This window comes from Carettochelys insculpta, chromosome 2, assembly GCF_033958435.1.
Source record: "Carettochelys insculpta isolate YL-2023 chromosome 2, ASM3395843v1, whole genome shotgun sequence".
In the NCBI taxonomy this organism is placed as follows: Eukaryota; Metazoa; Chordata; order Testudines; family Carettochelyidae; genus Carettochelys; species Carettochelys insculpta.
In genome coordinates this window covers 273,240,592-273,312,052 of record NC_134138.1, presented here as the reverse complement: position 1 = coordinate 273,312,052, position 71,461 = coordinate 273,240,592, and the positions used below count along the sequence as shown (strand labels likewise).

The following is a 71,461-nucleotide window of genomic DNA, read 5'->3' as shown; positions in this document are numbered from 1 at the left end:
TTAAAAATCATGGAACTTTAAGAACAATAAATGCTGCGTTCTTTTTATTACACTTCTGTTTTTGAGGATTTAAGATTCAAATTTTCAATCTTAAGTTCAAAATAAAAGTCTTAATGGAGCGATTCTGTGAGCTGGAACTTTAAATAAAACACAAAATATTATGAGGCTCATAATAAAACTGTAAGTTGGCCCCACGCTTAGGGGCCTCATAACTCCCTCTCTTTCCTCTCCCTGCCAGCTGCAACATTGCCTAACCTTCGCTGCCTTACCTGGAAAATGTAAAATTGACACACCTGTTCTACAAGGATAAGTGTAGCTGTAAACTGGACTGCAGTTCAGTCGATCAGCCAGAGCAGCAACTGCAATTGTTAAATTAAAGCCTTTTTCTTCAAGCGGCCACTTCAGTAGGAGCAGAGAGTGTTTAGTACAGTGGTTCTCAAACTTTTTGGCATCACTTTTGATTTTTGAGAAACCCCCAGGCCCCCCACCTGTTCTTTACCATCATCCAACCCCCCTTTTAACAAAAAATCCAATTTGCAATTTAAAATTAACACAAAAACTTGATATAAAATGTTATTTAAAATTAAAAATAAGCACAAATAGTTTTCTTGGCCCCTTGAAAGTGCCTGGTGCAGCCCCAGCTGGCCAGCTGCCTCAGCCCCATGCCAGCTACTAGAGCTGACCACGACAGTTGTGTGCCTGCCTGAGACCTGCGTTGCCAGACCTGCCAGCCCGAGCCCCGCACCACCAGGGCCAGCCACCCGCCTGCCTGCCATCTGCCCGGGCCAGCCACCTGCCTGCCCACTGGCTGCCTGAGCACCGCACTGCCAGGACCAGCTGCCCGCCCACCAGCTGCCAGCCCCAGCCATGGGCCAGCTGCCTGAGCTACCCAACAAAGCCCAATGCTGCGAGGGCCAGCTGCCTGCCTGCCATCCCGAGCTGCTCGAGCCCTGTGCTGCTGGAGCCAGCCACCCACCCTCCAGCCTGAGCCGCCCGAGCCCCACACTGCAGCGCCAGCTGCCAGAGCCCCATGATTCTGGGGCAAGCCAGCAGCCCAAGCCGCCTGAACCCCGCAATGCCAGGGCCAGCTGCCCAAGCACCATGATTCCCACAAGCCGGCTGGCCACCCGAGCCCTGCGATCCACCTGCCTGAGCCCCTTCCATCCCACAAAGCCAGGCTCCACCAGCCCCCTGCCACTCTTACCCTGTCTCCATCCTCCTCCCCTGAGCCAGGCACCCCCAGCCTCCCATGTAATCCCATCCTCCTCCTCCCCCCCTCAACAACCCACACTCACTCATCTTTGCAGGAGGCAGCTAGATCCATGTGGGGTCTTTGCCAGCTGCCTGCTTTTTCTAGTGGCTGTCCCAGGTCACCCAAGTAGAATGGCAGGGGCTGAGAGCCAGAAGCAAAGGCCGGCTTTTTCTTCAGGTGGAGGGAATGATGTGGGGGCTGGGTCGCCTCGCGCCCCCCCCAGAATTTCTTCATGTCCCCCCAGGGGAGCCCACCTCCTCAGTTTGAGAAACCATGGCTTAGTACTTTTTCAGGATGGAGCTTTTAGTCTGCTAACTGCTGTTGAGAAGACCCATGTTATGTATATGACAGCCTGTGCTTGTGTTTGCTTCCTTCAATGCTTCAGATAAAAGCATCACTCATCAATTCTTGAGAGAAATGTAGGTAAAAGGCTGCAAGGGGATTTGTGGGATTTGTGTCTTTCCACTGCATCAAATCACTTACATGGAAGGGTTGTGTTTTCCTATATTATTTAGAGCCATTCCAGTGCAGGCAGAGACTTGGTTAGATAGTACAAGCTAAACAAGGAGAGTGCTTGTAAGGAAGGCTTCCAGGGAATTCAGAAAGTGGTGTTGATGGTTCTGGAGATGGGAGGCAAGTGCTCTTCTCACTGAATCTGTATTAAAGCGGTGCCTCAGCATGGTGTTAGGGGAGCTGCACATCCAGAGGTGCCATCCTTCAGATGACATGCACAAGTTAATGAATGCTTATGTTTGTCAAATGGCCACAGACAGACAGGGACACTGTTTCTGGTGTGCTTGTATGGTTTCTGATTTAAGTCACAACATTCTGCCCACTGGCATTCCCTGTGATGTTTTAACTGGAGAGGGTGTTTTTCCCCACTTTTAACTCTCATGTGTTGTTTTCTTGCTCTGTTGCATTACAAACCAGATTGCATTTAAGTGGCAGGTGAAGTTGTTTCTCTCCATGAGACCTAAACTCTAAGATCTTCCAGAAAGGAAGGTGCTAAATTAGTGTAAAATCTTATGCTATTCTTAATACACAGAGCTCTGGATAATGCTGTATTTATCTACTGTTAGGGCCACCAGTTTGAGTCTTTCTGGAGATCTGTGGAAACAAATTGCCCCAAGTCCAGATGGAAGAAGGTTACATTAGAAACTGACAGCTTTCTGACACCAAGGCTACGTCTACACGTTGTAAAAAGTGTAGTGGTGTTGATGGTTCGGGAAACGGGAGGCAAACACCCTTCTCACTGAATCTGTATTAAAGCGGTGCCTCAGCATCGCGTGAGAAGGAGCTGCACATCCAGAGGTGCCATCTGCGCTTAGTAAAAACTTCAAAATGGCCATGCTAATGAGGAACTGAATATGTATTAGTATGTATACTCATTATGTATACTTATATGTATACTCATTAGTGTTCTTCGATTTGGCCATTAGCGTGCCAATTTCGAAGTTTTGACCAAGTGTAGACATGGCCCAATTGAGAGATCTTTTGGGAGAAGACAAATAGAAAACCTCTCTGCTAAATGAATCACAGAATACTAAAACTGGAAGGGACCTCAGGACATCATTGAATCCAGTCCCCTGCACTTGCAGCAGGACCAAGCACAAAGGATGATAGTGCTTGTAAGGATGGCTTCCAGGAAGACTCATAAAGTGGGTCTTTGTTCACGTAAGTCTGCACTTACACATTATCTGACAGTGCCCAGAGGGACACTCAGATTCCTGGGAACTAAGGTCATTACAACTGGCTTTTATATTATTGAGTTTCATTCTGATACATTGTAGTAGTGTAGCAGTAAAGTGTACATGCTTTAGGCTTTCTGAAAAGCAAAATAAAGAAGCAGTCGTAATCGGGGATTTGTGAAAAAAGCAAAATACCAGCACCATTGATTTTTCAGGCCAGAAGGCACCATCTGTCATGAAACAGACTGTAGGCAATCATGCCAAGTACTTGGAGCAGAAGTCAAGCCTGTTAGTTGGTACGGCAGCCAGGTCTAGTGCCGTATAGCATGGATTGGGCTACTTTTAGGATATGTCTAGACTTCAGGGTTTTGTCTGCAAAATGGTGATTTAATCCACAAAACCTGGGGACTGGCCAGATGCAATGTGCATTCTGTCGATAGTGAGTCAACAGAACAGAACAGTTTTGTTGACAGCCGTACCCCGCTTGCCACAAGGAAGAATGCCTCTGAGAGAGATCTGTCGACAAAAGGTTGTGTAGACCTTCCAGGGGGCCTTCTGTCTGCAGCAATCAGCGCTCTATGGTTCCTGCCTCTGGGCCTTGTTAAAGCTGACCTTAGACCTAAGGAGTGTTGTTCACTGCTCACAGTGGGGGGCACGGGCTCTGGGGCTGTGTTGCATGAATCACTCACTGACTTGTCCTCCTTGTGTTCCCTACAGCTGGACCAGCATGGACTGAGGACCAGGCCACCCCAACGATACCTTGAGACTGCCCCCAGAGCTGGGGGAGGAGGTGGAGGGTGCATGAGGACATAATGTGGCAGCATGTCGCCATCTTCAAGGACATCCAGCACACCCTGAGTGGTAGTTGTGGGACCAGCTGATGTTCTGCTGTGGCTCAGTCACCAGCATCTGGCAGGACACACTGCTCAGCTGCCTGCTGCGGCTCCTGCCACCTTACACCCATGTGCCCTCCTGCAAGGCACCCTGGACCCCAGCCTTCTCCTCTGGGCAATGGCCATGTACCCTTCTCCTGCCCCACTCCAATTCAGAGCCTGTGCCAGCTTCTCCTCATCCATACCTCCCCCTGGTCCCAGCCCCAAGCCAGCCCTGACAGAGGCCCCAAATGTGTGGCGAGAGGGGATCCTGAGACTGACACTGCTCAGGGTCCTGCTTCCCCTTGGGTTCATGGCTCCCCTTGCCCCATGTTCTGAGGCTCCCCACCCCTTGCACCAAGCCCAACCTCATGTCCCAGTTGAAAGGCCCCTCACCTCCTGTCCCAAGCCCCCACTCCATATCCAAGTTGAGAGGCCCTCCCCACGCCATAGTCCCAGGAACCATCCCCCTCCCACACTTTGTAAATAGTTTGCACATTAAACCCATTTATCATTCACTGCACAAGTATGTACGTTTATTCTGCAGGGGTTGGGGAGGGTTGAAGTGCCACAGGGAGGGGTCATGGTGGGGAGAGGCTCGGGCTGTGAGCTGGAGGCCCTGCTGTGTGGGAGGTCCTGGCAAAGGTTACTGGGGTCCTTAGGAGAAGCTCTCCCTCATGGCCTCCTGGATCTGCGCCCTGTCTGATAAGCTGGTGGATGTGCATGGCTGCTTATAGGCTCACCCCTCATGGCTAGAGCCTGACCCCCACTCCAGAAGGAAGGCCTCCCCTTTTCCCTCCATGATGTTGTGCAGGATACAACAGGCTCCCGTAAGCTCAGGGATGTTGCACTCTCCCACATCGAGGCAGGTCAGCAGGCAACTGAACCATGCCTTGAGGTAGCTGAAGGTGCACTCGGCCTGCATCCTGGTGTGGTTCAGGCACTCATTGAATTGTTCCCTGCTGGGGTCCGGCTGTCTGGTACATGGCTTCATCAGCCACAGTATGAGGGGTAGGCCTCATCCCCCATCATGCAGACTTGCAGCTGCATGCTCCTAAATACCAGCTCCCAGTGGAGGACGAATGTGCCCGCCTCCAACTTCCGGAAGAGGCTAGAATTGCAGAACATACAGGCATCATGCACCCTGCCTGACCACCCGATGTAAATGTCTGTGAACTGTCCATGGTGGTTGACCAGAGCCTGCCGCACCATGGAGAAGGAGCTTTCCTGTTGATGAACTTGGCTGAGCGATGCTCTGAACCACAAATTGGGATGTAGGTCCCATTGATGGCTCCAACACAGTTTGGGAACTCCAGAGCAGCAAATCTGTCCTTGACCTGGTTAAGGTCTCCCAGACAGATGGCCCTTTTCAACAGGATCAAGTTGCTGGACCTAACAACCTGTGACCAAACTCTCATGACAGGTACTGAGGGAGTACCTGGGCCATTGGGGGATCCCCAGCTCCCTCCTGTCCACTCCCCCATTGCCCTCTGGGAACCCCTCTGTGAGGCTGCTCCCCCCAGCAGCAGGGCTGTGTTAGGGTGGATGGCATGACCACCCAGGGATGGGGCTTCTCCCTTTTTACCCCTCACACTGCCCCAACCCTGCTTCCAAAGGGTCACCCTCGAGTGGGATTCCCCCCACCCCAGGTGGGGACCACAGACTGAGGATGCATTACCTTCATAAGGAGCGCCCCAGTGGTGGACTTCCCCATGCCAAAATAGTTGCCCTCCGACTGATAGCTGTCAGGGATGGTGAGCTTCCAGAGGGCGATTACAAACCCCTTCTCCATGGGGATGGCGGGCCACAGCTGGGTGTGGCATCTCCAGAGAGCAGAGGCAAGCCAGGCACAGAGCTCCAAGAAGGTGGCCTCCCCCATGTGGAAATTTTGGAGCCACTTCTGCTCATTCCATTGCTTCATGACCAGCTGGTCCCACCAGTCCAAACTGATGTGGTGCCCCCAAAACTGCCTGTGCACCATGGGGGGTGTTTGCAAATGTGCAGCTCCTGCAGCCAGGATGACAGTCCCAAAGATGGTCTCAGGCCAACCCCGCTGAGGAGCAGGAAGGCAGCTGCCAGAAAGTGCAGCACAAGCTGCAGCATGTCTGTGTGGGGCCATCACAATCCCAGCGGCAGCTCCAGCGGCACAGCACCCAGGGACCAGCTGTGTCACCCGCAAATGCAGGGCAAGCACAGTGGGCACTGTGAGAGCTTTGCTGTGCCTGACAGGGGTAGGCAAGCCCAGAGCAGGGGCAGGGAACAGCTGTCTGAGGGGGGTCCCTTTAAGCACAAATCTCTGCAGGGCTCCGGCACCGGCTCTCAGAAGGAACCGGTGATCTACAACCCTGGCTGAAGTGGTTCTGGTTGGCTGTTTTGCTAAGAGAGCGGCTGGGCTGTCTAGCCACTCTGTGTCAGGAGAGTAGGTTGCTCTTTCGATGTGCCTTGGTGTGTGGATGCGCTCTGTCAACTGTTTTGTCATAAAGTATTCTCCAGTACAGACTTCTGTCAACAAAAGCCTGCAGTCTAGATGTAGCCTCTGCTGAGAGATGCTTTGAGGTACTTAGGAAAATCTTGAGGTTTTCAGGAGGGAAGAACGAGACACACGTACCTTTCTTAAAACAAGCCGTAGCGATTGCTAGATTTCAGTTAACGATTTATTCAGAATAACTCCCCCACAAAGCCTCAGAAAACCAATAGTAATGCTTGTTGACTCTGATAAAGATAACTGACGCAGCATGCTTTTTATTACACGGCAATTGACCAAACTGGTAAACATAAGGTAACTTCTGTTCACTTAAACTGCGAGGGACACTTGTTTTTCAATGTAAGGGCACAGAACTGTGTATTTTACTGCTGAAGGTAAATGACAACTGACATGATTTCTGGGTGGGAGTCAAACACCTCCAAAAGGATCAACCAGGGGTGGAACTGGAATTTGTCTTTTAGCCCTAGATCAGAGAACTTTGCCTCTGTCAGAGGTGGAAGAGAGAAGTTGGGTCTATGCTGTTTCGTTTGTTCCCTTTTGTATGCTACTGTGTTCACAAACTAAGTAACATACTTTTTATTGGATGAGCCGTGTGTGATCAATATCAGCAGAAACTCTGACTGGGTCCTTGCTGGCATTAAGTCTGCATGTTTAAATGTAGCACATATCGTTTTCACAGCTGCCAAAAATATTCCAAACTGACGATCAGCTGAGGGTCCTAGTGTAAATGAGATACGGCAGAGGGTTAAAAATACGGGGCAGCCCCGAGAGTAAGCTGACGTATGCGCTGTGCATCTAGTCTGAAAAAGTTAAATGGGAACTGGGAGAACACAAGGAGGGAGAAGAGAGAGCATAAGGGGTTGCTGTTGTTCAGGAATGATAAAGAGTTTAGGATGCATCAGTGATGGGCTTCAGGGCCAGATTAAGACTGGCTGAGGCCCGAAGCTATGTCAAGTTTAAAAGGCCCCATAGCGTGAGTGGTGGATGAAGACAAACCTGGGGAATGCAGGTGCTAGCCCCATCTCTTCTGCCCGAGGCCCCACCTCTTCCACTGCTACCACGCCCCATGTAACCAAGCCAAGCTCACACTCCAGATTATTGCCCCCACCCCCTGACCTCGTAGTTCCCGTCCCAGGGAGTGGCATGGGCCCACCCTTTCTGGCCAGCCAGAGTGCTTGGTAGCAGGAAGGTTAGATCCAGGCCCTGGCTTCAGCCCCAGCCCTCTCTGGGCAGCCAGACAGGTACAGCCCCATCCTGAACTCAGCCCTCCCCGGTACCAAAGCAACCACAGCCTAGGCTTCCCTGGGGCAGCTGGATAGCTGAGGCCCGGGCCCTCCCTGGGTGGTCGGACAGCTGCATCCCTCCACAGTCCCGGCCCTCCCTGGTTGGGCCCCACTTAAAACAATAACGTATTTCAGCATTTTAAGGAGATGGGTGAGCCTGAGGCCCAGCGGCTGATTGTGCTGTGCCCCCCTTATGAAATTTCATACTCCCATGGGTGCCTGCCCCCCCATTTTGCGGATCCCTGCCACAGAGCACTTATAAGACTTTCGGTTGCTGTAAAAATAGTAACAAAAATGGCGATCCAACAAATTAACAAATCCATTTCCCAGATCCCCAGAGTGTGGAAAATACCGTGATCCAGCTCCTTTACTTTTTGGTTTGTTTCCAACAATATTTTGGGAAGTAGTGGTGATGGGCCAAGACAGATCATTGTAATATGATCAGGTACAAGTCCCATTGAGTGTGCTTGTTTTTCAGACAAGAACTCTCAACAAAATGTCTCCTGCAACAGTGGGTGCACGACACCAGACTTTTAATCTTTTTTTCTGATGATAGCCTTTGCTTTGGGTATCCCAAGTGGCAACATGGGAAAGAAAGATGGGAACTGCTCTATCTGTTGAAGGCCTAGATCCTGAATTTACCCTACCTCTTCTGAGAGGTCAGACTAGACTGGGGGCGTCCAACCTTTTTCATTGGGGGCCGTATGGCAATTTTTTGCATGTTCCAGGGGCTGAACACAAAATAGCCCCAAACCTGCCCCACCCCCACTCATAGGCTTAACCTCTCACAGCCCCAAACCACCTCCCCACCCCCAGGCTTAACTCTTCATGGCAACAAACCACCGTCCCACTCCCAGGCTTAACTCCTTGCAGCCCCAAACTGCCCCCCCCAGGCTTAACCCCTCACAGCCACAAACCAGCCCCAGCTCCCCCAGGCTTAACACCTTGCAGCCTCACACTGCCCCCTCTCCCACAAGGCATAACCCCTCACAGCCACAAACCATCCCCAGGCTTAACCTGTTGCAGCCTCAAACTTACCTTACACATGAGCTCCGCATGCTGCCACCCCCAGCTGCTCCTTTGCTGGACTGCTGTCTCCTCCTCATGCCAGCTGTGCAGCTCCCCCCAGCCCTCCTTTTTTCCCATGTACTGTGCGGCAGGGGCAGCTCCCTGCCTTGGTGAGCTGAAATAATGGGACTCAGTTTATTGATTTAACAGCTGGATACCTCCTGCTGGCCCTTAAACCAATTAAATTGAGTTCTACTCTTTCAGCATGGAAGGGCAAGGAGCCAGAGGAGGAGTGAGCAGCAGCAGTGGCGGGAGCCGCAAATGCCTCCTTAAAGATCTGCATGTGGCTTGGAGCCACCCAGCCAGCTTTCAAAATGGCGCTGCTACTGGCTCTGCGGGCTGGATGAAAAGGCTGCAGCCTGTGGGCCACATGTTGGCCACCCCTGGACTGGATGATCTCATTATTCCTCCTCCTGGCCTTAGAGTCTATGAATCCGCCAATCACCCATCACTACAAGGAGTCGGAGAACATCAATGGTACATATAAGTAGGACAGGTAATACACATTTTTAACATCATGACATTACTGCGGAACATGGAATTAGGCCTCAATTCTTCAAAGACTTACACACTGCAAATAGTCCCTGTGAAGTGAACACAATTTTCAGTGAATAGCAATACACTTTTGTGCAAATCATTGTGGGATTGAGGTCTTACATACACTGGAAATTATTCATAGCTATTTCCAATCTCCCTATCTAATATATGGAGGTGATATCCAAACGATAAAGGTAATTATCACTTATTTTTGACAATCTCACCTGATCTCTACCTTTTAATCCATCTTCCAGTCACTTGTTCTAATGTTCTAAGCCCATGAGGAACTTCAAACAGGTGCCTGTTGAAAAAAATCTACCAGAGGAATAAGAGCACAAGAACTGCCACATTGGGTCAGACCATGGTCCTTCTTGCCCAGTAGCCATATGTCCACCAATTGGAGGGGCAATTGCCATGGGCCCAGGGGATTTAACGGCAAATGGTGTGAACAGAAACACTCAAAATTTGCAGATGATAAAAAATTACTTAAAATACTTGAGTCCCAAGCTGACTGCAAAGTGTTACACAAGATCTCACAAAACTGGGTGACAAAAGGGGAGGTGAAAGTCAATGCTAATAAGTACAAAGTGTTGCACATGAGAAAACATACTCACATAAAAAAATGGCATCAAAATTAACTGTTACCACTCAAGAAAAAACGAGAAGTCCTGTGGCACCTTATCGACTCACAGATATATTGGAGCATAAGCTTTCCTGGGCAAAGACCCACAAAAGCTTATGCTCCAATGTATCTGTTAGTCTATAAGGTGCCACAGGACTTCCCGCGGTTTTTGCAGATACAGACTAACAGGATTACCCCTCTGATATTTGTCACACAAAAAAGACATCTTGGAGTCATCGTGGCTAGTTCTGAAACATATGCTCAATATGCAGTGTTAATCAAAAAGCTAACGGAATATGAGGAACCATTAGAGAAATGATAGATAAAATAGAAAATACCATAATGACACAGTAGAAATCCATGGTATGCCCACACATTTAATGCTGTGCACAGTTCTTGGCATCCCTTCTCAGAAAAAGATATAACAACAAAAGATACAGAGAAGGGCAATAAAAAAAAGTGATCTGGGTTTGAAACCAGCCCCCCCGAGAAGAGATTAAAAAGACAGCATGTCTGTACAGCATGGAAAAAAGGTGACTAAAGAGGAATGTGATAGAGAGCTATAAAATCATGAATGGTGTGGAGAAAGTAAATAGGGAATTGTTTCACATAACACCAGAACTAAGGATCACCGGAGGGAATTAATAAGCAGCAGGTTTAAAACAAAAGGATATAACTTTTTCACACAATGCACAGTTAACCCGTGGAGCTCATTGCTCTGGGAAGTTGTGAAAGCCAAAAGAATAAGTTCAAAAAATAATTAGATGAGTTCCTGGGGGATCAGCTGATCCTGAGCTATCAGCCATGGTCTGTAAGGCAACCAGATGCTTCAAACCGCAAGAATCTAAGGCTGCTTCTACACATGCCACCTCCTGTTGGAGGTGGCATGGTAATGAGGCAATTGGAAGCAGGCTAATGAGGTGCTAACATGCATATTCAGTGCTTCATTAGCATAATGGCAGCCATGTGAATTTCAAAGTACAGACTTCAAATTGCAGACTGACAGTGTAGATGGGGGCAGCTTTGAAATAAGCACCCCACTTTGACATTCTCTTATGCCCATCTAGTTCTGTGGGAGTATGGGAATGTCAAAGTGGGGTGCTTATTTTGAAGCTGCCCCCATCTTCACTGTCAATCTGCAATTCTAGTCTGCACTTTGAAAGCCACATGAACTTTATTATGCTAATGAGGTGCTGAATATGCACGTTAGCACCTGCTTCCAATTGCCTCATTACCATGCCACCTCTGAGGGGAGGTCGCATGTGTAGAGGCAACCTAAGACTGTATAACCGAAGCCCCCCAGTATAAAAAGGATGTGGATTTGCTGGAGCAGGTTCAGCGAAGGGCAACAAAAATGATTAAGGGTCTGGAGCACAAGACCTATGAAGATAGGCTGAGGGCTATCCTTGGACTTGTTTAGTTTACAGAAGAGAAGACTTAGAGGTGATTTAATAGCAGCCTTCGACTTCCTGAATGGCAGCTCTAAAAAGGAGGGTGAGAAACTGTTCTCAGTGGTGTCAGATGGCAGAACAAGGAGCAATGGTCAGAAGTTGAAGAGGGAGAGGTGTAGGTTAGATATTAGGAAAAACTACTTCACCAGGCGGGTGGTGAAACATTGGAATGTGTTGCCTAGAGAGGTGGTGGATTCTCCATCGCTTGGGGTTTTTAAGTCCAGGCTGGACAAGGTCCTGGCTGGGATGACTTAGTAGGGGTTGATCCTGCTTGAAGCAGGGGGCTGGACTAGATGACCTCCTGAGGTCCCTTCCAGCCCTATGATTCTGTGATTCTGTATGACGCAGGAGGTGAAACTCAATGTTGCCTGTTCTCTTCATTCCCTGTGAAGTTTCTGGCCCTGGCTACTGTTTGAAGACCAGGTCTATCTCAGCATAGTCATTCTTCTGTTCTTCTAAGAAAGTCAGCACCTTCTGAGATTTAGCCTATCGTTTTTAAAGTTTGTAAATTATTTTGGCATAAAACTCTCTACTATGTCTGTAAAGCTCACCTAATAAACTATTTTGCTAGTCTTTAAAGTGCTACTTGACTGCTTTTTGATTTGATATTCTGCATATGAGTAAGGTTGGGCCTGCAAAAATTGCACATAGTTTTTTCAAAATGCCTTTGTTCCTTGAGTGCTCCTTTAGCACCTCAGTCCACCAGACTGATTTTTAGCAGATGTCCTGCTTCAGATGTACCTAAAATACTTGTTGGTGTTACAGTATTTGTGTTTTTGGATAGCTGCTCTTCAAATTCTTTCTTGGCCTGCCTCATACTTCTACACTTGACTTGCCAGAGTTTACGCTCCTTTCTATTTTCCTCACTTGGATTTGACTTACAATTTTTCAAAGGATGCCTTTTTGCCTATAACCATCTCTTGCAGTCTGTTTAGACAGGGTGGCGGTTTTTGGTCCTCTGCTATTTTGTAAATTTGGCATATACATTTAGTTTGAACCTCTATTATGACGTTTTAAAATATTTTCACACAGCTTGCAGGCATTTCACTCAGATTATTCCTTTTAACTTTTATTTAACTAGCTTCCTCCTTTTGTGTAGTTTTTTTCAAAATAAAAGCTACTGTGCTGGGTTACTTTGGCATTCTCCACTCCACCCTAAGATATTAAATTTAATTTCTTTATAATCACTGTTACAAAGCGGTTCAGCTATTGTCTTCTTGGACCAAATACTATGCTTCCCTTAGGACTAAATCAAGAATTGCTTCTCCCCTTGTGGGCTCCAGGAAAAGCTGCTCCAAGAAGTCATTACGAATGTCGAGAAAAGATCTCTCTGAATCCCTTCAGACATGACATGCACCAATTCAACATGAGGATAGTTGAAATAGCACATTATTATTGCACTATTTGCCTTTGTAATCTCTAACCTTCCAGAGGATTTCACAACTACCATCACCATTCTGTTCAGGTAGCTGGTTATATATTCCTGCTGTTACTCTCCTTGTTCAAGGATAGAATTTCTCTCCATAGAGATTCTACAGTACAGTTTGAGCCATTTCAGGTTTTTACTTTATTTGACTCTTTGCTTTCCTTTACATATAATGCCTCCACTCCACCAGAATGAACTGCTCTATCATTCCTATATATTTGACTCTAGTATTACCATGTCCCATTGATTACCCTTATTCCACAAAGTTTCCATAATGTCTATTATATTACAGTAAACGCTTTCCTATCAGGCAGCCCTGGGACCTGGAGGTTGCCAGATATTCAAATATTCTGGATAATAGAGAGGTATACCTAGCAATGCATAGCACTAAAGAAAAACAAGATTAAATCTTAAGAAACAAACAAAAATGCATGCAGAGTACTTTCTTTACCAACAACAGTAGTACTGTAAGCTGTAAACTTATACTGTATATGTTGTATTTATTTGTACTATACTGTCATCATCATCATTTATAACCATGGGCTCAGCTCCTGTTGGTGTCTGATGCCTCTCTCACTATTTCCTTCCATGCCACAGTTGGGTGCATTGGTCATTATATCACTGTCATTGTCCCGGAGATGCTTTGGACAAACTTGCTAAATTGTCCCTCTGCAGCTGTTGATCCACACAAAGTTCTCGTCAGAGCAGGGGAAAGTTTTTCATCTAAAACCTTTTTTTTTTTAAAGGAGGATTTGGCAACACTAAAACGTTTCATGAATTTGTGTCCAGTTCACTAAATTGTTCATGTCATTTTTTTCCCATCGATGACATTTTAAAGCAATGTTTTGATTTTTGGGGGGGGGTCAAAAATACTTTTTGTTTTGGATTTTCCTTACATTTACAAAACCCCCCCACATATTTAAAAAAAATAAAAAAACAACAAAAGAAACCCCTCAAAAATGAACAAAATGTTTGTGACACAAAACAACTTTTTTTAAACATAATTTGCCACAAATTCTAAATTTTTTTTCAAGTTGACCCAACCCATCTTTAAAAAAAATTCCAGCAAATAAAACCAAATCATTACTTGCGTAGCTCTAGTACTGATGTGATTAAGGGATATGCTTAAAATATAATGTTGTGTCTGCATTAGAAGATGCAAATTGTTTTAAACCTGTCAGAGGATCAATCTTACTATAACCAGGTCTTCTCAGCAATTGAAGACTGTTTAGTGCAGGGGTGAGCAAAGTTGTTAAGTTGGGCCCCACTTTTCCTCCATACAATTGCCAGGCCCCCCACAACCTGTCTAATGTAATCCAAACTGATGCAAAATTCAGTTATGTTAATGTGCAAAAAACCCCTTTTGGCAGGTGTAAGAAAATAAGTACATGAAAAGTAAAAACTTTATTAATCAGTATATAAATGTGATTATGCATACATAAAAACAGTAACAGTTCAACTTTTTTAATGAGATGGATGCGTGTGAGACCCAGTAGATGATCATGCTGCTCCCCACTTATGAAATTCCATGCCTCCCTGGGGAAGTCCCTCCCTCTGCTCACCCCTGGACTATTGCATCAGGGCAAACAACAAAGCTTTAGCAAAAATTGCATTGAGATCTTTAATGCCCACAATGCATTGAGAACTCAGTTCTATACATTGCACGGGTGCTCTTACCACAATGTTCTGCAACTAGCTCAATGCTGATTTACAGGAAAAAGTGCCACCTGCTGAAACCCCACCACAGTTTCCTTGAAGACCTGGTCTTTCTTTTGATCTCCCTTTCAAGCACTGATCTAATCTTACTCTGATTAGTTTAAGAAGTCTAATGAGGTCACAGCCCATGGTAGTATGGTTTGATCTTTTTCTGTTAATAATATAATGTGCTTCTCAGCAATAAGATAAAGCTATCAGCTCAACTTTTAACCTTGGCTGTTGGAAGGACTTTGATTTTGCTGCTCAGCCACTCTTTGATAATTCTTCTTAGACAGCTACAAAATGTGGGATCATCGGCCGCTCAGCATGGCAACAGATATTTGCTATGTCATTTTCCCTCAGATTTTAAACTGGCTTTTCCATAGTAAATATCCTAAGAATTTCGGGGTTTATGGCCTGACTCAATAAGCCTGCCTGACCTCTTTGGGAGCTTGTCTCCTAAAGCTGTCTGTATAGCACCTAGCACAAAGGGGTCCTGATCCACAACCAGGCCTTCTATGGAGTAAGTGTAAATAATAATACAGTAGTCTCTCGAGTTATGCGAGGGTTGCGTTCCCACGCACCCTCGCATAACTCAAATTTCAATTAAGTCGGGAGGGAGGGGGGCTTTTTTCCCCAGCAGAACACATGTTCTGCAGCCGGGGAAGCAGCAAGAACACCTGGCGCTCCTTTTGGAAGGTGAGTCTTGGGACTGGGAGGGCAGTTGGGGAGGGTTAAGCCTGGTGGTGAATTGGGGCCATGGGAGGGGAGCAGAGGGGGGTTAAACCTGGGGTGGGTTAGGGCTGCAGGGGCGTGGGGGTATGAAGTTGAGCCAGGGTTGCACGACCCTGAAGCAGGTTGAGTCAGAGCCATGCGCAGGGGTGAGCCAGAGCTGCGGGTGGTGAACCAGGGCTGTGCAGGGGGGTTTGAACCGGGGTCAGGGGAAGCAGGATTTTGAGTCGTGCTTAACTTGCATTCATGAGAATTAAGCACAACTTGAAATTGCACATTTCTAGGGATTACTGTACATTTGAAGTATGAGAGCTGCTAGAATTTTAAACACACCAGCGGTCCAGAATGCAAAACTGTATCTTGTGTGCACGAAATTTGTCTTTTCAGATGGATACAGCTTAAAAAATTAAGATGAATTTTCATTCAAGTCATGCTTATTTCTCAGATCTTGTCGTGACCTGTGGACCAAGTGCATGTGATGTTTCTATCTTCAGTGATGTTTGATTCATCTCTGTGGAGTGTCCAACGAGAACATACCACCAACATGGAAGTGTCAGTATTTTCATGCATATGTAACTCGAATAACAACTGAACCGATATTGCTACAGACTTGCCAGATTAATTTACCTCTGGGTTGAGACTGAATGGGGAAAATGTCACCCTAAAGAAGCCTGGCCCCAGCCCTCATTTGTATTTAGGCACCTGACTGCATTACCCTCAATCCAATGACCTGATGGCAAGATTTAATGGGACCCTGAAAATGATACTGCTGACTTTTGTGGCTCAACATCCCCAGGACTGGGACAAATACTTACACTACCTGCCGGTCATTCAAAGGGACTTAAGTGCCTTAGGTACATACAGGGTTACCCCCTTTTGAACAGTATAGTAAGAGAGTCTGGGCCAGGGTCCCTTCAATTTGATGAGGGCTGAGCGGGAAGGAATGGCCGCCCTGATAGGGAACCAGCAGTAGAGAGTGTGCTGTGCTAGGGAGAGAACAAGAAGTCCTGTGGCACCTTATAGACTAACCTATTTTGGAGCACAAGCTTTTGTGGACAAAGACCCACTTCATCAGATGCATGAGTGTGTGCGTGGGGGTATTTAAAGAGTGGGATCCCACTAAAAGGGAGGGCCAGAGCTGACAAGGTCTATGCAGTCAGGGTGGAAATGGCCCATTATCAGAAGTATGCATGGAAAGAGGAAAAAACAAGTTAGATCAGACGGGGGGGATGTGGCCTATTGTCTAACACCAGGACAGAGGAGCTGCTTTTGTAAGGGGCCAACCACTCCCAGTCACTGCTGAATCCTTGGTTGATGGAGCCTAATTTGCAAATAAATTGCAGCTCAGAGACGTCTCCCTCCATCTGATTTTTGACCTTTGTTTTAGGACTGCTCCTTTTAAACCGGTGACTCGGTGTCCCGGGAGACTGACGTGCCCCCCCCCCCCACAGGTTTCTGCACATTACCGTTCCTGGTGTCTGATCTATGTCCATTTATTCTCTTAGGCACAGACGCTCCAGTTCGGCCAATGTAAATTGCAGTGGGCTCATGGTTTAGTCAGGGGCAGCCCCCCACGTGAACAGAGGGTGGGGGAGTGAGGTGCCTCAGCCAGGCTCAAGGGGAGTCCGTGGAGAGGGGGAGGTGGGACTAAGGCACCTAGGCCAGGCCACGGGGGCGGAGGAAGGACGGGGGGGGGGGGTCTGCGCACCTGGGCCGGGCCCCGGGGAAGGATGGGGGGGGAGTCGGGCGTCTGGGCCGGGCACTGGGGGGAGTTGCGCACCTGAGCCAGGCCCGGCGGGTCGGCTGGGGAGATGGGCCCATAGGCCAGGCCCCGGGGGCGGGGGTGGAAGGACGGGGGGCGTTGGGAGTCGCTCCACGGCTCGGTTGGTGCGGGAGGATCCGCGCCGGGGCTGCGAAGTCCCGGCCCCACATCGCTGCGCTGCGCTGCGCTGCGGGCTCAGCAGAGCCCCTGCAGCGCCTGGCCCTTTAAGAGCTGAGCCTCCCGAGGAGCGCGCTCCTGCCTCGCCGCCGTTCCCGGCATGCCCCGGGGGTGAGAGGCCTCTCTAGCCGCCGCCTCGGCAGGAGAGCGGAAGGGTGGGGGCTGGGTTTGTTGTGGGGCCGCCTCCCTTGCCGGCTGCGGGTGGCTGGGATAGGCCCGCGGCGGCGAAGGTGAGAGCCCTAGAGGGGGCGGGGCGGGGCTGGCAGGCTCCTGGGGCTGGGGAGGTGAGTGGGTGTGTGAGGGCCGGGGTCCCTTGGCGATTCCCTCCTCTGCTCCCGGCACTGGCCTCTGTCGGCAGAGGGGACGCTGGGCTGGATGGACCTTGACCCACTCCCGCCGCTCTCAGGTGCGGCGTGTTGGTTCTCTCCACGGTTCCCTTTGTGGGCGCCGAGTGGGGGCTCCAGGAAGCGGCTGCTCGTGCGGGATTGTCCCCAGAGTGTGTAAAGGCCCCGGGGGTGGGGGTGGGGGTGGGGGAGCGTCGCTGGAGTGGAAATCCGGCGGGGGTTTCTACATTCCCCGGCCAGCGTTTGAAAGCGTCGTGGCGCTAGAGCGCCGGCCTTGTGGTGCGTGTGTGCTGTGTGCTAAACAATCTGCGCCAGCCTGGCTGCGGGGGTTCCTTTCCCGGGCCTAAAGGGGTGGCCCTCGGAAGTTTTGCCTCTCTCACCGACAGAAGCTGAGCCAATAAAAGATGTTATCTCATCCACCGTGTGTCTCTAATAGTCTGGGACAGTCAGACTACAACTGTGCTACGTATAATGGTATTGGTAAAGCATAAGGGAAAAAAATGCTATTCTAGTGTGGTAGGGGCAATACAGTTGTAGTGTTCTGTGATTCTGTCCACTCAGGATACATTGTTACATATGATACATTTTGTTACATACCGTTAAATACTGATACATTTTGTTAGTCTTTAAAGTGCTACCTGACTGCTTTTTTTGTTTTGATAGAGTACAGATTAACATGGCTATCTTTCTGTCATTCAGGATACGTGATTTCATAGAAAAGACAAAAGCCTGACTCCTGTTTCCACTCGCATGCTTATTTATTTGTATTTGTTGAGGATAATATCAGTATGTGTTCTGCAACTCTGTTAAATGCTGATGAAGATGCTTATTTCCTTTGTTGTGTGCGTAATAGGCTAGTAGAGGTTTTGGGCACCCACAGCTGCTTCTGCCGTCAATAGGAGCTGTGTGTGTTTGGCCCATTTGAAAATGAAATCAAAGGTGCATTATATATAGTAAAACATAGCTTTTAATCAAATGCATAGCTAAAAACCTTCAGTTTTCCCCCAAATCTTTCCTGAGCACTGACGTAAATTTTGCCAGCTCCCCTACAGTTCTCAGTGGGGTGGCATAGGTGTGGTTGAGGGCAGAACTTGGCTCAGTAACTCAAAATTGTATGGTTGAAATTGGCTTAAATGCAGCGTCCAATGGGGGAAAAGGTGACTCAAATGAGTATGGAGAAGAACAGATGCTTGAGTGAAGATACTCTAGCTTCTTGAGTGCTGCCAACCATCCTTTTGATTAAACAACACCCTTTTTCAATAGTAAGTAAATTTTTTTTTGCTTAAAAGAAAAAACAGTATCTTTTAAAGGACAGCAAACCAGCTGTCTTCATTTGTGAGCAGAGCCTTTTGGGTGGCTATATCTTTCTAAACTGCAAAATATGAAAAAAAAGTGTAATGGAAAATGTGTGGCCTGTTTTATAAATGAGATCTCTAATTTAGCCATGAATAGGGCCTTACCAAATCCTGGACCATTTTGGTCAATTTCATAGTCCTAGGATTTTAAAAATAACACATTGCATCACTGTATTTCAGTTACTCAGATTGAGACTTTATGATATTGTAGTTGTAGGGGTCCTGATCCAAAAAGGAGTTGTGGAGGGGTTGCAGAGTAATCGTGTGGGAGGCTGCATTACTGTTACTTTGGTGACAGCATTGCCTTCAGAGCTGGGCAGCTGGAGAGCAGCAGCAGTTGCTGTTTGGGATCCCAGCTCTGAAGGCAATGGTGCTATCCATAACAGTGCAGAATTAATGATGGCATGCTATGGTATTGCCACACTTCTGCATTGCTGCTTACAGTGTTGGGTTGTGACCCATATTTTGAGAAATGCTGGTCTCCCCCATGAAATCTGTATAGTATAGGGGGAAAAGCGCACAAGACCAGATTTCAGTCTGTGACGTGTTTTTTATAATTAGGTAGGTCTGTACCTGTGAAGGGGATGCAATAATGCTACAATATATGTCTAATTCTAGTCTTTGAACCTTATCTTAAAAAATATCTCTGGGGTATTGTTAGATGTTCAAGTGTACTTCGTGTTGCAATTTGATATATCTTGTTTCTTAAATAAGTCCCACCTTCTCTATTGAAATGCCCCTTTAAAAAAAGTGTGTGAAATTATGACCAGTCTAATGCTGTTATAGCTGACCTGCCAAAATATTTAATAGTTTTCAGTAGAGTATCATGGAGGGGGCTGTAAATGAAATACTGTTAGTATGTTAGTGCTTAATTCTGAGTACCAGAATGTATGATCAGTGTTTAACAGAAACAGTAAAAACGTCCTTGAAATGCTGTGTTACTAGGCTTCAATTTCAAAACTGGATCTCTGTGTGGTTGGCTTCAGTGAAGCTCTACATGGCTGTTTCTACACATGCCACTTGCTAATAAATGGCTCGAAATATGCTAATGAGGCACAGAGGCAATTCCCTGTGCCTCATTGGCACAAGGTCACGTGATTTGGAGTTTGGAAGACATTCTTCCGGACTCCAAAATGCTGTTTAGAAGCGCAGCCCCCCCCGGGGGGGTCTTTGGAAGGAAGTCCTTCCGGAGGCCCCTTCTTCCTGCAGCACTCCAAATCATGTGACCTTGTGATAATGAGGCACGGGGAATTTGCCTCCACGCCTCATTATCATATTTTGGTCCATTTATTAGCCAAAAGTGGCAAGTGTAGAAACGGCCCATGTGTGCAAGGGTCTATTACACAGATTCAGTGGCTGGATTGGGGCTTAAATTCAGACAAGTGATCGTAGATGGAGAAGTAAACTGGAGAAGAGGAGAGGTAGGGCAAGGGTTAAAGTAGTAATCATGTAGGTATTCAGGAAGATACCCATCCTGATGAGTCCAGTAATCTCTCAAGAACTAACTTTAGCATGTCACCTGCAAGTGAACACATGCCCTGATAATTTAAACAAGCAAAAGGGAGCTGGCTTGGGAAACAAGTTTCTCAAAAGGCATTCTATGTCTGTGGGACAGCGTGGAACAAACACAGGTAAAAGTGGGAGCAGAAAAATGAATGGGATGTTGAGGCTGGTCTGAATCACAGAGCAGGTGGAGAGATCATGCTTTGTGGGGAGATGTTGGTACATCTAACTCAGTGCTGGGCAACCAAGGCTAGTGAGTGGGCCGCTTGAGTGGCCCTCCTTCACCTCAGTGGGTTGCGAGATTGTTGTAACCAAGACAGTCTCCCAGGATTGGGCAGTTTTGCTAACTGCGCTTGCGTACCTAGAATGTGCTGGGTGTGCTGATTGAACCGGAGCAGCACTTTGCCTGGGTGAAGAGAGAGTTCATGGCTCTTACAGTCATGTAGTTAGCATGCACCTTGCTTTATGTGCATGTAATATTAGTAATACTGATGGGGTATGGGGGGAACTACATAGATGGAAACTAGTGGCATCTGGCAACCCTGCGCGTGGGCATTGATAAATGAAATGTCTGAGGAGCCACACATAGAAAGAACCCTGATGGGCCACAGGCTGCCCACTATGGGTCTGAATATTTCAGTGTTTTAATGACAAGTGGTGGCTTCTCTGTATGACGGAATCATGGAACAAACTTGTGAGTTAAATCTTTTAAAGGTTTGCCCTGCATAATATGGGGTGACATTAACACTGACCTGTAATCAAGTTCCTACTAGATTTCTAACAAAACCCCAAATCAGTGAAGAATGCGTAAGTCTCTCTCTCTTCTGCTCATAAGTAGGTGTGTTAAAGTTGTACACAGTTCCTTTGGAAATGACAAAAAAGTTAATTCTAGGTCATGTTGCTATCTGTGTTCTCGGTATCAACACAGGCATCTAATCTTGAATCCTAAAATCCTTGCAAAATTGGTTTGTTGAAGCAAAGAATTGTACAGGTTAATTTTAAGGATTTTTGTTTTAGGTTTTAAATTTGTTGCCTTTCCATTTAACTGAACGTCTCTTTGGTCTTCTTATTAGAAGAGGGTAAGTAGGTGTCATCAGCTGTATTTCATACTATTCATTTTGTATATGCTGAAATACAATTTTAGATTGATTTAATCTTAATCTGTTAGCAATAGTTTCCAGTGACTGAGAGCTGTTTTGAGGTACTGATCTTACCTGATAGTTAACAATGCTAATATTTGTACTTCTTTTAAACTAACAAACTTTCGTTAGTAGGTTAAAGTCTGGGCATGTTTGTTCTTTCATATCAGTGTTTTTTTAAAAAAAAAAAAAAAAGGGTCAGTGTGATGTTTCATGCTGTATCTTGCTTATTAGGAAAGTGGGGATGTTTGTTACATAGATGTTAGTACAGTTACTGTGTGTCTGCATTCTTTTTTTTTTTAAAGATCAGCATTGTAAGTATAAGCACTAAAACTGTCAGGAAACATTAATTACTTTAATGATTTTTTTTTTTAACTGTCCATTTTAAAAGCTCAACTGCAAGGCCATGTCTACACTAGAGGGGTTTGTCGATGCAGTCTGTCAAAAGAAGTCTGCATGTGTCTCGACAGTATTATCCCTCAAATTTGAGGCATAACAATGGTCATCAGAAGTGCAGTGTAGACACTTCTGTTGACAGAGAGGACTTCTGGTTGCTGGGAAGCCCTCTTTGCAGAGCTGCCATTCTGCTTTCTGGCACCAGAGGGCAGTGCAGTCTGGCAGTCCTCTGTCAACAGAGGAAGTTGCGTGTAGATGCAATCCATCGAGAGAGGGTCTGTTGGGATTTCCCTGTTGGCAGTAACTTCTGTCGACAGATGTTTCTAGTGTAGACGTAGCCCAAGTTTTGTACTGTTACCCAGTTTAGCAAATGCTGATTATTTTTCTCTTTTTAAGAGCATGCCAACCTCATGTAGTTCTTGCTTTGTTTACTTCAGAGTTCTAGGTGCGGATTAAGAGCAGGTGGGGCCCTGGGACAATGCAGTCTCAAGACCCCCCCCAGTATATTCAAATATGAATGTAACATCATTGTTTAAAATCTATTAATGCTTGTTACTCGTGATGCATACTAAAAATACACTTAATTTTAAAATAAGAATGACATGGCACATTTCTATTGTTCCATTAAAGCAAGCTGTTTAAACAAAATGGAGATACGGTGCCTTGGGCCCTTAAGTCACAACCAGTCAGTGGCAGTTAGGTGTCCAAGTGAGATTTTTGTCTTTGAAAAATCTCTTCCCATGTTCCTGATGCTTCTAAAGTGAAAATCCACTGAGAAGAAATCAGTGAATTCTTTCTGGGTAAAAGGGCTGTCCTTATGCATTAGCAAGAAGCAGAAAAGGGTCCTTTCCAATTTGAAAGAGCAAAAATATTAAACAACTTTTTAAATTGCCTTTTAAAGGATGGTAGTAGTACATAAAATATTGTTGAGAAGCAGTGGTGAAAGAGTTAAATCTATGCTCTGATGCAATAGATCTTTGCATATTAGGTTGAATGGATGTAGTCTCAATTTTACACATTTATTTCCAGGTTGTCCTCATGAATACTCTCGTGGAGGATGTCCATGATCCTTTTTGCCTGTGTGGTGAGGGTGAGGGACGGACTTCCACTTTCAGCCTCCACAGATTTTCATCTCAACAAGGACTTTCTGGAATGCAGAAAGAGACTGAAGGCATTATCATTAATTCTGGCACAGTATCCTGATCGAGGCACAGCAACAGGACATGGCTTCAGCATACAGTAAGATGCCAGGTTCACTTGGTCTTAATTTCACAGAATTGATCATCTTTCTGGGATTAATTTAACTTCAGGTGTTGGCTACCAGGTGTAGCTTTTTACATATTATAAAGGCATCTTGAACATATGTTTATAGGTATAACATGAATTTTCAATATTAGGTGAAAAATGAGTGTTTGTTTGAATTACATTTTACAAACTTCCATTACTAATTTCCTCCTATGTTTTTGCTTCCAACCTGCATCTCTTTTTCTCTCCTCTCTCTGTTTCAAGTTTGTGTTCTCTCTTCTTTAGGGGAATGAAATTCTGTATAAAGCATGTCTAAAACAGCCATATAACATTCAGATGAGTTTTCTCTCTAATCTCAGATTCCTCATTGGCAGTTGTCAGTTGCAGTAGCTTTAAATTGTATGTTTAAAATGGCAGTCTTTTAATAAAATAATCCTGCCAGAGTATACTCTTAAATTAGATTTTAAAGTGGTTTTAATAAGGCTTCAGCTTTTTTCCCCCTCATCCCTCTTAGCTTGGTCTGCAAGATCTCTGAAGCCTGTTGGGAAGCAAATTTTGCTTCCCATTGACTCATGGGAAGCTACTTTTTTCTGAGGCTTAAGACCCAGCCCGGGTCATTGTGAATGAAAGATGGCATTTGATGGCTGTTTGGTCTCTGTAGAGAGCATAACCCACAGGAGGGAGAAAACATCTTCATTATGGCTGAATAAGTATGTCAGACCCATGCAAGTGATCCCCACTGGTGAATTCCCACATCTGAGAAATAATACTTCAGGGATCTTAGTCTTGACCACATATTACAAGATTCTGTTCTGTTTTATTAGTTCTGTTGTTTTCTTAGTTTATATAATGATCCATGTTTCTTTTTTCATTACACTTCCTCCACTGGGACAGGTTTTGTGTGCCCATCTCCTCTAGGCACTTATGAAAATCCCGCTCCATGTATCTGAATTTTGAACTGCTACCAGTATTCTTGGATGAGACACGTGATTATCCAGTGTTTTGTTTTGCACTGCGGCCTTTCAGTTCCTACCTAACATAGCAAGAGTCGCATGTTGAAAATTCACATTTTAAAAATAATGCCAATTTTATGTACAAATGTGGGTGCTTCCTAGAATCAGGAATCACACTGTGAGCAGGTCTTTTTGGCTTTTACTTAAAACAGTGGACTTTTTTTTTTTTTTTTTTGTGTTTGTGTGGCAGTTTTGCACAACCTTCTTAGACACAGCTGAAAAATCCTCCTTGTGGTAGAAGAGTTGGTGAGACTCCTGCCAATGGAGTCCCACAACCCTTCCAAACAAATATTTCCCAACATGCACAAATGGGCTGCAGTTAGATATGTAGCAGTTTAATAAGACCGGAAAAACAAAAAAAAAATCCCTCTCAAGTTCAAGAAATGCTTCCTCACAAAACATAACTGTAGATGGTTTGGTCTTAAAAATTATGGGTGAGAAATTGGGGATGTGATTTTTTTTTTTTTTAAACAGACAAATGCTTTCTCACTTTCATGCACAGCAGTTTATTTTGTAAAGCCTACAGGCTAACATGGAATAGTAGAAATGGAAGGGACCTTGAGAGGTCATCCAGTCGTGTCCCCTGCACTAATGGCAGGACCAAGTACCATCTGTTCTAGGTCATCCCTGAAAGATGTTTATGTAACCTGATTTTAAATATGTCCAATGATGGAGATTCCACAGCCACCCAAAATACATCCCCTCAGAACAGCACCACATACCTGTGCTATAAGTGATTGTATGTGTATAACTGTTTGTGGTGCAGAGAGGGGCTTTGAACTGTGAATGAGTTGAAAAAAGAGATTAGAGTTTTAATTGGTTTTCCTTCAAAGCCAATGTTACAAGGCATGAATTTCATGTTATGCTCAATCTGTGGCATTGCCAGCAGTGATTGCGTTAAATATAGTGCCCTTTGTACAGAAGGGACCATAAACAGCTATGGGGGGATAAAGGCTAAAAATAAATGGCTAGTTAGAAACAGCTGCTGTGTACAGAGATTGGCATATTTTCTATAAACGCAGCTACTGTTGGGATGAAAACAATATGTTTTTCTTCAATACTCTTTCTCAACTAATGCAGCCAAGATAAAAATATTTAACACTGTGTTGAATGTTGATGTGCAGTATAACTCTTTTACCTTGTCACTGTGATTTTAAATGATCATTTTCTTTTCAGTTTTCATTCTGCTGGGGATATCGCCTGCATGGGGATCTGCTCCAGTACTTACCCAACCATCATGGCATTTTGCTTCCTTGAGGAGCTCCAGTGGCAATTTTCTGCTTCATATGACACTACAAGTATCGGCTTGGCCACCAGACCCTATGCATTTCTCGAATTTGGTTTGTAGATTTACTGTTAGAATTCTTTGTACAGAGCATATATTTCCAGAGAATAATTAAATTAGAAGATAGGTTGATGGTAAGGAGTAGCCATGTCCATTCATTATCAGACAAGGTGGCTTTATGTGGCAGGAGAACAGTGTAGGAAAACATTAGGAAAGACTAGATGATTGTGGTATGTATTAGGAATCTTTGTCATAGACATGGGCCCTGTTATGCTAAGTACACTACAAACATGCAGGGAAAAAAAGACAGATCCTGCCCCAAAAAGTTTAGTCTAAGTAAAAGACAAGATGAGGGGAAGGAGGGGATAACAAGGTGAGCACAAAGAGAACATAGATTAGGTTCATTAGAAGTTTGTGATCATACAGGGTGTCCTCTCTCAGTTGTGATTCCTGACACAATTGGCTTTTTTTCACCTGCCCACTGCAGCCCCTTATGAACACCACTGCTGTGGAAATATACGACCAGCTCTATAGGACTATCTCCATTAGAGAGCTAGCTATGCCCTGTGAAGTGCGTGAGGTAGCACAGTGGCTTAATACGCTGGCATCCAGCTCTGAACAAGAGAGTTCAGATCCTGTTTAGAAGGAGATGTTTGTAGGGAAATTCCAGTATGCAGCAGTTCTCGCTCTACCAACTGCATTCTAACTTTTCATAAATTTGTCTTGAAATTTGCATTATGTTCCTTCTGTAATTTGGCTATGGATTTCTAGCTTATTTTAGTCACACATTGGCCATGTACTAACAAAACAAAATGCAAAAATTTGGGCTCCTTACATTTTTCATTCAGTGTCCTATTTCCATCCTGTCTTATGCTGCTGTATGGTCTCTTCTGGGTCTAAAGTGCACCAAATAAATTGCAAGATTGGAACTGTTGCTTCGTAGTAGATCTCTGTACTTTTTTTGTCTCTTGGCATATTGTTACGCTGATGGTATGATACCAGTAGTTGTTGCTTGAAATCCCCTGTGCTTGCTTGATGCAGTGTAGTGGTGATCATAAAGTACTCTGCAGTCTTGGCTGTTCAGTAGGAGCAGCCATCAATCTAAATGATGTATTGTCTCTTAAGGTTTTGTTTTACGTAAACAGCTCTCCATAAGTACACTTCTACAGTTTATTTGCCTCATTAGTTTTTATAATCATGACTAATGTAACAACCTCCACCATTCATAGCTCAGAGATAAGCAAATAAGCTAGGTTAGAGAACAGCTGGGAGGTTTGGGTGATTGTTACCAAAATGATACTGTAGGTTGTAGTTGTAGGGCTCTGCAATTTAAACTTGTGAAGAGGGATAGCTTTTGTTTGAGAATACTGTTATAAAATTAAACTATGGAATGCCTATCTGAGTTGTTTGTAGCAAAAGTCTTAGGAAAATCATGATGCAATGTGGTCAGAGAAGCTGTTGCTGCTCGCAGTTTGAATTCTGGGTCCCATCTGGCACTAGTTAAAACACACCTCTGTCTTGTGGAGTAGATGCGTTCTATCTGCATTCAAGGCTTCATCATGATTCATGAACCTTGTTCAGCCCTGGTTGGATCATGACAACCATGCAGTGAAAAGCATGTTTTAAGCATATCTGGAATAAGAGGCGTGTCCGTGTCCGTGTCCGTGTCCGTGTCCGTGTCCGTGTCCGTGTCCAGCATTCAGAAGTGTGATAGTTACTTTGCTTTCTATTTGTGTAAAGAGTAACATTTTAGATGATAGAATGAAGGTTAAACAAATGGGATAGGAAGATCTGGGATATCAGCTCACTAACCATCCAATGTTTTAGTTAAAATATTTCTCAAAACCCTCTTTTAGATAATATTATTCAGAAAGTAAAACACCTTTTCAACTATACAAACTGCTCTCAAATGAAGAACAACTTGGAGAAGATTCAGGAAGAGTTGAAGTTCCATCCTCCTGTGCTTCTGAAACTAGAGGATACTGAGCTGATGAACGGGATGGTTAATGGGCACACAGAAATACACATGGGTTCTGGTAAGTTGTGGGTATGCAAAGTTTTAATGTCCACAATACAAGTTTGTTCTGGTAGCTACTTTTAAGTTATGACGAATAGTTAAAAATACCAGTTGTGGTGGTGGTTTGTGGGTTTTTTTTGTTTTTTGTTTGTTTTCTGAAATGAAAACCCAAGTTGACATTATGACAATCAGGCCAGAGGGCTGTACAGCAAGGGGGAAGGCAGCCCAAAAAGAGATAGAAAGGCCAACTCCCTTGCTAGTGAGGTGCATTCCTGCTGAGGCAATCAGGAGCAGCTGGCAGGGAACTGGCCCAGGAGATGAGGACCAGGTGGCTCCACTCAGACTGATTGAAGGCCTGTGGCAGGCTTTTAAAAGCTCTCCCAGTTGGAAGGTGGCTCAGGGGAATAGAGAGGTAGAGGAAGCGGGGGTGGGGAGAGATACCAACACAAACAGCACTAATAGCTCTGAATGGGAGATAGCTGGGGGAGGGAGTCCAGAGGGAGTAGCAGGACTCCCACCCCCAGGAAATAACTGCTAATCTGACCCCTAACAAAGGGAGGGAGCTGCTGGCCCTGAAGATTGTTTGAGGGGAAGAGGAGCCCTTGCCACGACGTGTAACTTCTGACAAATGGTTCTTGTTCAAGGCTAGATTTTTCATCGTGACAGAGGACGTGAACTCTTGTGTTTATAGCAGATACATAATGAAGCTCATCTTAACCATAAATAATTTTCTCTGTGTAAGTTCATGATAACTGGAATTACACATTACACAATCCTTTTCACTTCAGAAAATTGAGGCTTTAATTTTTGAGAGAGAGAGATTCATTGTCATGTGCTTCCATAAGCAAAGATACAAAGTACACTTCCAGTCTAGAAGACTCACTTTAGCTCAAGGAAGAAAATGATCCAAAGAATCACTGAGACCTCACTTAAAATTATCCATCTTGAATTGTTTCATGGCACTTCCCATGTCCTGCAGTAGCCAGGCAGATAACTGCTTACATTTCTGTAAATAAAAATCGGAATTAATGCTATTGTACAGTTATGATAAACATCTGTATGAACTTCATAGTGAGAGGTTCATGTAATTAACACTGTAGAACAAACACTGTAACAGTACACTGTAACAAACACTGTAACAGTACCTTGAAAAATGTACTTATCATGCACAATTGCTATAAAAATGGCACCTTCTTACTTAAGTCTGTTCCCCGTATCTGCCTAGTCATATCTGCATAACTTATTGAATGAAACAAATGACTAATATTTAATCATGTTATCTCGTGGCAATATTTAATGTCAGGGAGCTGGATTTTTCTGCGGTTTATGGCTCTCCTCAATTAGTTCCTGTTGTACAGTCTTATTACTGGTAATGGGCAGCTCAAACACAACTTGACTTTCCTGTTTCACAGTGTTCTGTAGGGCTAATTAAAAAAACCCACATTGTTTTATTTATCAACCAAGGTGATTTTGATTGACAAGTTGTTAGTAATACTGTTCCTTCAAGGGAAAACTGATCTTATGACTAGGGTCCTACCAAATTCATGGCCACGAAAAATCATAGAATCATAGAACACTAGGACTGGAAGGGACCTCGAGAGGCCATCGAGTCCAGCCCCCTGCCCCAATGGCAGGACCAAGTACTATCTAAACCATCCCTGATAGACATCTATCTAACCTGTTCTTAAATATCTCCAGCGATGGAGATTCCACAACCTCCCTTGGCAATTTATTCCACTGTTTGACCGCCCTGACAGTTAGGAACTTTTTCCTAATGTCCAACCTAAACCTCCCTTGCTGCAGTTTAAGCCCGTTGCCTTTTGTTCTATCCTCAGAGGCCAAGAAGAACAAGTTCTCTCCTTCCTCCTTATGACTCCCTTTTAGATACCTGAGAAAAAAAATGCATCCCGTACTGTGAAATCTGGTTTAGCCTTGTAAAATGTGTCTTTTGCATGCTTTTTACCCAGCGTTTCTCAGACTAGGTTTTGACACAAAAGGGAATTGTGGGGGTGGGTGACAAGATTCTTTTAGAGAGGTTGCAGTATTGCCACCCTTATTTTTTCACTACTGCCTTCAGAGCTCGGCAGCCACTGAGTAGTGGTTATTGGCTGAGTGTCGAGCTCTGCAGGCAGCAGTGTGGAAGTAAAGCTGGTACTAATGGTACCAGGCCATCCTTACTTCTGTGAAGCTGCTGGTGGCGGCTCTGCTGTTAGAGTTGGGATCCCAGCCAGCAGCTGCTGCTCTCAAAATGCCTAGCTCTCATGGCAGCGCAGTTGGCGGCAGCAGCAGCACAGCAATAAGGGTAGCATTACTGCACATTCTCCTACAATAACCTTGCAACGCGTCCACAGCTGTTCCTGGTGTCGGGACTCCTACAATTACAACACTGTGAAGTTTCAAATTTCAAAAGCTGAAATCGTGAAACTTATGATTATTAAAATCCTATTGCCATGAATTCACCAAAATGGACTGTGAACTTGGTATGGCCATACTTATGACCTGCCTGTTTTAAACTAGTACAGCTGCTTTCAGGACAAGTATATATTACTAAGACAGACCTAAATAAACATTCTGTTCTTCTAACCTCAGTATTCAGTTTCTTCCATGTTTTTCATCTGGGTTTGTTCTTTTGGCTCTTTTTCAGTGGTCAAACCAAAATACTCACGCATATTGTTTCATCCTTATTGTGAGAACCATTTGCAGCCACATCTCTCTGTCTCTGCTTGACTCAGCATTTCTTGCTTTTGTCTATATCTCTGTTTTTCATTTTCCATCATTAACAGAAGCAGTGGCTGATTCCCATTCTGTTGCTTCAAAATCTGGCTGTTCTAATTTTAGAAGGAAGCTAAGGGTTTATCTACATTATAGCTACACAAGTCAGGAAGCTTGATTACAACACACAGTCAGGGATCTGATTTCAGCAAGGTTAAAAGATACAGTATAGGCAGGACCTAATCATGTCTTTGTATAATGGTAAAATCTGGCAGTGCCCAGGACTTCATTCTTGTCATGAGGTAACTTTCTATCTATGCTTTAACTATGTTGTGACCAGATCCACTGATTAGCTATTCCTAGTAGCAAAGGTGAATGTAGTCTGGTCATTACTCCGATATATTCTGGCCAGAGGGCATCCCTTTGTCACCATGTTAAAAAGCAGTGCTTGAGTCCAGTCCTTGCGAGCGAGGTGATAGCATTGTTCCTTTGGTCAGTGTGGTTGCCATCATCTGACTGGAAAGTTAAATTCCTGTCTTGATGGGGTTTACGTAGTAAGTGAAGTTCTGGAAGAAACTGGGCACTTAAGGAATGTAAATAGCTGATGTGGGGAAGAGAGAACATTTCCATCTTGGATACCGAAAGGGTACTTATGAAATGGAAAAATATCTTGCTTGGATTTGTCTGGTAAACATGCTAATAAGCTATGCAGCACTCTGTTCTCCCAAATGAAAACCACTCGTCTCCTGAACAGTTTTACAAATCCGGTTTAAAGCACTGTGGTTTCTTAAGGTGAGATCTTAAATAAATTGTTTGCTGATTTTAAAATAACTCACTTATATTAAATGGAAATGCCAGAGTCTAATTTTATACTGTTAAGGATTGTGCATTAATCTGAGCTCTCTGTCAGCCTTATTTCCCTGCTTGGCTCCTTGGCAGCTAACTATTGTACAATGCCCTATGGAAATAATGGAATTTGGGAATTTGCAATGAACAGTAATGTCTATCTCTAGTTAAACTGGCAGAGGAAATAAGTTAGAAAAATCTTAAGTGACTCTTCTCCCGATTGCTTAGTGAACAGATTTGTAGGGTGGTGCATTTCCTTGGAGAGATGCACAAACTGTTGCTTTATATGCACAGAACAAACGCTGATCACCAAAGCTGGATTCATACTATTTATGTACCACCTTAACCATTTCTACTATAGGGGGTGTGTGTGTGTGTGTGTGTGTGTGTGTGTGTTTTCCCCCTGCTGAAATAGCTACATCAATGTTGCCCCTAACGTGATTGTAGTTATGCTGGTAAAAGGGTGCTTATCCTGCTGTGGTTTATTCTCTCAAATATGGAAATAAGCAGTACATAAGAAGATAAGAATGGCCATACTGGGTCAGACCAAAGGTCCATCCAGCCCAGCATCCCATCTGCCAACGGTGGCCAATGCCAGGTGCCCCAGAGAAGGAGAACAGAAGACAATGATCAAGTGATTTATCTCCTGCCATCCATCTCCTGCCCTTGTTCTGAAGGCCAGGGCACCATACTTTATCCCTGGCTAATAGCCATTTATGGACCTAACCTGCAAAAATTTATCAAGCTCTTTTTTTTTAAACCCTAATAGAGTCCTGGCCTTCACAGCCTCCTCAGGCAAGGAGTTCCACAGGTTGACTGTGCGCTGTGTGAAGAAAAATTTCCTTTTATTAGTTTTGAACCTACTACCCATCAATTTCATTTGGTGTCCCCTAGTTCTTGTATTATGGGAAAAGGTAAATAATTTTTCTATATTCACTTTCTCCAGTACAGCGTTTCTAAGTGTTCCTCAGACTTCATATATAAAAATGAAATAAAAACTTTTATTATGAGGTATAAGGATCAATTCCCAGTCAGAAACGAACCCACAAGATCAGGCGTAGCAGTTTCCACTTTTTCTCCCATGGTATTAATTCTCTTTGCCTCCTGGATAGATCTTCTTTTCCAAACTAAATTCCTCATCGCATTCAAGTATTGATATGTGTCATAGTTTGTGTCCCATTGACATTGTGCCCCAGTGACATAGTGGGCTATGCCTAAAACAGTGCTCTGTGGCTGGTGTGCTGTGGCACACTGGTGTGCCACAAAGCTGTGTTTAGTGTGCCTCAGACTGCCCTCTGCTGCTCTGCAGCTTGGTGGGAGGAGTGTATGGCAGTGGCAGCAGTGGCGGTGGCTCTGGTGAGTCACCTGCATGGATTTAGTGGGGAGAAGCTTGGATTGCCTGGCTCTGGTGGAGGGGTGGGGAATTGGGTTATAGTGGGGAGCTGGGGATGCCTGGTTCTGAAGGAGGGGGGGGCTGGAGGTGCCTGGCTCTGGAGGAGGGGAGACAGATTGGGTTAGAGTGGGGTGGGGTGTGGGGAAGGTGTTTGGGGGTGCCTGGTTCTGGAAGAGGAGAGGGAGGCTGGGTTAGAGTGAGGGCCTGGGGGTGTCTGGCTCATGGGGAGGGGATTGGGTTATGTATTGGGTGTGCCATGAAATTATAACAAGTGCTGAAGCTGTGCCATGAGGTGATAAAGGTTGCTGAGCACCGGTCTGAAAGGCCACTGGAGTAATCCACTGCAGCACAGATTCCGTGTCCTCTACCAAACCAGTTCAGAAGGCTCCACTGCCTTCATTGTAAATCAAACCTGGGATGACAGTGAGAAGGGTCTAAAGACCAGGTAATTGTTACTTCCTCTGGGGCCCGCAGAGCTTGCCATGCATCTTCTACCATAAATGCCTTATCGGGTATACCTGCCTGTTGTAGGTGATGTGAACGTGGACAACCATGTGGTGAATTAAATAAGTCATTAATTAAAGGTAAATGTGGTGTGTCATGCAGTGTCATCATGAGCTTTGCTACACTTTCCTCTCTGCAAACACTGAGTGAAGCTCTATTGCAGAGAACCACTAACTGTGGTAGAAGAATAGATTTAAGTGTGCTTGAAATAATACACGTTGGACTTAAGTTGTGTGTCAGTCATCTTTGTGTGAAACAAAAGAGCGCAATACTCTGCCGTGGAGCAACAGAGTGCCAAGGCTGAAATGTGGAATTGTTGGGCTTTGGCACCCCCTGTCATTCTGGCCTGGTCTCTGAGCAGATTGTCATGTGTTTTGACCTTACTCACTGTCTTTGTGAGTAGCAATGATAAGTGAGAGTTCCATCCCATTTGATGCTTAGATGGAGGAGACATGAGTCTTGCTTTCTTTGCTGACCCTTCAGAACTATACACAGCTGTGTGTGATGTAAGGGGAAGACATGCAATAGTCTGTCTTCCACTTGGTATCAGGTGCTACCGATGACAGCCTGCCACAGCTGCCATATCCATTGTAAGAACGCTCTCTCAAGTATGTCAGAGGAGTGTGACTGAGCGCTGAGACCTATTGTCTGCATGAACTAACTTGGCAGTTTGCAATTCTGGGATAGCTAGATGGTGGAGGGAGAAACTGTTCTTCTTAGAATTTTTTTTTTTTTTTTTTTGGCCAAGAGACTAGGAACTGTGGTTTATTTTAGTAAAACTTAATCCATCTAGAGTAGTGCTCAGTAAACTGTGCAGATGACTGAGAAAATAAAACCTGCTGCTGTGTATCCGACTAAACACTGTTCAGTGACTCATTTTGATGTTAAATTTCATTGCTGCTGTTTATTATGCAAAATCATATTTGAATGGCTGAGGTACTTGCACCATTGATTTCGGTGGAAAATCTTGTAGAATAACGTTGCATGATGCTGGCAAATTGCACCACAAGATTAATCAGTGTTTTAAGAAAGAAGCAGATAGGGAGGGGGGTTCCAGGTATGTTAATTACATAGCTATTTATTAGTGCTAATTTAAACCACTGTATTCAAATAACATTAAAGCTTGCTGTAAATGCACATTGCGAAGGAAATTTCAGTTATAGGGTAAGACTTTATTTTAATAAAAAGTTGATGAAATTCCTACTTTAAACTGCTTAGCATCACTAGATTAAACAGCTGCTACAGTCCATCCCAGCAGTAGTTGCATTTCATTGAAGTATGAAATGTTGTGATGTTTTTATCTTCTAGGGGTGTTCCTGTCCTGAGCAGGTGTAATATTTGTGCTGCATTTTGAGACAGCTGGATTAAAGGTGCTATAAGGTGGACATAATCCTCTTTTGCATCCCTGTGTTGCTACAAGCTTTTTTGAGGTAGAATAAGGTCACTTCTTGTTCTGAGGCCCTTTCAGTAAAGGATTTGCTGTCTCTTAATGCCTTACTTACGTGTGATTGTCTGAGTTTAACAAATTTAAATGTACTGTTTGTAGTTACCCTTCATTATATACTGCTTAAATATGTGAGTTGGGTATTGTGCATTTTTTTAAAAATTTTTGGTTAAAAATGCGTTTCCATCCTCTTTGCTGCTTTTATTAAAAAGAAGTTTCTGCTATGGGTATAAAGAAAACTTGTCTATTTTGTCTAGGCTTCATGAAGCTTCCATGGGTGTAACATGGTGGTCCACATCAATCAACCACATCTAATGGTTTTTTTCCTTCAATGTCCAGAATAAATTTTATGTGCACTGAGACATTTGCATATGCTGCACATGCCAGCTGTGGGCGTTCTTCTAAGAAGCTGGGTGGTACCCGAATCTCTGGGGGTCTGCTGCCAAAGTGCTCATCTTCCAGGGAACACTGGTCCATGTTATCTTCCATGCTTGCAGGCTCTTTGCTACATTCACAGCAGCTGCTGAGCAGAGACCTGACCTGGTAGAGTGGCATTCTCGGCTGGCATGAAAACTGGTACAGTTATCTCCTGTGCCAGCTGCCTCTCTGCCCTCCCTCCCTAGGCATGGGTGGTTGGGAAGGGTGCAGTGCAGAGCTCTGCTATGCAACAAGGTTTGGTGTAACAACTAGCTAGTGGTTACATCTGGGCTAAGGCTGGAGCATCTTTAGGTCTGGGAACATTCCTTGATGACCTCCCCCCCCCACCTTCTTTCTTGTTGGATGTTGGTGTGAGAGAGAATTGTAGTCCAATATCTGAGGTGTCAACTACCCTTCCCCTCTCAGTGCTGGAATTCCTTCTTTGGAGTGAAGTCCAAGGGTGGCTTAATGTTGGCGACAAAGTGCTTAAACTATTATTGTTGGATGTGGATACCAGCAGTGAAGCTGTTGTCGAGGGTTTGCTGGGGTCAGAAACCAAGGCTATGTCAGTGCATCACACCACTTCCAACGTAGCCCTGCTGTGCAGGCACAATGTGCTTTTCATGGTGGTAAAAGCTTCAGGTGTCAACAGTTCCTGGCTACCAGAGTTTTCTTCACGGAGGAGGAGGTATTCTGGAAGTGGGGAGAACAGTGGAGTAAGCTGAACCCTTTGCTAATGCCTTTCTCTGCTGCAGAGAATGGGTTCAGCGGCAGGGAGCCTCCAAGCTTTTCCATGCTACTTCTTTACCGGCCTGCAGTAGGGAAGGGCTATCCAAAGAATCCTGTAGTGTAGCTGTACCCCTAGAGTTAAAGCCCCTTTCCATCCTTATGGGTAAAGTCATCTCATCCCACAAAGGGGAGATATTTCTCCTCTCCAGTGCCAAAAGATAACACTGCTTCTTGAGTGGCAGGACTTTAAGCCACCTCCCATGCCTGCTGGAGGCCAAAACCACCTGCTTATCTGCTGACAAAGAATAAAAGTGTCTTCACACACATCAGTAGTATGCTGACAATTGAAATCTTAGGTGTCTCATAAGTTGACACTTTCGATCCAGATACAGAATGCAAGTGCTAATGGACGGATCATATCATTAAGTCTGTTAAAAATCACTTCTGTTATTTGTATCTGCTCCAGATTTCTTGGTGAATTTAGCAATGGAGTGTAACCACAACTGTGCATACCTTGCCATGAGCAATTAAACTCTGTCTTGCCACAGAGTAAACAGGGCCTAGAATATCTACAACCCGTAATTAGACTGGATTAGAGTTGCCTTATAAAAAAAAGAATGACATAATTGGAATTAATTTTCAATTGTCTCTCGATCTTTGTTTGCAGCCCCTACCTACAGAATGCAACCTGTAACTCCATTGGGGATTCTTTCTCTTGTACTCAACATCATGTGTGGTGCTTTGAACCTCATTCGTGGAGTCCATTTAGCAGAGTATTCTTTTCAGGTAACTTTTTATTGACTGAATTGAAGTGTGGGGCAGGAGGACTAGATTTATGCAGGTATTAGATCATTGGTAGCTATTGTAAACTTGAAACGTTATGGTGTACGTTTTCTTTATTCAGCGAGCTTTAGTCAGATGAGTGAATATACTTCGTGCACTCTGATCTGTCAGAGCTAGAATTTTTAGAGCTTCTGGGTATGTTCTAAAATCTTTTTTTTTACCGGAGGGAGTGGAGTGATATTGTTCATTTTGAGAGATGGAGGAGATTCCTATATTTTTGACCTCCTGGATGGATTTTACATAGTCCCACTTCAAGAAGTCTGTTTTGATAAATTGCACGTTTCTTTTTCTAAGTGATGTGAAAAATGCACAAATGTATTGCGGAATCTGTATGAAGTACCTCTTTTAAAAAAAAGTCTATCATTTAGTGTTTCAGTTTTATTTTTTGGCATAAATTGATGCATGAACAAAATATAGGAAATTTGAGGTTTAATGAATATTGCTCCACTCTGACTTTGGTGCAATCACAGTCTCAGAATACAAAGTAGCATGAGAATAAGTACTTCCATGGACTGTACATACATGAAATGTCTAGAAGCACTTAGCATCATCTAAAACTTGGTAGCTCTTAACAAGAAAATCTTCTTTGTCATCTTCCCCAAACAGGAAGACCATGAGGGAGTTGGAAATGTAATAGCGTTTCTCCTTTCTTCTCTAGCCTGCATTTTTCAGGTATGATAAGGTTAGCTGTTGTGTTCTAGCACTCTTCCTGCATTTTTTTTTTTTTAAATTTACTGCACTGCATCTAACAAACGTGTTGAGTATGATCAATGAGCAGAACAGAAGACATTTGAGCACTTTGTCTGCTTGCTGGATGAAGTTCTTTGCTTTTGATGTGTACATGACAAGGAGTAAAAATGGCCATTGGATACATGCAGTCTGCAAATAAAGACTCCACATTTCCACCCATTATGCGCATATTGACTAATTGCTCCTCTCAAGTCTTCTAGTGTAAGTTTGCTATCCTCTTCATTTCACAGATGACCTCTGACTTCTACAGTTTCGCTTCTTGCAATAATGTGAGTTGAAATTGTGAGTGGTGGGGAGTCAGGAATCAGCCGGCAGCCTGGCTCTTGGCTCCTCTTCACTTGTGGGAGCTGGGAAACTGATCAGCTCCCACAAGAGCACTGGTCAGTTTCTTGGCTCCCAAGAGTGGATGGCATCTGGGAGCCAGGCACAGCAGCGCTGGCCAGTTTCCCTCCTCCCTCCCACTTGCAGGATCCAGGAAACTGACGGATACTGCTACATCTGGCTCTGTGCTCCCCACTGCTCATAGGAGTAGAGGGCCAGGTGCAGCCAGGACTAGGGAACCTGAAGGCAGCAGGGCCCCTCCCCTATCCTTCCTGACTTAACGGAAAATTTGACTTCCGCATGGTTACCCAGGAAAGCAACCTACACATAAGTCAAGGGTCTGCTGTATGTCAAAAACGGTTTACGTTTTCAGTAGCCCTCTTGCATGAACCACTAGTTGAATGAAAACTCCCCAAAGCAATAATAGATATGCTTTGTGCTATTCCAGCCTGCAGTGTTGTTTTCTTTAAACTGCTAAAACCAGGGTCAGAGAAACTGCAAAACCTTTTAGTCCTAATTATATTAACTATAAGTTGAACCTTTCTAGTCTGGCACCCTTGGGACCTTACTGTTGCCAAACAAGAGAATTTGCCAGACCACAAGAGGTCAACAGTGTTAGTAATGCTGCTAGACAATTCCACTGCTTACCGTGCTCTTAGAAAGCATTTGGGGTGAATTAGAGCTAAATAATGGCATGGAACAGTAAGAGCCTGGTCTTACGGTTGTAAACAAACTTTATGGGACCACAGGAAACTTGTCCACACCCATGATAAGTGGATGTGTGCCTAACTGAAATCATGCTGGGTTATGTATGTTGCCGTATGAGAGAGTGCCAGACTAGAGGTTCAACCTGTAGTTTAAAACTTTCACATTTAAATACTTTCTAAACAGACTCTTGAACATACTACGACACAAACCTTATTTTTTTCCAGTGTTTGCTACCATAATACATTAGGAGTCACCACAGTTGTTTGTGAACCTGAGACAAAGCCAGGGCCTGCTAAATTTTATTTGATATCTGCCATTGACTCAATGCAACATTGAATAAATCTCTTCTCGGCCTCTCAGTCTTTCCAACTGTAAAATGACAATTATGCACATCTGTTTACTTCACAAAATAGCTCTTTATCACTGATCTCTGTATTTAGTCACAGTTCTTGTATTCAAAACAAAGAAGCAATCAAGTAGCACTTTAAAGACTAACAAAATAATTTATTAGGTGAGCTTTCGTGGGACAGACCCACTTCTTCAGACCATAGCCATACCGGAACAGACTCAATATTTAAGGCACAGAGAACCAAAAACAGTAATCAAGGTGGACAAATCAGAAAAAAATGATCAAGGTGAGTAAATCAGAGTGTAGAGGGGTAGAAGGAGGCGGGAGGTCAAGAATTAGATTAAGCCAAGTATGCAGACGAGCCCCTATAGTGACTCAGAAAATTTCCATCCCGGTTCAAACCATGTGTTTAATGTGCTGAATTTGAATATAAAAGACAGTTTGGCTGTTTCCCTTTCAAGAGTTGTGTGAAAATTTTTCTTCAGTAACACGCAAACTTTAAGTCATTAACAGAATGGCCCACTCCATTAAAATGTTGACTAACTGGTTTGTGGATCTGGAGTGTTTTGATGTCTGTTTTGTGCCCATTAACTCTTTGTCTAAGAGAGTTTGAAGTCTGTCCAATGTACAAAGCATCTGGGCATTGTTGGCATATATGACGTTAGTTGAGGAACATGAGAATGTGCCCGTGATTCTGTGAATAACCTGGTTAGGTCCAGCGATGGTCTTTCCAGAAAAGATATGTGGACAAAGCTGGCAGCGGGCTTTGTTGCAAGGGAAGGTTCCAGGATTGGTGTTCCTGGGGTATAGACTGCACTCATGTTGGTTGTTGCAACTGATTTTCTGTTCAGTCAGCAGAAGGCATTGCTGATGTAAAAGGTGTAACTTGCATTACATTACCTTGCACTGATCTGTAACTCAGTGGCATGCACAAATACGTTACTGCTACTTGATATTACCCATAGACCAGCCCTGGTATAAACAGGCAGAACTCACACAAGGATTTGTAATTTATGCTATGTACATGCCTGGGGACAAATCTCTGTGGGAGTTGATCCTGTGTCTGGGCTGATCTAGAACGATCTGGATTCATTATCCAATTTATTTCTTTAATGGCATGTGCCACCCTCTTTTTCGTTGTTAGGATAATCTAATCCCTGTATAAATCTAATCATTCTTTTAAGGTAGCTGCTGGATAATTCGGTGATTCTTCTGCTCTACTCTGTACTGATTAGGCCACCACTGGAGTTTTGTGTCCAGTTGTGGGCACCACATTTCAAGAAAGATGTGGAGAAATTGTAAAAGGTTCCAAGAAGAGCAATGAAAAGGATTAAAAGTCTAGGAAACATCCTGTGAGGGATGGTTGAAAGAATTGTTTGTTTAGTTTAGAAAAGAAAAGACTAAGAAGGGACAGAACAGCTTTCAGGCATCTAAAAGGGTGTTAAATTGAAGCAGGCAAGGTTTAGGTTGGACATTAGGAAAAACTTCTTAAACATTAGGGTGATTGAGTACTGGAACAAATTGCTTGGGAAGATTGTGGCATCATCATCGTTAGAGCTCTTAAATAGCTCAGGTTAGATAAATATCAGTGATTATCCGAATAGTGCTTGGTCCTGCCATGAGTGCAGAGGACTGGACTCGATGACCTCTTGAGGGCCTTTCCAGTTCTAGTATTCTATTAGTCTGTTGTCTTGGATTATTTCAAATAGTAGCTGCAACCTCTGAATTAACCCTTCTCTTCTCTGAGAAAAGGTGCTCTTTTGTGGTGTACAATAGGAGGACAAGCATCTGTGTTTGGCATTCCTTAGCACTTTGGCATATTGACTAAATTTTGTGGCTTTCTGATGCACAAGGACATAAGGCATGAGTGCTCATGTCTAAACAAGCCAAGGTACGAATGAACATCACTCATCCTGATGGCAGGGTCATGAGGTGCTTGAACTGAGCTCTGTTGTTTGAGGAACTTGGACTTTGCATACATGGGAAGATGGGCAAAACCATATGTTCCAATTAATTTAAAAATAAGTTTTGAAACTTTAAACTGTTTTATCTAGTTTGGCTGAATTTCTGCTTTTGAAAAAGCTCATTGTTGCCGTTTAGTCTTGGATACTAACTCTCATTGCTAAAATAGAGACGTTCTAGAATATAACTAATATGTTAAATGCTAAAAAAAATCTTGCTTTGTGACCTGCTCAGCATTTCTTTAAAAGAGTGAGTTGTTATGGATATCATCTCTAATCTCCATCAGAAAGAGCCAGTGTATTTACTATGTACAAAATGCCACACTGATTTCTGCAGAATCTAAAGCTTAATTAGAAGTTTGTGCTCTGTTACTACAACTGCTCAGTTCCACTGACTGAAGTGAGGGTAGCACAAATTTTGAGGGCAGAATTTGACTCTTGTTAAATAGCAATTACAGTCTAGACACAGTTCATCTTTACTGTAAAGTGCCAAATGGACCTCTGTGATTGAGTCCTGCCACAGGGAGGACTAGTTTTCAGGTGGGATGAAGTATTACTTTTTCCAGAAGCTGAGACTTTTGATATAAACTTGTGCATTATTGCACTGTGAAAATGTGAGCAATGGTAAAATAGCGAAATTGCATCCAACTTTTTGTAGTTGGCATGAAGATAGAATTGTAAGTGTGAATACAACTCCAGACCTCCTTTCAAAAAAGGAATTGCAGACGCATACATCAGTGAAGTATCACTTTCAGTATTTGTGTAGTTAATATGCCAGAAATATTTATTTGCCATGTCAGGTTACTGTAGGCTGATAAATCAGATATTAAAGCTTCATTTCATTATGTTGGATGGAAAAATTTCACAAAATTTCAGAAACTTAGCAGGGAGGAGACAGACAGTATTTTAGGCTTTGTCCCTTATTGCAGCACATAGCTTCTAGGTTGTTTTGATGCTCTGACTGTGATGCTTATCACTCTTTTTAAAGTAATTGGCTTTTCCTACAAAAACAAGCAGGAGGTGGTTAAGGTGACACATATCCTCCCTGCTGACACATATGTAACCCACAATTATGGTGGTTCTCTGTGTACTTTAATGGATAGACCACTTAAAGATTTGTATCTGCTACAGGTTTTCCGATAACAGGGTGTGGGTCTTTTAGCTCAGGCTGTAGAGTCTGATGCTTGTACTTCCAGAAGTCTAACCTGCCCCAGCATGGTACATATCCACACAGTAAGAAGTAATCATGTAGCTAATACTATTCTGGGCCAGCATTTCATATAGTAATTACTTCTTTGGGGACCTGAATTGATCTGCTCCTAAAATTTGATGTATGTCAATTTCACTTCTCTACATGGAGTAGATCTTTCTTGACTTTCTCAGTTTTCCACCTGAGAGTGGAACATGTTAACAAATATGTTTTGGGCTCTTTGCCCGCTTAGATTGTGGCAGGACAGCGTTATGAAGGTGATTCTGCATATTCATACTCGGTGCAAAGTGCTGGACATATAACGACCCCACTGGTGTCACCAATGAGGTTTGAACACAGGATCTATGGTGCTATGGCGTGAGTCTTGTCTGCTTAATCTAAACGAGTAACTCATCTAGCTAGCATGCCTACTATGCTCATACCCTGGTATATGGATCAGCCACTGCAGGAGGACGCTTTAAAACACACTGAAGCAATGGACTGCACATGTAAATTATATCTTTTTAGTATTTAAATGAATTCTGGGATAAAATCGTGGCTTTAACTATGCCCAGAAGAGGTAGAGCAGGAGTGAGTATAGGATTGTCTCAGACCTCCTTATTGTTGAGCTTCATCCTTCTAGGCCTTCAGCCAATGAGGATCACATTTGAGTCTTAGATCAAAGTTCAGCTTTCATACTTTCTAGTTCTTTCTAATCCTTCTGAGACTACCAACAAGGGTGCCAATTGTGCTGGCAGGCTTCTTTTTTTTTTTTTTTTTTTTTTGTGGGTGCAATATTTGTTCAGTAAGATCTGGATTCAGGCCACCAATTCATTTCTGTTGGATGGATGGGGTCTTAATAGATAAAACTTGAAAAAAGAACTTAAAGCTTCTTGTATGCATTTTAATGGCAGGTGCATCTCTGCATAAGTGTCAACAGTTGTAAGCTGTGATCATTGGCTGTACATTCAGTTTGATGTTAACACTGTCTCTTTGGTGCTGTTTCAGTGTTATTTGTTCCTGTTCCACAGTTCAGCAAGGAAGATGAAGGCGTTTGTACTGATTTTCTCTATTTGTCTATGCAACATTTACTTATATGGATTAAGGAACGTCTGGCAAATACTCTTTCACGTAGGAGTGGCATCTCTTTCTTCATACCAGATACTGACAAGGCAACTGATGGAGAAGCAGCCTGATTTTGGAGTATGAAAACGAATTTGGGATTCATTACTCACATTTTAAAAACTCCTGTGTTTACTCACACTGGCCAAAAATAGTTTGGGTTGTTTTTTTTTAAAAAATGCAGTGATTATCACAATGTGAGATTTTTTTAAACAAAAGCATTACATAAACCACATTCTTATAACTGGTATCAAAGAGACATTCAAGAGACTTTTGTGTGGTGTTCAGCTGTGCATTGTAGACTCTTTGCAAGCATTCATGATGGTTGGAATTTCTCACTGCCGTTCGGAACCTTCAGTGCTCTATATTGTACTCCTTGACTAACACCAAACCGTCTCTCGTGTCTCATTTGCTTTGAAACAGTTGAGTAATTCAGTGTTGCCAAGGGAGTTTGACAGAAGATATTGAAACTGTACATCAAAACTAAGACCAATTTTAAAAGTGTGGATAACACAATACTTTCATCTATAGATGTCAAGTTGCATGACAGATGTAAGCTAAGGAGGTATTTGCCATAATTAGTTCAGTTGGTAATTGGAAGAAATGCTTAGTGGGATTTTAGGGGAATTCTACTCAGGTGTATTGGGGGGGGGGTCTAAAAAGCAGCAGTTTTCCACTTTTGGAGTGGGAACCCAAAGTGGCTCACAGTCCCATTTTAGTGGGGTCACTAGGGTTTGATTAGACTAACTGGGGACTGGAGCTGAATCCTGCGGTTCACCCCATGGCTCAGACTTTGGTCCCATCCCCACTCAGGGCTTGGGTGGTCTCAGGCTTAAGTCCCCCTGCCTTTTATGATCGTGTAGTAATTTTTGTTGTCAGAAGGGAGTCATGAGGCAATGCAGTTTGCGAACCCCTGGAACAAAAGAGAGAGAGTGCAGAAGCCTTTTTAAAAACCATAAAGGGCATAAAATGTCTCAAGTACATCTTAATTTGTTGGTAAAGTGTGATCTCATTCTGAAGTTGTCAGTAAGTGTTTTTTTTTTATGGTTTGTTTTTTTATTAAAGCTGCATTAACCAAACAAAAAAAAAACCCACATAACTGACTTTTGATCCTTGGTGGCCTTTATTTTCTTGTTGAAGGTCACAATGTTTGAAAGAGCAGCTGTATGTTTGTTTTGTACAGATAAAATAAATCTTGCAAGTTTATTCATGACAGCTCAGCATTTCCACCTTTCACAATTAGCAATTAGAAGTCCATTCCCCATCCTGGAAAGTAAGAGTAGGTTCTCTTTACATTTAAGCTCTTATGCGAAGGTTAATTTATGAGCATGCACTTTCGAATATAGTCATTAAGAACTGAATTTTTCCACCTTTTGCTGCTCTGTATATTCTGATATTTCATGTGCTGAAATATATATTGACATTTAAAATGTATATGAATACTTTTTTGATACTCTCTTGGTAAGTTGTGTCTGTATAAAGAATGTCTAGGTTTTTTTTTTGATGCACCCTGTTTGGATGGTGAGTGAAGAGTCATGACTGAAAAATTACAGGACACTTTTAGCTGTAATATTATGGAGGTATGTTAACTCTTAGAGTAGTGAAGGGATTGACCTTTCTTGGGGGTTTTTGTCCTTCAGGTATCAGGTCAGATGAGAGAGAAAAGCTGGTAACACAGGCATAATTAAGTCTAAGAGAATGAAACTCAGGAAGAGAAACCTTTAGGTTAAGGGTCAGGAAAAACTGCTTGAAACTGTGTGGACTGCACTTAGGCAGCAGTTCCCAGACTTCGTGGTTAACATACCACTTGCAAATTTCCTTTTTGTGCATGTTTTCTTTAGACCCTAATTGGTTTTTAATATTTCTGAACTGATAGTAAAATATATGCCTAAGGAAGCCTAAAATTATAACATCTTTTTTTTTGAACACATCAAGGTTTTTTTTTTTTTTTTTCTCCCTCCAGTGAATCAAAAAGCACAATGAAGAAGCAGTTGTTGGTCTTTTTTTAATATTACTCCCATTACAAGAAACAGTTAAATGTCAGATGACATTTTGATATGCTGTATGCTAAGCTGTGGCCAGGTTTGCCTTTAACTTATCAAAATTCAAACTTCCTTCTCGTTCATGTCTGGATTATTGTTGAAGATGAGCCAAAGCTCTCTACTGACATTTTGACATTTTAAATTAAGCTAATCAGAATGTTCTTAATTTCTGTAACACAGAAGCACCATTAATGTGAAAGTTTTCTTGCTTTACAGATTGGGCTTGTTTTGTGTTGGGTAAGATTTTGCTGACCTTCAGTTGAAGTTCTGCTCCTCAACTTGTTTTTAATGGTAATCGGAGCAGAAATCCAGTTTTCAGGGAGACCCTTCGTAGCATTCAGCCAAGTAGTACTTGTAACTCGTTCTGCTCATATGAATAGAGGTTGTAGTGGAAAATAAGCCATGGACATGACTCATGAGTAAAAGCTGTCTTGGTTTTGGGAAATTCACATATTTGATTCTAATGCCTTGTGTAGACCCACCTTAGCCAGGTGACAACATAATGACTTATAATGGGAAGGCTGTTTCCCCTAGGAAAAAGGGTAGGAGCTTTATTTTGTACATGGGAAAACCTTAATGAGAGGCTAGAATTTCTCTCTCTCCCATGGACCCTGATCCTGGTGGTGTTATACTTATCTCCATGAAATGTATTGAATAAAGGCTAGTCTTGCATAGACTTGGGTACTTATATCACATGGGTACGTCAACACTTCTGTCTGGAGATGTGAATTGTAGATGAAGGTGGAGGTACTCGCACCAGCTCTGATCCTGCTGGCATGCCAAAACCAGCATAGCCACAGTGTTGCAAGTGGTGGGAGGGTTAGCTGTCTGGAGTACATACGGTCGAAGAGGCTGGGTTTAAGTATAATGAATCAGGGGATTTGCCTATTGGAGGGAATCTTCTTACCCAAGGTTTTCTAGGGAAAATAATAGCATCTCTCTTTACAGTGTTTTGCTTGTCTCATTAGACCCTCTGTTTGGTGAATGACCAAAACACCTGACAGAAATTTGCTACAATGGAAGTAGGATGGGCAGTGTTGGGAACATTCATTTGGCAACGCATGTCCATTAAAATCAAAATTTATTTCAGCTTGGGTTGCAATTGGCTAACTGGCTTCTTGGTACGTTATCTCTGTGGACTGTGTGTGTATAATACCTGTTTAAATGCTCTCTCCTGCTGAAACAGGAAAAGGTATAAAATAGTTGACATTGGTACGAGTCCTTCAAGATTGAATAAAAAGTGTCTTATTTGAGAACAAAATCTGGGTGAGAATGTGTTCAATATTGAATCACCTTGTTTTAAAATCCTATTTTTGTCAGAACCTCGGACCATTTTTAAAATCACTTGTTTATCCACTTAATGTGAAAACTAAAAGTGTGAATTAAGTCCCTTGGAACGGTTGTTCATCTAGAAATGTAACACAAACAGGTTGAGAGTAAAGTTCCTTACAGTTAAAATACTTATGAGGGCTTAGCAACTTATGAAATCTGGCCTTTTTAACCAAAGATCTGGTAAGGTTTCTTGAAAGTCTAGCTGGTACCTTTTTAAAAAAATGTTTGCACTGTGTTAACAATTGAACCTGTGTATATGTATGTAAAGTCATTTTGCATGTGTGTATGTATATATGTACATATCTAATGACTGGACTAAAAATAAATGATTTTTTATAATAGTTGTGTTCATTTATAACTTGAAACACCTCAAACAGCTAATCAAGCTTTTCATCAATGTTGCATTTTAAATGTACACACCAAACTTGTCAAGAATGGTAGAAAGTCTTTTGAGAATAACTGAAAGAAAAGAGGAGTTGAGTGTCTTTAACAAATAGATTTAAAATCCACTCTGGCTGAAATGTTGCTGTAATAATCAATGGGCTGCATGGGCGCTCTGTTTTTTCAGAGGAGTGTCTGCTTGTAGTCCTGATTGGGTGCTTCTAAGGTGTGTTGCACCATCTGCTAGCTATGCTTCAAAGCAATAGATGTTCAACCCCATGTTTCAAAACTGGACTGCACAAAGTGCTAAAAAGATACATCTGATCTTGCAACTACCGCATCTGTGGTGCGGGGCAGCAACCAATCTTTACAAAGGGTAGTGGCATCTACAACAAGTTTCTTTTTTAAAGAAGAAAATCTTCAAGGGAATTCTTCAAGTCCAGACAAAGGAGATTGACCATTTTTGGTCTCGTAGGACAGATGTGCCCATAAAAATCATGTTCAATGTACAAAATTGAAAGGCAAGTCAGACTCCTTCTAGTCTCCTTTGGGAGTTGTGTAAGGGAGATGAGTGATGGGATTTATAAGCTAAAGGTGTAAGTTCAACTTGCATTTTTTCACATTCTGCTGTTAACTTTTTATTCTACATGCCTCTCTTCCATCCCTTTGGTCAACACATTATATCAACCGAGGTTTATTAGACCAGGTCTACACTGGACCTTGAAGTTGATTGTAGATGTGCACTTCCATAGCGGGAATCAACTTGATTACAATCAACTTACCTGTTTTATTCTCATTGAGAGGGGTTGATGGAAGAAACTGTCACATCAATCTCCCTTAGGCCTCACGAGATTGAGGCATATAGGGGTTGATTTCCCCCCCGCCCCCAGGCAGTGAAGACATACCCTTAGATACGGTGGTTCAACGATGCTAGGTCTAAATTTGAGTCTTTTGCCCTGTTTCTGCTGTGTAAACATAAGGTGCTTTTGAAATTTCCAGGCCTTGCCTTCCCTAGGATGAAAAAGTGTGTTGAACCTTTTTAAGACCAAGTGTAGTTGAGGAAAGTTGTACTTTTAACAACTTCTAGTTGATCAAAATAAATCCTATGATCCCTGCTAGCATTTTCTGTGATCAGCAGAAAAGTTAAATCTACAACTGCCTTTTGCACTCTTGTACGTTACTGTACATCTACCCTAGCATAAACATGGCCCAAATTGATGTGGGATACCAGGTGGGTGCCTGGGCAACAAAATGGTGAATGAAATTCAATGTTGATCAATGCAACATAATGCACATTAGAAGCCATAATCCAAACTATTAATTTAAAGTGATGGCTTTAACTTAGCTGTTGCAACTCAGGAAAGAGATTTTGGAATCATTGTGGATAGTTCTCTGAAAATATCTACTCAATGTGCAACAGCAATCCAAAGAGCAAATAGAATGTTGGGAATCCATTAAGAAAGGGATAAATCATGAGACAATAAATTAAATTGCCTCTATATGAATCCATGGTATGCCCCCTCTTTGCATACTGGTGTGCAGATGTAGTCAGTCATTCCATCTCAAAAAAAGATGTCCTGGCATCAGAAAAGTATAGAAAAGGGCAACTGAAATGACTAGGGGTGTGGAAGGGCTTCCAAATGAGGAGTGACAACTAAGACTAGGATTGGAAAAGAGACAATTAAGGGAATATATGATAAAGGTCTATAAAATCAGGATGGTTGTAGAGAAGGTAAATAAGTAAAGGTTTATGTCTCATAACACAAATACTACAGGTCAAACCTCTCTAATCCGGACTGTTTCGTCCTGCAACATCTGTAATCTGGTATGATTTGAGATAGCTGTACGACCACCTATCCTGGGTGTGACCAAGTTTCCTGTGGTCCCATAAAGTCTGTTTACAACCAGCAGTCTTGGCTCTCAGTGTTCTGTGCTGTTATTTACTCCTAAATGTCAATGAGCGCAAGAGGCAGTGGAAGTGTTGGTAATGCTGCTAGACATTATTGACCTCTTGTGCTCCAGCAAATTCTCTTGTTTTGGCACCAGGTCCAGACTAGAGAGCTTCACCCTGTAGTGGTTGCCACATGAAATTATTAGGCGGCAGGTTAAAAACAAAAAAGTATTTCTTCACACAATCTACAGTCAACCTTTGGAATTCTTTGCCACAGATAGTTGTAAAGGCTACAACTAGAACAGAGATTTAAGAAAAAAATAAAAGCCTGTTCAAGGAGGATAAATCTATCAATGGCTACTGGTCAGAATGAGCAGGGAGGGGGCTCTAGAACCTGTTTGCCAGAATCTGGGAATGGGTGACAGGATCGATCACAGGATGATTACCTGTTCTGTTATTGCCAGTGGGGCACCTGGCATTGCCCTTTGTTGGAAGAAGGGATATGGGGCTAGATAGATCTTTGGTCAGACCAAGTATGGGTGTTCTCATACCCCACATGTCCATGCCTTACCTTGCGCGTTTGGCAACTCAACTTCTGTGCTGATGCTTTGGTTTGAATGGGACCCAATTGTAGCTAGAACTACATTTGGAACAATAATTCTCACGTGGAAAAGATTAGCTGAGAAATGCATTATTTCCTCTTGAGTCAGGTTGTATGAGAGTCCTGGTGAAAGGAGAAAGAAGCTGGCCATTGTAACAGCTGCTGGATCTGAAATGGGTCATAGAATTCTAGGGCTGGAAGAAACCTCAGGAGGTCACCTAGTCCAGCTCCTGCCTAAAGCAGGATTAACCCCAACTGAATTATCCCAGCCAGGGCTATGTCAAGATGGGACTTAAAAACCTCCAAGGATGGAGATTCCCACCTCTCTCAGTAACACATTTTAGTGTTTCACCACCCTCCTAGTGAAATAGGTTTTCCTAATATTCAAGCTATACCTCACCCTCTGTAACTTCAGACCATTGTCCCTTGTTCTGCCTTCTGTCACCACTGAGAACAGTCTCTCTCCATTCTCTTTAGAGCCCCCTTTCAGGGAATTCACAGAATCACAGGGCTGGAAGGGACCTCAGGAGGTCATCTAGTCTAGCCCCCTGCTTCAAGCAGGATCAACCCCTACTAAGTCATCCCAGCCAGGACCTTGTCCAGCTGGGACTTAAAAACCTCAAGGGATGGAGAATCCACCACCTCTCTAGACAACGCATTCCAATGCTTCACCAACCCCCTGATGAAGTAGTTTTTCCTAATATCTAACCTACACATATGAGCCGCGCCTACACGTGCCGGCTACTTTGAAGTAGCCATGCCAACTTCAAAATAGCGCCCGCCACGTATAGACGTGGCGGGCGCTATTTCAAAGTTGAAATCGATGTAAGGCAGCGAGACGTCGAAGTTGCTATCCCCATCAGGAGATGGGAATAGCGCCCTACTTCGACGTTGAACGTCGAAGTAGGGCATGTGTAGCCGATCCGCGCCCCGCAACATCGAAATAGTGGGGTACGCCATGGCGGCCATCAGCTGAGGGGTTGAGAGATGCTCTCTCCAGCCCCTGAGCTCTATGGTTGCCGTGTGCAGCGGCCCCTTAAAGCTCCCCGCCCCCCTGCATTCCTTTGCAGGAAGCTGAGACCGCGTGCAGGCGGCAGCACTGACACGCGGCCAGCCTGCATGCCTCCCTGCAGCCCTAAGCCACCACCTCCGCTGCGATGGCCGCCCGCCAGCCCCCAAGGTACCCCCAGGGCACCCCCCCCAAGGGGAGCCAGGGCTCCCAGCCTGGCAGCCAGTCTGGGAAGCGGCAGCGGGGCCCCTCCTGGATGGAGGCTGAGGTTCGGGACCTGCTGGGGCTCTGGAGTGAGGAGGAGGTGCTCCAGGTAATGGGGAGCAAGAGGCAGAACGCAGATGCGTTTACTCGGCTGGCCGAGGGCCTGGCCACCCGGGGTCACCCTGCCCGCACTCCTGACCACATCAGGAGTAAGGTTAAGGAGCTGCGGCAGGGTTACGCCTGGGCCCGGGATGCAGCCAGTTGATCTGGGGCCACCCCCGCCACTTGCCCCTTTTACAGGGAGCTCAGGTCCATCCTGGGCCCCCGGCACACGTCCTCCCCTCCGGCCACTCTTGACACCTCAGCCGACGAGCCCCAGCAGGCCCCAGAGGCGGAGTCCGCCCCGGAGGCAAACCCTGCACCCCAGGGACCACCCCCCCCCGCAGGAGCCCATCCCTGGGATGCCGGAGGAGGAGGAGGGGGAATCCTCCTCCAGCGACGGGGGGCTCCACATCACCATGCCATCCCAGAGCTCCAGAGGGTGTCCCCCGACTGTGGGAGTGGACCATCAGGTATGTACCACCCCCGGTGCACACTCCCAGGGTTAAGGGGCGGGGACAAGAGACATGACCAGGGCCCTCCACATGCCCAAATGACCATGGCCCAAAGGACAGCAGTGGCATGTCCCTCAGAAGAGTGCATCAGCCCCTGCCCCCCAGCAGGACAGCGCCATGCCCCATCCCTGGGGATGAGGGGAGCAGAACCTAGGGTCCCCTGGGGGGGAGGGGGTGGGACACCCATCATCATCAGCAGCATCTCCCGGGGACGGGGATGGGGAACCAGCAGCAGAGGGCTGGGGGGACAAGGGCCACGGCTCGGGGCCCACACTAACAGCTGTCTCCACTCTTCTTCCCCCCTGTGTTCTGCAGCTGCACCATTGGAGGGCCCGGAGAGCACCGGTGAGGTCTCCGTGGTCCCGGAGAGCCAACCGGGGCCATCGCTGCAGGCCAGCCCCTCGGCGGAGCACCAACCAGCCCCAGGACAGGGCCGACGGTGGAGCCACCACCCGAGGACGGCCACAGACCCCCCAGCTGCTCACGACCCTCCGGTGTCAGCTGGAGGTGTCAGAGCGGCGCCTGCGGGTGGAGGAGTGGTGGCTGGAGCTCCAGGAGCGAGCGCTGGCCTGGCGCCAGGAGGCATGGGGGTCCATCATGCGCACATTCGAGCGCATAGCAGAATACCTGGCCCTCCATGTCGCTCCAGCTGCCGCTCTGCCCACCCTGCCCGCTGCTCCGACCGCCGCTCCGACCGCCGTCCCACCGCCGTCCACCACCCTGGGGCCTTCCACCGAGGGGGACCTGGGGCCTGCTGACACCCGCCAGCCATACCTGCCGGTTCGCCCGGCCCCCACCCAGCCTCGGCCAGGGCTCAGGCCGAGGCGAGGGTCGCGCCCGCCAACCCCGGGCGCCGGACAGTAGAGAGATGCGGGGCCCAGGACGTGGCCCCCCCTTTGTACATATCCCCCATCATATTTTTGTGTATATAGTTTGTGTTACACCCCTGTTCTTTTATATGGTACCTGCCCCCCCATGTAAATAGTTCCCCCCTTTTGTTCTGCTCCCTCTATATATATTTGTAGTATTAATAATAAGAGAAATCACCAGCTTTTGGTTTCAAAAACAACAGGTCCATTTTTATTTGCAAGAAAAGTGGGGGTGTGTGTGCTCCTGGGTGCTCTATGGTGTGGGCGTGGGGGCAGGGAGTGTTGTGGAGGATGGGGGGGTGCAGTGGGGGGCCTGCCAGCGTTCACCCTGCAGCCTGGTCAAAATGGGCCCACAGGGCCTCCCGGACCCGGATCCCCTCGGGGTCCACCTGGCAACTGGGGGCAGCGGGTGGCTGCACGTCGGCCCTGCCAGCCTCCACAGCCCAGTCCTGGAAGAAGGCCTCCCCCTTGCTCTTGACCAGGTTGTGGAGGGCGCTGCACACGCCCACAATCTGGGGAATGTTGGTGGGGCCTGCATCAAGGCGGGTGAGGAGACACCTCCAGCACCCTTTGAGGTGGCCAAAAGTGCGGTCAACCACCTGGCGTGCATGGTTCAGGCGCAGGTTGAAGCGCTCCTGGCTGGCTGAGAGATGGCCCGTATCAGGGTGCATGAGCCAGGGCTGGAGGGGGTACGCCGCGTCTGTGACGACACAGAGGGGCATGGTGGTGTCCCCCACAGGGATCTCCCGCTGGGGGATGTAGGTCCCCGCCTCCAGCCGGCGGCACAGGCCCAAATTCCTGAACACCCGGGCGTTGTGGATGCTGCCAGGCCACCCAACATAAATGTCCAGGAAGCGTCCCCGGCTGTCCACCAAGGCCTGGAGGACCACCGAATGGTAGCCCTTCCTGTTCAGGAAGCGTCCTCTGTTGTGCTCCGGAGCACGGATGGGGATATGGGTCCCATCCAGAGCCCCAAAGCAATCTGGGAAGCCCAGGCTGGCAAACCCCGCGATGGCGGCATCCTTGTCCCCAAGCCGCACGAGCCTGTGGAGGAGCAGGGCGTTGATGGCGCGGACGACCTGCAGGGGAAGGACATGGGAGAGCACCAGCGAGGGGTGTGCAGGGTGTGTCTGGCCCTCCCCCCCAGGGCTCCCTCCCCATGAGGCCTCCCTCCCACCCCAGGGCTGCCCTCCACCCCAGGCCCCCCCACCCGGGTCCTCTTACCTCCATGAGGACAGCCCCGATGGTGGCCTTGCCCACGCCAAACTGCTGCCCCATGGATCTGTAGCTGTCTGGAGTGGCCAGCTTCCAGACAGCGATGCCGACCAGTTTCTCCACACTGAGGGCACGCCGCATGGCGGTGTCCTGGTGCCTCAGTGCAGGGGTGAGCCGCTGGCATAGCTCCAGGAATGTCTGCTGGCTCATGCGAAAGTTCTGGAGCCAGCGGTCGTCGTCCCACTCGCTGAGCACCAGCCGCTCCCACCAGTCAGTGCTCGTGGGGTAGCTCCACAGCCGGCGGCATGTGCGGTGGGGGTGGGGGTCGGAGGGCAGCAAGGTCTGGGTCTGCTTCCTCCTCCCCTGGGGGCAGCTCCTCTTCTGCAAATAAAAGGTGGTCAGCTGCCTCCTGCATAGCATTGAGCAGGTCGAGCACTGCTCCTGCAGGGGCGGCTGTGTGGACTTCTGGCTGCTGCTGCTGCTGCTGCTGCTGGGGGTCCATACTGCTTTGACGGGTGTGCGTGCCTGTGGCTCGGCACACCGCATGCTGTGCAGGCTGAGTGTGTCTGGGAGGGGCCCTTTAAGGGAGCGCCTAGCTGTTGCCCCGGAAGTGCTAGTCCGCCCTGTGACCCTGTCTGCAGCCGTTCCTGGCACCCTTATTTCGATGTGGGCCACTTTGGCGTATAGACGCTCCCCTGCAGCACCTACTTCAATGTAGTGCTGCCCAACGTCGACGTTGAATGTCGACGGCACCAGCCCTGGAGGACGTGTAGATGCTATTCATCGAAATAGCTTATTTTGATGTCGCTACATTGAAATAAGCTATTTCGATGTAGCATTCACATGTAGACATAGCTATAGGGTAAGACAAAAGTCTCTTATAGGAGTGGAAGTACTTTGTCACCAACCCCAGGCATTTTTCCTATGAGAAGTCACATCACAGTGTATATGCACTCATATTTTGCTGCTAAAAACTGTCTTCCGGGGCCAAAACTTGATGGTGTAGACAGAGCCTTACCGAACTCATGCTTTGAAGTCTGAAGCCAGACACAGGGAGAAACAGGACTTCTTCCAGACAAGAGGAGAGGCAGTTATCTGCCTGTCTCTAAGGTAAATTTAGCTTTGGAAAACAAACCCAAAGGAAGCTGCATTTGCACGTCAATAAGAAAAAGCCAACCTCAGCTAGGGTTGGGCTGGGGAGAGGGCAATTGTGAGACCAGCATGAGGTGCCAGTGGAAACTGAAATGTAATGGGGGACGCAGCTTTAGTTAATAAACTTCTTTGTTTTATCCTAAGTAGATCTTGGTGCATTAATATTAAACAAAGTAGGAACTCTCTAGACTGCTATCAAACCACCCCTCAGTCTTCTCTTCTGCAAACTAAATAAGCCTAAATCGCTTGGCCTCTCCTCATAGGTCATGTGCTTCAACCCCTTAATCATTTTTGTTGCCCTCCGCTAAACTTGCTCCAGTGCATCCACACCCTTTCTGTATTGGGGACTCAAAACTGCCACAATACTCCATATGTGGCAAGCAGCGATTGGAATATGGCTGCTCTTGTGTTTTTGCGTTCTGAATTCTTGGTCAATTTTCAAATTTGAACTACTTTGACCAAATCTACAGTCTGGTATAAATTATGAAACGAGCAGGCATGTGGGTAGTATTTTCCATTGTTAAATATTTGATTTGGAATTTGAAAATTAACTACTATACAGACGGGAAATGGGACTTCATCCTTGTGACTTGTCAAAATTGGGTTGCTTGCCTGTTTAAATGTGAAAAACTGAATTCTGGAAATTGTAGGCCAGTTCTTCTCTGTAGGTTTTTCGTATGAGTCATAAACATGAAAGCTGCTTCACATTGGTGGGGTTTTTTTTTGTGTTTTTGTCTTTTTTCACTTTTTTTTTTTTTTTGGGCAAAGGGGGACACTAGTTTGGGATACTTGAAACAGACAGTTTTGAATAATTAAACTGTTGAAACTCTGATTTTTTGCTACTGCTAAGAATAAAACATAATCAGAACACAGAACCATGTCTAATTATATTTGGTAGAATGAAAGTCGTTCTGGCTACGTCTACACGTGAAGCCTACGTCAAAATAGGCTATTTCGATAAATAACGTCTACACGTCCTCCAGGGCTGGCAACGTCGATGTTCAACTTCGACGTTGCGCAGCACAACATCGAAATAGGCGCTGCGAGGGAACGTCTACACGCCAAAGTAGCACACATGGAAATAGGGATGCCAGGCACATCTGCAGACAGGGTCACAGGGCGCACTAGCGCTTCCGGGGCAACAGCTAGCCGCTCCCTTAAAGGGCCCCTCCCAGACACACTCAGCCTGCACAGCACGCGGTCTGAGGAGCCATAGGCACACAGACCCCGGGTGACGCAGTCATGGACCCCCAGCAGCAGCAGCAACAGCAGCAGCAGCAGCAGCCAGAGGTCCACCCAGCCCTCCCGGCAGGAGCAGGGCTTGCCCTGATCCCTGCCATGCGGGAGGCAGCTGAGCACCTCCTTGCTACACCGGAGGAGGAGCTGCCCCCAGGGCAGCAGGACTGAACCCCCAACCCTGCAGCACCCCGCCCCCACCCCCGCCTCACACGCTGGCGGCTGTGGAGCTACCCCACCAGCACCGACTGGTGGGAGCGGCTGGTGCTTGAGGAGTGGGACGACGACCGCTGGCTCAGGAACTTCAGGATGAGCCGGCAGACATTTATGGAGCTATGCCAGTGGCTCACCCCCGCACTCAGGCACCAGGACACCACCATGCAGCGTGCCCTCCCTGTGGAGAAACGGGTCGGCATCGCTGTCTGGAAGCTGGCCACTCCCGACAGCTACCGATCCGTGGGGCAGCAGTTTGGTGTCAGCAAGGCCACCGTCGGGGCTGTCCTCATGGAGGTAAGAGAACCCACGGGGGGAGGGCAGGGCAGGGGAGAGGGGCCTGGGTAGAGGAGGGCAGGGGATGGGAGGGCAGGGCAGAGGAGGGCAGGGCAGGGGAGGGTAGGGCAGGGCAGGGCAGGGCAGAGGAGGGCAGGGCAGGGCAGAGGAGGGCAGGGCAGAGGAGGGAAGAGGAGGGCAGGGCAGGGGAGGGGAGGGGAGGGCAGGGCAGGGCCACGCACACCCTGCTCACCCCTCATTGGTGCTGTCCCATGTGCTTTCCCTGCAGGTTGTGCGTGCCATCAATGCCATGCTCCCGCACAGGCTCGTGAGGCTGGGGGACCCGGATGCCACCATCGCGGCCTTTGCCACCCTGGGCTTCCCCAATTGCTTCGGGGCTCTGGATGGGACTCACATCCCCATCCGCGCCCCGCATCACAGTGGAGGACGCTACATCAATCGCAAGGGCTACCATTCTGTGGTGCTCCAGGCCTTGGTGGACAGCCGGGGCCGTTTCCAGGACATTTATGTGGGCTGGCCTGGCAGCACCCACGACGCCCGGGTTTTCCGGAACTTGGGCCTGTGCCGCCGGCTGGAGGCGGGGACCTACATCCCCCAGCGGGAGATCCCTGTGGGGGACACCACCATGCCCCTCTGTGTCATCGCAGATGCGGCATACCCACTCCGGCCCTGGCTCATGCACCCATACATGGGCCATCTCTCCGCTAGCCAGGAGCGCTTCAACCAGCGCCTGAACCACGCGCGCCAGGTGGTGGAGCGCTCATTTGGCCACCTGAAGGGACGCTGGAGATGTCTCCTGACCCGCCTGGATGCGGGCCCCAACAACATCCCCCTGATTGTGGGTGCCTGCTGCGCCCTGCACAATTTGGTGGAGAGCAAGGGGGAGGCCTTTTTCCAGGGCTGGGCTGTGGAGGCCGGCAGGGCCGACGTGCAGCCACCCGCTGCCCCCAGTCGGCAGATGGACCCCGAAGGGACCCGGGTCCGGGAGGCCTTGCGGGCCCACTTCGATGATGAGGCCGCGGGGTGAACTCTGCCAGGCCCCCCACTGCCCGCCCCTTCCTCCACCACACTCCTGCCCCAACGCCCACACCACGGAGCACCCAACCGCACCCCCCTCCCACTTTTCCTGGACAAATGACAGCACGCACTTGTGGCTGAACTTAAACTGCTTTTTCTTTTAGAACTTTTTTTTTTTAACTATAAATAAAACAAGAACAAACTATATACAACATGTGTGGAACCAAAGTAATATGTACAAATAAAACAATAGTAATAAAAAAGTTTGTTCACTAATAAAAAGAAAACCAGGGATGATAAAGGGGAGAACTATTTACATGGGGGGGACGGGGCAAACAGGGGGCACAAATTAATAAGTCCCAACTATATACAAGGGGCGGGGGCCATGTCCCGGGCCCCTCGCCCCTAAAGTCCGGCACTGGGCATGGGCGGCCGGGAGCCCCGCCGCGGCCGCAGCCCTGTCCGGGGCTGGCTGGGGGTGGGGCGGACCGGAAGATATGCCCGGCGAGTCTCAGCTGGCTCCAGGGGTCCCTCGGCGCTCCGGCCATCGGTGGTGGGTGGCGGGGCGACGGCGGACGGGACGGCGACGTGCGGAGCAGCAGGTGGTGCGGCGGGTGGAGCAGGCAGGGCGGGCGCTGCGGCGGCCGGCGCGGCATGGGGGGCCAGGTAGTCCACCAGGCGGTTGAAAGTCTCCATGTAGGCCCCCCATGCCTCTTGGTGCCAGGCCAGCGCCCACTCCTGCAGGTGCAGGTGTCGTTGCTCCACCCGCAGGTGCTGCTCCGCGACCTCCAGCTGCCGATGGTGGATGGCCAGCAGCTGGGGGTCCGTCGCCATCGGCTGGTGGTGGTGCGGGGTCCGCCGTCTAGCCTGCTGTGGGGCCAGTCGGTCCTCGGCCGAGGGGCTTGCCTGGAGCGATGGCCCCGGAGGGGTCTCCAGGACCACTGATGCCTCGCCGGTGCTCTCTTCCGGTCCTTCCGATGGTGCAGCTGCGGGACACAGGAGAGGAGGGGGGAAAGAAGAATGGAGACAGGCGTTCGTGTGGGCCCCGAGCCGTGGCCTTTGTCCCCCCAGCCCTGTGCTGCAGGTTCCCCATCCCTGTCCCCGGGAGATGCTGCTGTGATGGATGGGGTTCAGGGGTCCCCCTGCACTGCACCCCGTCCCCTGGTGGGAGCGACTCTCACTTCACTCCGCAGGGTCTGACAGCAGGAGAGGTTTCTTAGGCCACAGATGCCCAGTTTCTGCCAGGAGTGACAGCACCAGCTGTCAGAAGAGACAGTCCTTCCAATCCATCCTGGGGAGAAGACCCCAAGGGGTGCCCCTCTGGGATGCAGCTTTCCCCCTCCTCAGGCTGGCTGCCTTCCAGCTCTCCCTTCCCCTAGCCTCTACCTGTGGCCCCTGCCCTCCACCCCAATTCAAAGCCAGCTCGGCTCCTCCCTCCTCTTTGTTCAGGGCAGAGGTGTCACCTGCCAGCTGTAGCCCCACGATCATCCTTTGCCCCTGGGAGCTATTCAGCTTGTTGCTCATATCTAGCCTGAGTCTCCCTTTTGCACTCCCCCCACTCCATCACATGCTGCTGCTGCTGCTGTTGCTGCTGCTGCTGCTGCTGCTGCTGCGGGGTGTCCCACCCCCTCCCCACGGGGGCCCCTCGAGGTTCCGCTCCCCCCTGTCCCGGGGATGGGGCATAGCACTGTCATGCGGGGTGGGGGGGGCAGGGGCTGATGCACTGCTGTGAGGGACATGGCCCTGCTGTCCTTGGGGCCATGGCCACGTGAACATGTGGGGGGCCCTGGACACATATCTATTACCCCCCACCCCTCAAGCCCAGGGGTGTACACCAGAGGGGGGTACATACCTGTCGGTCCACTCCCACGGTCTGGAGATCCCCAGGGGGCGGAGGCCTGGCTGCTGCTCCAGGATGGCAGGAGGAGGATCTGCAGCCCGGATTCTGCGGAGGAGGAACCCCCCTCCTCCTCCTCCTCCTCCTCCTGCCTCGATGGCCCGGGGGTGGGCTCCGGGGGGGGGCCCCCGGGGTGGGGGGCTTACCTCCGGGGCGGACTCCGGCTGAAGGGCCTGCTGGGGCTCGTCGGCCGAAGTATCAAGGGTGGCCGGAGGGGAGGACGTGTGCCGGGGGCCCAGGATGTCTCTGAGCTCCCTGTAAAAGGGGCAAGTGACGGGGGCGGCCCCAGATCGGCTGGCCCCATCCCGGGCCCAGGAGTAACCCTGCCGCAGCTCCTTCACCTTACTCCTGACGTGGTCAGGAGTGCGGGCAGGGTGACCCCGGGCAGCCAGGCCGTCGGCCAGCCGAGCGAACGCATCCGCGTTCTGCCTCTTGCTCCCCATTACCTGGAGCACCTCCTCCTCGCTCCAGAGCCCCAGCAGGTCCCGCAGCTCGGCCTCCGTCCAGGAGGGGCCCCGCTGCCGCTTGCCAGCCTGGCTGCTGGGCTGGCTGGGCTGGCTGCCCTGGCTCCCCTTGGTGGGGGTCCCCTGGGGGCGCTGGAGGTGCTGCCGGGCGGCCATTGATGGTCCTGTGGCTGCTGAGGGACGTGCAGGTGAGCCGCGTGTCTGGGCTGCTGCCTGCACGTTCCCTCAGCTTTCTGCACAGGAAGGGAGGGGGAGGGGACCTTTAAGGGGCCGCTCCACGCGGCCACCATTGAGCTGAGGGGCTGCAGAGAGCGTCTCTCAACCCCTCAGCTGATGGCCGCCATGGAGGACCCCACAATTTCGACGTTGCGGGACACGCAACGACTACATGGTCCCTACTTCGACATTGAACGTCGAAGTAGGGCGCTATTCCTATCCCCTCATGGGGTTAGCGACTTCGACGTCTCGCCGCCTAACGTCGAAGTTAACTTCGAAATAGCGCCCGATTCGTGTAGCTGTGACGGGTGCTATTTCGAAGTTAGTGCCGCTACTTCGAAGTAGCGTGTACGTGTAGACACGGCTTCTGTGTGAGAAGAGGTGAAAAGGAGCAAGTAAGATAGATGGACTGAAATAATGGCTATTAAAATGTAAAGCAGCAGGCAGCGTAGCATGGCGTAAGTATAGAGAGAGTGGCTGAGATTTATTCTTTCATACACAAAGGATTTTGTATGTTAAAATATTTAATCATTTTTAGGATCCCGGTAGAGAATAGTACAAACGAAAGAAAGCAATTATGCAAAAATTCAGCTATTCAACACATTAGCACTCATAAATACACATTGGGCCAACCAATCAGAGTCCAGTACCCCGAGGTACGGAACTCTATCAACTCCCACTCACTTGACTTCAAGCTGGGTGTCGAGCTGAGTCCCAGGCAGGATTGGACCTGAATAACTCGCACTTAGTTGAGGACAAAAAAATCTTCCAGTTCCTGCATCCCATTCAGGACTTGCCATTCTCCACTGCTTCGAGAAAGCAAAAGCCACCGATAGTTGGGATGGGCTTCCCCTCAGAGTGTGGAATTCCCATTAATTCCAATGGCAGCCAAAAGCTGAGAGGTCTTAGCAGTGTGGACCCTGTATACTCTAAATAAGCATCTGTTTCACATATTCAGGAATCTCTTGCCAGTCTATAACCATTATTCATGTAATATCCATCCAGCTACTTCTATGGCTCTTGTCGCCACAGTGTCTGAGCGGCCATGTTTATGTTATGGTAACACATAGGCCATGTCTACACTAGCCCCAAACTTCAAAATGGCCACACAAATGGCCATTTCAAAGTTTACTAATGAAGCACTGAAATGCATATTCAGCGCTTCATTAGCATGCGGGCGGCTGCGGCTCTTCGAAATTGAGGTGGCTTGCCGCCGTGCAGCTCATCCCGATGGGGCTCCTTTTCGAAAGGACCCTGTCTACTTCGAAGTCCCCTTATTCCCATGAGCAGATGGGAATAAGGGGACTTTGAAGGAGGTGGGGTCCTTTCGAAAAGGAGCCCCATCGGGACGATCTGCGCGGCGGCAAGCCGCATCAATTTGGAAGCGCCGCAGCCGCCGCATGCTTATGAAGTGCTGAATATGCATTTCTGCGCTTCATTAGTAAACTTCGAAATGGCCATTTGCATGGCCATTTCGAAGTTTGGGGCTAGTGTAGATGTAGCCATAGAGTCCTAAGTCAAATCTGCAATCCTCTGGTGCTACTTCTTGTAGAAATGTTGTGGCAGACTCTGCCGAGCTTAAATCTGTAAAGGAGGAAAACGCAAGTCTTTCCAGCAATATTTGGACACTCTGCACCTGTGAGAGAAGTTTGTGCCTTAACAGCATGGAATTCCCTTCCAGAGACGGAATCCCTCATTCATAATATAGGCTGAACCTCTTTCATCTGACAACATTTATAATCCAGCATGATTTTAGTTGTCAGATAACCACTTACCATGGGTGTGGCCAAGTTTCCCAGGGTCCCATAAAGTTTGTTTACAGCCACCAGTCCTGGGTCCTGGTGTTCCGTGCTGTTATTTAGCTGTAATTTACCCCTAAATGTCTTCTAAGAGCCCAATAAGCAGTGGAAATGTTGGTAATGCTGCTAGACAATATTGACTTCCTGTGGTCCAGCAAATTCTCCATCCAGTGCTGAACGAGATCCTGAGAGTGCCACACTAGAGCTTCAACCTGTAGTATCATATTAATGTATTTACTTAATTCAGAGCTGCTTTATGATCCAACTTCCAGCTGTGTTTTCCCATTCTTTCATGCAGTGTACTCTTTGTCTTTGGCTCTTTGGAGGTAAGGACCACTATCTTCTCGATGACCTAGCTCAGGCAGAAGAGTCAGTGCTCAACAAATGAGACGATGCGCAATCCATGTGGGCTTGTAGTGATTGTATCCTGCTATAACCCTCCGGGATGCAGATCTCTGCATGGCTTCTGCCTGAAAAGCTCTTCCTGCGAGTTCAGAAGTGAGTCCGTCGCGCTGTATGCAGTGGTGTTGTAGCTACATTGGTTCCCAGGATGTTAGACGAGGTGGGTGAAGTAATAACTTTAGCTGGACTAACTTCTGTGGATGAGAGAGCGAGAAGCCTTGGTCTACCTTGTAATCCAAAGAGATGTTAGTTTTGGGAACCTGATTTATTCCATCTGGTCTGGCAGCATTTAAAGTTTTGTTTCTTGTTACGTTACCACATGGTCTTATTCTCTGATCTGCACAATCCAGCCTTTAGAGTCACAGGGAGTTTCTGTTCCACAGAGGGGTTCTCCTGAACAGCGCTTGTTCTTGCATCAGTTCCCTGTGTTGGGCAGTGGGGGTCGGGCTCATTACAGGGCCAACGTCCAGGGCACCTTTCTGCTAATAAGTCAAAGACCCAAACTGTTGCTTGATGTGGCATCTGCTGGGCAGGTAAGCCCTTAGCCTCAGATTTTTAGGAATTCCTCCAGTATTTCCTTTAGTCTCAGTCTCCTTAACCTCCTGTGGAACATTGCATCTGTGCGCTACTGCACCCGGGTCTGACAGGAGGGGAGCGAAGAATAGCCTATTAATTCGAAACTGCAGGAGGAAGGAGATGATGTCTGAGACAAAGTGCAACTCAAGTGAGGTGGGGGACCAAGTTTTCCAATAGTGCCGCGGTGTCTTGGAAACTAGTCACATTTTCAGAAACAACTTCAGCCCAGATTTGTAAAGGTAGGTGGGTCTAGTGACCAAGTGACCCAGGGTCTTTGATGTTAAGTAGGCACTTTCATACCTGTGAGGGTCTTGGCCCTAGGACCACCTTTTCACAAGCAGTTTTAGGTGCCTAAAGCCGTAGATAAGTGCCTAGTGGCTTTTCAAGGGCAGGGAGTTGGCATCTACTTTACCCGGTGCTTTTGGAAATTCCCACTGAATGGGCACCTAAACCTATTTTAGAAAATCTATCCCATAGGGGCCAAACCCTCCTGCAAATCAACAGGATTTAGGACCATGTCGCGTTTGAAAATCTGACCTTGGTTCCCAAGTCACTTAGGTGCTTTTGGTATTTTCCTCCTCATTCCACCCTTAGTGTAGGAGTTCATAAAGCACTGAAGGAGCTGAACTATTCTTTACCCTGCTTCATTTTTGAAGACTGTTTCATGGCACTGTTGAACCTCTCTAATCGGGAACACTCTTGCCTGGCAAAAGGTGTAATCCAGCATGATTTTAGTTAGCTGGATGACCACTTCTCAGGGGTGTGGCCACGTTTCACATGGTCCCATAAAGTCGTTCATTCTGCAAATATGTCCAAATAGTTGTAGCTTCCATTTTATAACCTTCTGCAGCAGGTTCTCTTTTGGCTGTATCTTTCTGTATAATTCCTCACTGGTGACCTTCTGCATCCATCCTATTCTCAGAATCTTGCTTTAACAACTCCTTTCGAATGCCAATATTCTTCTTTTCGAATCTTTCATTATCACCTATGTCTCACATCCGTACAACATGCTGCTGAATACACTCGTTTTCAAGAGGCTCAGCTTCGTTCTTAAGCTAATTGCTTTGCTTTTCCAGATCTTATTCATAACACCCACGTAAAATGCATTTTTCCCCCAGCATAGACGACGTGGTGAAAGAGAACCGTGTTTTCCACATATCTCTGGTTGCATTTCAAACTTTTTACATGCTGCTTTTTCTTCCAACCACTAAGAGGCATTAGTGTACAAGCTAAAGACCTCATTTCTTTATATGAAACCGATAATAACAGATTAACGAGTTTTATCAAGTGAGTGTTTACAACCAATTAAGAGCTAAATTGCATAGGGTAAGAAATAAAGCATATATGTCATCCGGGGTGCAGAGGTGGGTTGCACAGTCACAAGCACAGAACATGATTAACTAATTACTAATGAAGTGCTGCGGTGCATATGCAGCACTTCATTAAGCTAATTCTCCCCCGTGGCAACTTCGAAGCGGCAAACTTTGAAGTGCTGGCTTGCATGTAGCTGCGGCTAACCCTGAGGAATAAAGGGACTTTGAAGTACCCATGGGTTAGCCGCGGCTACGCACGAGCCGGCAGTTCAAAGTTTGCCGCTTCGAAGTTGCCACGGGGCAGCGTTAACTTAATGAAGTGCTGCATATGTACCTCAGCACTTCACTAGTAATCTCCCGACACCCTACTTACCATGCTCCCTTCGAAGTTGGGAGCTAGTGTGTACACAGCCAAAGAATCTTAATATTTCAATACAAGTAAATACAGTAAAGGGGGAATTTGCCCCTTTGGGGGTAAATTCTAAGATTAAAAAAAACCAAAACAAAACAAATTGGCTTAGTCCAATTTAATTCAGTCCATCAGGCCCTGAAAGCCAATGCGTCCCATGACAGAGTCCCTATTTGTTCTCTATCATGTCCCTTGGTGGTCCTCTCACGCCTCAGTCTGGCTGCAGTCAGTAGAAGTCCCAATGATGGTCTCTTCTGTCACCTGAGGGGGAAGCAAGGCCGTGTGTGTGTGTGTGTGTGTGTGTGTTGATTTTCGCCATTCAGCAATGTTTTTTAACTGCTTATATGAACAATAAGATTTCCATGACGGATTTTGCTTTCGAGTTTACAAAACATAAAACAATTGACAGACATTAGGAGAACCAACACCTCACTGAGAAAAGTCCATTTACCCAGTTGCCACTTCACTGTTTACCCCTTTCTCCAGATCATTTATAAATAGGTTGATTAAGATGGCTCTTAGTAGGGACCCTCGGGCAACACCTTTGGTCTGGCCCAGTGTAGCTGTTCTTATGGTCTTCTGGTAAGAGTCTACCCTACACTCCAGACTTCCACTGAAATCACTATATGCTCTGAACACAGTCCTATTGTCTTGTTGGCACGGGAAACGTTATTATATTCTGATCTCACAGAGACATTGTTTTGTAAATGAATGCTTATTGATGTTCTCATAAGGTTCAATATTGAATTTAGCATTGTTAGTGAATCCTCCTTAATTTTCAGTATTGTTTTGTTAATGAGATCCTGTTCATGTTCTATACGACCGAATAACTCTACCTTCCTGTAATTTACTTTTTGTTAATAATCTATTGGTACTTGACCTCCTGCTCAATAGGGAATTACCAGAGCGGAATGGCATAAGACCAGTAAGAATTCAGTTTGAGCTGGAGAAATGGATAAAGGGAGTATGAGAAACTCTCCCCTGGTTTGTTGGGAGCGGGGATGAACAAAGGAGGAGAGAGGTATAAGTATTGCTCGCTGCTTGTTGCAAGGTGTGCAGGCTTTGAGGAGAGATCCCCCTGCACCTTACTTGGCATGCCAAATAAAGATTCTTCTTCCACTCTCGGTGTGTTATTGGGCCAGCGTTGCATACCGGGCACGAACTGCCACTGTGCCACCTTAAGAAGGAGGCAACAGTCTTCATCCTGTCTTTCCAAGGCAGAGGTCTTCTAGAGGGAACATCAACTCATTAAGATATTTGCCTACTTTTACAACAGGCTCCACCAGACAGCAAAGTCAGTACAAACTAAAATTTCATGAACACAACTGGTTTATACTGCTCTCTGTATTATACACTGAACTGTAAGTACACAAACTACTTATAGTCTAACTGATTTATTTTATAAGTATATGGCAAAAATGAGAAAGGCAGCAGTGTGACGCTTGTATTTTGATGCTGGATTTTGTAAGCAGGTTCTCTTAACAGAGCTGTAACAAGGTGAGGCAGTGAGACACTTGCCTGGGCCCAGGGCTGATGGGGTGCAGAAAACAGCCATAGAGTTGCAGCAGCAGCTTCCTTTGTAAAAGCTTTCATGTAAATGCACCTTTGATTGCTTTATTCAGGCAGGGAGGTTCCCTTTTTTAAAGGCTTGTTTGATTTGTTAGCACTGCCTCCGTGCAAACAAGTTTAATCCTACTACTAACTGCGTTTGAAAGGGAGTGTCCCTTTCCAAGTATCTCTAATGCAAAACATGCTTGCCATTGGGATCCTGGCCGGGTTGTCTTGATGGATCCCCAATCCATGCATTATTGCAGGAGAAAGGGGTTTCTGTTAACATTGAAAAAATGCTGCTCAGTGTAGACAGGATTGAGCTAGAGAACATAGAGAAATTCATGTATCTGGGAAACAACACAAAGTGTGATCTAGACCAGTGGTTCTTAACCTTCACTGCAGCTTGGGCCTCTTTGGTTCTCAAAATATGTTCTCACACCTCTGATCAAAAATTGAGTTGGGGGGGCTGTACACTTTTAAATATATGTAAAATAGTTTTATGTTATTAAAATGTTTAATGTTAATGAATACCTAGGTTGGCTGAAACAAAGTAATTGTACTTCCATGCCTGTGCTTAATTTGTGTTTTCAATGATTTACCTTCTAAAAAAATCTGGCATGTCTCACACCCCCAGAAAGGGCAACATGCACCCTCAGAGGGTGCGTGCACCCCAGGTTAAGAACCACTGATCTAGACTGTAAAAAGGAAATAGCGACTAGACTAGCGAAAGCAAGAGCGAGTGGATAAGATCTGGAAAAGCAAAGCAAAGAGCATAGGAGTGAAGCTGAGTGTCTTGAAAGCATGTGTATTCAGCAGCATGTTGCACGGATGTGAGATGTGGCTGATAATGAAAGATTTGAAAAGGAGGATATTGGCATTGGAGAGGAGTTGTCATAGAAAGATCCTGAGCATAGGATGGATGCAGAAGGTCACCAAAGAGGAATTATACAGGAAGATGCAGCCTCTGGCTGTTTCCTTGGAAGGCAACTTAAAGTGGATTTGAGCCTCGCTGGAAATTTAGCTGCTGCTGGAAATCATACCACAGGCTCCTGTCTCCCCTGGCTTGAGAACACCCTGCTGCAGTCCCCATGTGGGTTTACAGGGCCAGTCCGAGCAGGGGAACTTCTGCCTCATCTCTCGCCTGAAGCGCCACTCCCTGGAGGTGCTAAATGTAATTCACAAGCTGGGGGCTGGCCTGAGCTAATTTCCCTCTGCCCCCTTGGCTGCCCCCACGCTGTGCGGAGGGGCTGTTCTTTTATCTGAAGAGGGCTTTGAAGGCAGCATTCACAGGGCTCGGGCTCCTGGGCCAACTCCACTGCGTGTCACCTTGCAGGGAGAAAGTGCAATCACAAAGCGGGAGCGCTGCTCAGCCCTGGTCTGCAGCGCAGAGAGTCGGTTTGCAGCTAGCTCCCAGAGGGGGTTGAGAGAAGCACACGTGACTGAGCAATGCTCTGGGAAGATCACCCCACACCCACACGTAGGCACCATTTACAGGGAGGTGGGACCAGTTGGTTCCTGCAGCTGCTGAAGTTTGAAGGGGACAGTAGAGTTTCCATGCCTGGCCCCATCAGACGAAGGGCTCCTTCATTGCACTTAAGCTGTCCTGGGTGCAAGGCAGGGGCAGGAGAAGATTGGCTGTGAGGGTCGGTGCTGGGAGCCTAGGAGAAGATTCGAATGCACTCCATCTCTCAGCATTTTGTCAGTGAAACCCTAAAATTTCCCCATCTCTGTAAGTTCAGCCTCTGCCACCTGTAAGAGTAAACAGAGCTATGCTACCCACCGCCCCAAAACCAGACATTTGCCTGAACGAGAGGCTTGGCAGGAGTCAGCTATGCCAAACATTTCATCTGCAGCTAGGTTGGACCTTCTGCAGTTAATTGAGGACTAGAATCTGGCCTAGAGTTGCCAGGCATCCCGCAATCTGCGAGACAGGCCTGGATTTCAGTCTGCAGTCCTGCATCCTGCATTTACATAAAAATGTCCCACAGGGCTGCTGATTGAAATCTGGGACTCCTCGGCTGGGGATCCCTTGGCTGGCACTGCCAGCAAGGCTCTGCACCCACCCAGATCCCAGCTGCAGGGTCCCCCTGGTTCCCTGGCTAGGGATCCCCCGGCTGCTGTTGCTGGCTGCCTGGGTCCAGGCTTCATGCCCTGTTTTTTGGAAATCTTATGCAAGACAGGCAGCCCTGGCTGGAGGTCTGATGGGTGGGGCTGCCTGTCCTGAAAAGTTTTCCAAAACTATGGCAACCCTAATCTGGCCGAATTTGGAAATTGTCCTGCGAATACTTCTCTGCTTATCAGTGACTGTGGCTTCTAAAGAAATTATAGTAAACTAAAATTAATTAAAAACTCCCTTTGAGTCTCCATGGGTCAGGAGAGATTATCAGATATGTCCATCTTATCAATAGAATGTGAAGTAGTGAATATTAATTTCAATGCAATTATTGATGAGCTTTCCTAGTACAATTATAAACAAGTACCTAGTAGAACCTGACATATATATGGAGATACATATTTCATAGAGCTGGAAGGGACCTCAGGGGATCATGAAGTCCAGTCCCCTGCTCTCTTGGTAGGGTGAAGCACCACTCCACCTTCTCCCTTTAACCTATTTGCCCTAGATTCCTAAATGCCCCACTCAAGGACTGAGCTCACAATGCTGGATTTAGCAGGCCAATGCTCAAACCACTGAGCTATCTCTCCCCCTGCTTAAAGTGTGACATGGTGATAATTTGTAATTATATGTATTAATATATAGCTTATATGCATAGATTATAACTATATGTATTAATATATATATATATGTATTGATTGTTCATACAGATCTTGTAACTGTAATAAATAAACATATTATTGTTAATGTCTTTTCTTTTTTTCTATGAAATAACTAGTATGAAAATATAAACATGAGGGGGCACAATTTTATAGGTGCAAAATGAGCTGGTTACGGCCCTGGGTGTTAAGTAAAGTAAAACTTCAGGTTCACAAGACGATTCAGACTCCTGAGAGGGCTACAATAGTCTGGAATGGTTGAGAGCCACCAGACCCACAAACTTTGGGGTGGGGGCTAAAGGAGACAGTTGCACAGAACTAGCATTTCAAAGGGGCCCAGAGCTCTGGCCACTGGTTAGGGATGACTGAACTTAGGGGCATTTCTTCTGCCCTTGGCACGCGCCCCTTTTGGGTGGATGGAGCCAGGCAAGCTCCTACCTTGCTTTGGGGTCTGTGGTGGCTGTCAGACCCACTGAAAACCGCTGCTTTAGGGTCTTCCCCATTAGAAAAGAGCTGTAGGTTTTTCTCCCCTGGGTGCTTACACTGAGTGTCAAGTATTTGTTACACATACGAATGTCCTTGAAGATCTTCCTGAGAAACTTGGCACACCAGGCTGTACTAAACGGAGTGCAGTGGTAATTAAAAGGGGAAACATTATTGCTGGCCTGGGCAGCTTTGAGTCAGTGGATCACACAGGAATGTTATGTATTGGCCATGCCAGCACTGAAAGAACAAGCCATCAAAGTAATGGGACAGTTAGGCAGATCCTGCAGCTGAATTACTCTCTCTGAAGGGCTTCCGCTGGCTGGTGATATAATAAACCAGATATGTCCTAATAAACTCTGGAAATGGTTTCATTTCAGCCGGATCATTGCACGAGGGGTAGGCTGTTATTGTTAACCATCAAGCAGGAGAGTGGGAAGTGACATCCAGGACTCAGTCCTGTCTAACTCCTAAGGATCAGAGAGGTAGCCGTGTTAGTCTATAGCTTCGAGAACAACAAGAAGTCCTGTGGCACCTTATAGACTAACAGATATTTTGGATTATAAGCTTTCATGGGCAAAGACCCACTTCATCTGATGAAGCGGGTCTTTGCCCACGAAAGCTTATGCTCCAAAATATCTGTCAGTCTATAAGGTGCTACAAGACTTCTCGTTGTTCTCTAACTCCTAAGGGTACATCTCCACAGCCATGGTCACCGACTTCCTCTCTAGCTGAGGGTTGCTCGGCCACCTCTTCTGCCTCTACCTTGCTCCCATTCCATCTCTCCCCCAAGCCTCTGTCTCCGCCCTGGTTTGCCTTCTCCCCACGGCCATTCCACCCTTCCTCACATCACTCCTCCTACCCCAAGCATGCAGCATACCTGCTACTCTCTCTCTGCTGGAGCTTCCTGATTGCTGCCAAACGGCTGTTTTACTGATGGTAGGAGGTCATGGAAGGGGCTGGGGGAGGACTACTGCAGAAAGAGATCTAGGGGTCATAGTGGACCACAGGCTAATTATGAGTCAACAATGTGACACTTGCAAAAAAAAAAAAGCAAATATCATTCTGGGGTGCATTCACAGGAGTGTCAAAAACGAGACACAAAAGATAATTTGTCTGCTGTACTCTGAGCTGATTAAGCCTCAGCTGGAGTATTGTGTCCAGTTCTGGGCACCACATTTGAAGAAAGAGGTGGAGAAATTGGAGAAGGTCCAGAGAGGAGGAACAAAAATGATTAAACTCCTTGAAAACATGACCTACGAGGGAAGAAAGGAAAGGGTTTGGTCAGTTTAGAAAAGAGAAGACTGAGAGGGGACATGATAATAGCTTTCAACTACCTAATAGGTTGTTACCAGGCGAAGGGAGAAAAATTATTCTCCTTGACCTCTGAGGACAGGACAAGAAGCAATGGGCTTAAATTGTAGCAAGGGAGGTTTAGGTTGTACATTAGGAAAAACCTTCTGTCAGGGTGATTAAGCTCTGGAAGAAATGCCCAGGGAGGGTGTGGAATCTCCATCATTTGGAGACATTTAAGGGCAGGTTTAATAAAGATCTATCAGGGATGGTCTAGATAGTACTTGGTCCTGCTGTGAGGGTAGGGCACTGGATTCCCTTCCAGTTCTAGTGATCTGCGATTCTATGTGTTGGTCAGCAGGGCTGGCAGCAGGTGAGAGCTAGTGAGGTGTGGGCTCCAGAGGTGTGTGTGGTGAGGCTACCTAGTGGAGGGTGTGTTTGGCTCTCCACACTGGGGAAATGAGATGTGATCTGCACAGAGGAGGGGAGAGGCAGCATCTAAAGGCCGCTGGCAGATCAGGACTCCATTGTGCACAAACTCATGGTGAAAAGGAAGCCAGACCCCAAGGAACATACCGGCTAACTAGATAAACAAACCAGGACTTAGACCTCGGTCTCCTTTTACGGCTGGAGATTGAGGAGCACAGAGATTAATGACTCAGGCCGTGAGTAAACTGCAAAATTGAATTGACCTACTTTCCTGATATTGTATTAGTTATGTTGCTTGTGCCTAGGGATGGCTATGCTCCGTGTGCCAACCATGCGCATCCTCCCCAGGAGCACTTGTATTGATTTTGCTGTCTGTGTGAGGCATTGTGGGTTCTGATGTCAACAGGAGGGAAACTTGAGGGACCATCTTTGCTATGGGGAACATCGACCTTGTCACAATCGATCTTCCGGGGCTGGATTTTAATGTGCCTAGCAGGGCTGTCTCCCCCTTCATTATGGATAAGGGAAGTTGACAGGTGCTCAGGCTCCTGTTGACCTCACTTAGTGGAGATGGTGCAGAAGGCCACCGGAAGGTATGTTGGCTCCAGCTACATAATTAACATAGCCAGAATTGAGAACCTTAATTCGACCTTCCCCTGTAGTGCAGACGTTTCCAAATGTGGGTGTAAGCTGCCTTGAGTTGACCTCACTCTGTACTGTTGACCGGGCCTCACGTGAGGAGTCTGTGGCAAAACTGGGTATGGAGCTCCCACCTCAGCAGCCCCAGCTTGCCATTTTAACCACAGTGCCTGCCTTTCTCAGGCTCCATGGTTTGAAAATCACTGTCTGACACTAGGACAGAAAAGAGGGTTTCCTGGTTAGAAAACTGGTGTTTAAACCATGCCATTGAGTATTACATGAAAATCATTATAGGCAGTAATAAATACCACACAGCTGCAAAATGAGCTAGTTACGGCACTGGGTTGATAGTACGTTGTTAAAATCCTTGTGGAATTCTTCCAGAGTCTCTTTACTGTGGGTCCAAATGATATAGATGTCATCAATGTAGGTAAGTAAAGGAGGGGTAACAGGGAACGAGAGCTAAGGAATCTTTGTTCTAACTTGGCCGTAAAAACGTTAGCATATTGT

General features: G+C 46.4%; 1 protein-coding gene across 6 annotated transcripts; it reads left to right on the top strand.

Annotated features, from left to right (window-relative positions):
• Positions 1–17,187: 17,187 nt before the first annotated feature.
• Positions 17,188–46,333, top strand: SEC22C (SEC22 homolog C, vesicle trafficking protein). Of its 6 annotated transcripts, none has more exons than XM_074985181.1 (8): positions 17,188–17,280; positions 22,817–23,026; positions 25,222–25,385; positions 27,187–27,366; positions 36,060–36,178; positions 36,842–36,907; positions 38,526–38,649; positions 42,522–46,333. In XM_074985181.1, exons 2-8 carry the CDS (start codon positions 22,845–22,847, stop codon positions 42,707–42,709), a joined length of 1,023 nt encoding a protein of 340 aa, XP_074841282.1. In that variant the 5' UTR covers positions 17,188–17,280; positions 22,817–22,844; the 3' UTR covers positions 42,710–46,333. The 6 variants fall into 6 exon arrangements, with proteins under 6 accessions (XP_074841282.1, XP_074841287.1, XP_074841286.1 ...); XM_074985186.1 differs by having other exon boundaries at positions 42,545–42,705; XM_074985182.1 differs by lacking the exon at positions 17,188–17,280 and adding an exon at positions 17,359–17,456.
• The last annotated feature ends 25,128 nt before the right edge of the window (positions 46,334–71,461 follow it).

What these genes read in the sequence shown, in the direction of transcription:
- SEC22C (XM_074985181.1), top strand. Translation starts at nt 22,845, where the DNA reads ATGTCCATGATCCTTTTTGCCTGTGTGGTGAGGGTGAGGGACGGACTT. An exon ending in TAGCAGAGTATTCTTTTCAG is followed by an intron (nt 36,179 to 36,841) that starts GTAACTTTTTAT and finishes TTCCCCAAACAG; the next exon opens with GAAGACCATGAGGGAGTTGG. An exon ending in ATCAGAAAAAAATGATCAAG is followed by an intron (nt 38,650 to 42,521) that starts GTGAGTAAATCA and finishes GTGCTGTTTCAG; the next exon opens with TGTTATTTGTTCCTGTTCCA.